Source organism: Tachypleus tridentatus, chromosome 6, assembly GCF_004210375.1.
Source record: "Tachypleus tridentatus isolate NWPU-2018 chromosome 6, ASM421037v1, whole genome shotgun sequence".
Lineage (NCBI taxonomy): Eukaryota > Metazoa > Arthropoda > Merostomata > Xiphosura > Limulidae > Tachypleus > Tachypleus tridentatus.
The window spans coordinates 48,251,206-48,323,294 of NC_134830.1; the positions used below are offsets into that span (position 1 = coordinate 48,251,206).

The 72,089-nt window shown below is 32.6% G+C and overlaps 1 protein-coding gene, 1 long non-coding RNA gene and 7 other non-coding genes across 19 annotated transcripts in view; 1 reads left to right on the top strand and 8 right to left on the bottom strand.

Annotated features, from left to right (window-relative positions):
- Positions 1 to 9,966: 9,966 nt before the first annotated feature.
- On the bottom strand, positions 9,967 to 10,039 carry TRNAA-AGC (transfer RNA alanine (anticodon AGC)). The gene has a single exon. It is a non-coding gene; the product is annotated as a tRNA-Ala (tRNA).
- Positions 10,040 to 12,748: 2,709 nt separating this feature from the next.
- TRNAA-AGC (transfer RNA alanine (anticodon AGC)) lies at positions 12,749 to 12,821 on the bottom strand. Its single transcript has one exon. It is a non-coding gene; the product is annotated as a tRNA-Ala (tRNA).
- A 2,713-nt stretch (positions 12,822 to 15,534) lies between these two features.
- Positions 15,535 to 15,607, bottom strand: TRNAA-AGC (transfer RNA alanine (anticodon AGC)). Its single transcript has one exon. It is a non-coding gene; the product is annotated as a tRNA-Ala (tRNA).
- Positions 15,608 to 18,321: 2,714 nt separating this feature from the next.
- On the bottom strand, positions 18,322 to 18,394 carry TRNAA-AGC (transfer RNA alanine (anticodon AGC)). The gene has a single exon. It is a non-coding gene; the product is annotated as a tRNA-Ala (tRNA).
- Positions 18,395 to 21,103: 2,709 nt separating this feature from the next.
- On the bottom strand, positions 21,104 to 21,176 carry TRNAA-AGC (transfer RNA alanine (anticodon AGC)). Its single transcript has one exon. It is a non-coding gene; the product is annotated as a tRNA-Ala (tRNA).
- A 2,712-nt stretch (positions 21,177 to 23,888) lies between these two features.
- On the bottom strand, positions 23,889 to 23,961 carry TRNAA-AGC (transfer RNA alanine (anticodon AGC)). The gene has a single exon. It is a non-coding gene; the product is annotated as a tRNA-Ala (tRNA).
- A 771-nt stretch (positions 23,962 to 24,732) lies between these two features.
- LOC143254543 (uncharacterized) lies at positions 24,733 to 42,731 on the top strand. Of its 2 annotated transcripts, XR_013030246.1 has the most exons (4): positions 24,733 to 24,924; positions 32,085 to 32,234; positions 38,997 to 39,209; positions 42,201 to 42,731. It is a non-coding gene; the product is annotated as an uncharacterized LOC143254543 (long non-coding RNA). The 2 variants fall into 2 exon arrangements; XR_013030245.1 differs by lacking the exon at positions 42,201 to 42,731 and having other exon boundaries at positions 38,997 to 40,172.
- TRNAA-UGC (transfer RNA alanine (anticodon UGC)) lies at positions 26,673 to 26,745 on the bottom strand. Its single transcript has one exon. It is a non-coding gene; the product is annotated as a tRNA-Ala (tRNA).
- A 1,495-nt stretch (positions 42,732 to 44,226) lies between the features above and the next one.
- Positions 44,227 to 72,089, bottom strand: part of LOC143252427 (uncharacterized) — an 80,603-nt gene continuing 52,740 nt past the window's right edge. For 6 of the 10 annotated variants that reach the window (XM_076504512.1, XM_076504511.1, XM_076504514.1 and 3 more), the window contains exons 2-10: positions 64,130 to 64,306; positions 60,384 to 60,606; positions 57,962 to 58,187; positions 57,408 to 57,520; positions 56,615 to 57,296; positions 54,248 to 54,415; positions 53,265 to 53,429; positions 48,632 to 50,895; positions 44,227 to 46,579 (exon numbers count right to left, since the gene is read on the bottom strand). In XM_076504512.1, the coding sequence (XP_076360627.1) occupies positions 46,508 to 46,579; positions 48,632 to 50,895; positions 53,265 to 53,429; positions 54,248 to 54,415; positions 56,615 to 57,296; positions 57,408 to 57,520; positions 57,962 to 58,187; positions 60,384 to 60,606; positions 64,130 to 64,306 (4,090 nt within the window). In that variant the 3' untranslated portion in view covers positions 44,227 to 46,507. Of the gene's footprint in view, positions 46,580 to 48,631; positions 50,896 to 53,264; positions 53,430 to 54,247; positions 54,416 to 56,614; positions 57,297 to 57,407; positions 57,521 to 57,961; positions 58,188 to 60,383; positions 60,607 to 63,071; positions 63,175 to 63,524; positions 63,625 to 64,129; positions 64,307 to 64,483; positions 64,615 to 72,089 lie in introns of those variants that run through there. The other 4 variants (XM_076504518.1, XM_076504513.1, XM_076504519.1 and 1 more) reach the window with 4 other exon arrangements.

Sequence of the window (72,089 nt, forward strand, 5' to 3'; positions counted from 1 at the left end):
GAAAAGAAAATGCGAATTGTAAAAATGTTATTTGATAAAGCAGTTGGTATTTGACAACAGTACACTGCTGGCCAAAATCTTAAGGCCAATGAACATAAAGAAAAAATTATGCATTTTGCGTTGTTAGACTCAACCACTTATTTGAGTAGAGCTTCGAAAGATGAAAATAAGAAAAGGGAAAATAAAACAAAAACAAAACGTTTTTAGCACTTAATAGGGAAAATGCGAACTCTATGAAAGTAGCCTGAATACTAACTGGTCAAAAGTTTAAGACTATACGAAAAAGAGGTCATAAAAAGTGTTGGAAATGCCCAACAAAAGGTCTCAGTAGGGAGTTTCACAGCCGTCATTGCGAATAACTGCAAACATTCGCTTTGGCATGGTCGATATAAGCGTTTGCAGAAGGCTGGCTGAAATGTTATTCCAAGTGGTAAAGATGGCTTCACGAAGATCATGCACTGTTTGGAATTGACGTCCATTTCTATAGACTTCCCTTGCCATCCACCCCCAAACATTTTCTATGGAGTTAAGTTCGGACGAACACGCTGGATAGTCCAAAACAGTCACGTTATTTGCCATGAAAAGTCCTTTGTCCTGAGAACATTATGGATTGCAGCATTGTCCTGCTGAAAGATCTAGTCATTTCCACACAAGCGGGAGCCTTCATTAAATAAGGATGCTCTCTCCAACATGCCAGTGTGGGCAGCTGCTGTTTGACGCCTCTGTATAACCTGAAGCTCCATTGTTCCATGGAAGGAGAAAGCACCCCAGATCGTGATGGAACCTCCTCCACTGTGTTGTGTAGAAAATGTCACCAGTGGGATATTCTTAACGTGCCAGTAACGTTGGAAGCCATCTGGACCATCGAAGTTAAATTTTTCTCATCAGAGAACAAAACCTTATTCCACTTTTGGATGTCTCTACCAGTCCTGATTCACTGAGATTCCTTTATATTCACGGATGAATACCACATAACTTATGTATACATATAGTAAAACCTGTCGTAGGCGGAATCGCATGAGACTACGTGAAATTTCCGGCTTAGACTTGGTGAACATGCATTTCCTTAATTATATATAATTTTGAGTAGAACGTTAGAATTGTTTGACTCAAGGGACGTCAGATGTTTGTGAATAAAGTTATTATACTGTTCATGCTATATTTATTAGAATAAGAACAGAAATAGACATTCAAAATATACACAAGTACACAAAATCTTAATCAAATTTCTTTGAAGAAAGTGTCCTATTTCAACTGTTTTGTTCTTTTAATGGGCTTTCTCGTGCGGTTAAAAGATAATACCAATTCTTCAGCCTTTTTATGAAGTTAATTTTCCCCCTTCATTTCTGAATACAATTTAATAGTGTTAACATAAATTAACACTTGTTATGAAATAGGAATTTCTATTTTTTCACTACCTTTTACATTTTTTTCATCTTCTGAATCGCTCACACTGTTACCATCTTGCGATTTTATTATAGATTTTAAATCAATATCATCAGTTTCTGTTAACATTCTTGTTAACATTTACAAAGCTTTCCACGTTCACAGAATCATCTGGATCAATCTTCTCAATCAGTTTGGATTTCACTAGAATCGTCATGACAAACAACTTCTCCACAATCTCCGTCATTATCAGGAATAAATCCAGAATTTCGAAAGCACTTTATTACGCATTCATCTTTTACGCATTTGATTGAATGACATAAAAAGGCAATTGCATCTAACACGTCAATTTTTGTGGTCACTTCAGATGCTCTTTTACAGTCGTCCATGTTTGCAATCATATTCTGAAGCATCAATTTTCTGTATTTGAATTTTATAAATTGTATATTACCATTATCTAGTGGCTGTAGAACTGATGTTGTACATGGAGGTAGAAAGACTAAATATACATTTTACAGTTCAACTTTTGTGTGACAAGTTGCATTATCTAGCAAAAGTAGAATATTCCTATTTTCTTGTTCCATTATTCTGTTTAATTTGTTCAAAAATTCCTTGAATATAGCACTTGTCATCCACGCTTTATTATTTGCATTCCATTTTTCCTTAAAATTTTGAAACAGCGTGAATGTTCACTTTTACCTATTACCCTTGGTTTCTCTAGTTTCCCATCAGCAAAAGTGACCAAAAGTACAGTCAATCGTTTTTTCAAATAGCGACCTGCAGAATAATGACAGGAGAAAAAAGAACAGAATATATTTAACCAATACTTATTGTAACAAAATGTTCAAGAATTTATTAATATTTAAACAAATTATTAATTCAAAAAGAATTTATTAATATTTAAACAAATTATTAATTCAAAAAGAATTTATTAATATTTAAAGAAATTATTAATAAAATAAGACATCAATATTTAATCAAAAACATTTTTCCGTCTTACTTGTTGATAGATGAGGTAGGTGTAAGATAGCTTTCCGTCCACGTTATGCAGGATGTGCCATTTAGAGTGCGTTTTATGAGAGAAATGTTAAGATAATGCTGCAAAATTTTGATATTTCTGACTTGTACAGGTTTCTGCCTCATGTACTTTCCGGCTTAGACAGGTTTTACTGCATATACGTAAAAATAATAGTACAGTCTATATAAAATGAACCACTAGCTCACTTTGATGCAAGAAATTATCATAGTTTACTTTCTGATTTCATACCTAAAAGTTTATAAATGTATGATCCATGCGAGGAAGCAAAGGAGTTCTGAGGAAAATAGATTGAAAAAGGAAATAATTTCATTTTCAGACTATTTATAAGTGTTGGCTTATAAGTCAGAGTTAAGTTAATTTTGTAAGGCTAACTAGCAGTTATTTACAAGTTATTTTTGTTTTTTCCATCACATAGGTGATTTTGGATAATGTGCTCAAATCTCCTCAGAACAAAAAAACTACTATTACTGGTTCGTACTCGTCATTGAATGGCTCCAGATTTAATAAAAGCGAAGAGAACGTACCGGAGGTTGACATCTGGTCCCTTGGTATTACAGCCATTGAAATGATTAATGGCAAACCTATTTGTCATCAGGAAAATTCTGACATGGTAAGTGTTGGTAGAAAGTACTTACAGCCAAGGAATAAGAGTAGATTGAATTTCAGTTTACTCCTTATATGGATATCTTCCACTTTTCTTTTTTATGAGTTGTTTAAGTTTTAAAAGTTACAAAATCATCAAATCAGGTTGAAAATTAAATACTCTGGTAGAACAATAATATAATTTTTAAACAAATCTCAGAGGAACTTCCAGTCAATGAACTATGTCTTTCACCAACAATTTCAAAATATTTTAATAACTTGGGTGCATTAATCGTTTGTTTTTAGTTATACACAAATGTTTCTCTAATAAAGTTAATCATAAACGTTATCATTGTTTCACAAAATCCAAATTTAAAAAAAATTTTGTATTTTAAAACACAATCGTCTGCTTTGTCCAAAACGTCTTTCACCAACTACAGGGAATAACTATAATAAAAACAAAACAAGACTGTTCACATAATTCAAACATGTAGATGTATTAAAGATGATGATGAACAGTGGAACAATGACAGCAACAATAAACACTTAACAAGCCTGTATACAGTAACAAATAGTTAATTATTGAATGTTGTGGAGTGTATTATATTATTATCTTTAAAATTCATAAACTATAGTGTTTACTGCCATGGTATCACTACCATCTTGTTAACCCCCTATAAATAAATAGTAACACCTAAGGTAATTCACCCATAGTGGCCAGCTACTGTGAAGTTATACCTTTGGACATACTTAGACATTACTAGCATGTACAAACCTTTGTATAATACTCATGTCATGGTTGTCAAGTGAGAGGGATTCGGTATAGTGCATGACGCAGATAGTATTTTTGTGTTTCGTAAGTAAGGTATATTGTATCTCTGTAATGCTAGTGTCACTATCATTATTGGTTATAATGTTTAATATACATAATTGTTTCCATTATATACATACATGTATAATTTTATTATCAGAATTATTTTGTGTTGTGAAGTTAGGTTATTAATTTAGCCATCAAGTAACACTCCTTTTTCAGGTACTTGATTAAATAATTAACAAATGGGAATCCAAACATTGAAAATAAAGATAACCTATCTCTAGTTTCTCAAGACTTCCTAGACAGGTGTCAAGAGGTGAACGTGGGTAAACGATACACTGCCTCTGAACTCTCAAAGGTATGGTATAAATTACTGTTATTTTACTAAGCTATATTGGTTTCCTTTGAATTTATTATCCTAATAACATACACCAAATCATTAAATGTAAGAATTCATTGTCATTCATGGCTGATCATGTTATGGTGTCAAAACTTCAACTTACTATGGCACCATCTCATAGTGTCATATTTATTTATTTCAAAATATTCATAATTCCATAAGATATCAACTTTCACTCTGTAAAAATGTTTAGTTACATTTAGATCCATCCATTTCCATTTACAGTACTCTAGAATCAGATTTGAGGCTGCTTTCAAAGAACAGTTAAAGGTAAATCACAGGTAAAACATCAATATTTTATTATTATTCACATTTAGGGCAACAGAAATTTAGTGAGAGTTCAGCAAACAATGAATATTTTCTATGTCCCCCTCTTTCCTTGAATACCCATGAAAAGTCTTTCAGGCATTTTTTAATCACAATGTCCTTTGAAATTTTACTTCAAATGTCTTTACTACACACCCATAACGTTACATTGGAAGTACTTTTTTGATTTGTCAAGTATTTGATCTATCACATCTCAGATCAGCTCATTTAGGTTGAGATAAGGGCTCTGTGAGAACCATTGTGTAATTTCAATAACTCCAGCAACTTATCTATCAGCGAAGTAATTTTTGCATAGTTTGGATAATTGTTTGGGTCGTTATCTTCTTTGTAGTAGAATTCATTTCCAATAACTTGCAAACCACTGGGTCTACCATGATGGATCAGTATTTGGTCGTACTTACATTAGTCCATTATTCCATCTTTTTTGCCAAATTCTCTTGTCATCTCAACAGAAAACACCCCCAAATCATGTATCTCCCATGCTTTATCAAAGGTGCTATGCACTGAAGTAAGTATTTTTCGCCTTTTCTTCTGCTGGACGTACACTTTGAACCAACGATTTTAAATTTTGACTCATCCATCCATGTCACTTCTTTACAATTATCAGCAGTACAGTTTCTTGTCAATATTTGGAGAACAAAGTAAAGGTTTTTTTTAACTGCTACATGATCAAATATTCCATTATCATCGAGTTTTTTCGATACTGTAGATCTGGACTGTTTTCTTTCATTTTTTACCTGGTTGTTTATCTCATGCTTGAGACCAGTGGCAGTCTTCCTTCTGTCCAGAAGGTTACACAAGCAAAGACACTTACCACAAATATCATTGAATTTAGGTATTCAATTTCTTCCTTTTTTATTTTCCAATTTATCTGTATTGTTCTCATGATCTAGAATGTACTTGACAGTGTTTAGGGAACATTTAAAGTCTGCAGCAATTAGATGAAGAGTCCAACTCGCATCACATAAAGCTTCAATACAAACTGTCTGCTCTACTGATAATTCTCTCCTCTTTTTGTGCTGTGGAATGACAAGATAATGTTATATATATATATATGTTATTACTGTTGTTATCAATATTTATTTGTTGATTGCTATTAAATTGATTCCTTCCAGCATATACAGCTACAATATACTAGCTTCTTTCTACGTAGTTACATCATTGCATGTAGTACCATGACAGTTATTTCAGGCCCTCAATTTGATCACTATATTAATTCATACAGAACCCTTATGATATGCCCACGGTAAGAAGTATAGGGAATTATAAAATATAAGTGTTCTCACCTCTGCTTATTTAATTGTTAAAGTGATCACTGAGTCATTACCATTGTGTTGAAATTTACAATCAGAAATGACATGGAAGAATTAACCCATAAAATGGAAAGAATGACAAATATTCATTTGTTCTAACACTTTTCCACAGTACTGTATACAGAGACTAATTTAACAAAACGTATGTGATGTTGAATAAGCACTTTTGTTAAACAAATGTTTTTCATTTTTCACACAGCATTCGTTCATGGAAGTAGCAGACCGATAAAAACACTACGACCCATTACAATGATAACCAAGTATACAGTCAAAATCATTAATAGCTCAAAAACCAAATATTCCAATATACATGTTGAAATGTGTTGAAAGATGCAAGTTATGAGGGCTGACATCATTCTAGAACAAAACAATTAACAAACTGTGTTTATTAGATTTCTCCAAGAACAGTAGTATATTGTGTGTCATGATTTCCCATAATTCGGCTTTATAGATTTTGAAAATAATACCCATTTTCTCTACGACATAAGAATGCTGTTATGAATTAGGAAGAAACAAACTCTCGCTTAGATCAGATTATTATTTTTACCACAATGAACATTTCTTTATCATTATGTTTGTTGACAAAAATAAAAATTGAATAAATGAGAAGAACATTGATGCCCACATCAATTAATGCATTCCAATTCATCCTGATATTTTTGTGAAATCTATGTCTTTTAGTCTCAAAACTATGTGTTGTGGTCTTACATATTGCATGTTCAACTCTGAATCTGAGAGATGTGGGTTTGAATCCTTGTTCAACCAAACATACTTGTTCTTTCAGCCAAGGAGGCATTATAATATTATAATCAACCCGACTATATTTTTATTAAAAGTAACAAAAAAATTGACAGTGGGTGGTGATGACTAGCTGCATTTTCTTTAGTCTTTCATTGCTAATTTTGGGATGGCTAACACAGATAGCTTTGAAGTGGCTTTATGAGACTTAGATATTGCATCTTGTTTCAATGACAAAACTTATTACCTTGTTTTCCTCTTTCAAGCTCTTATTACACCCCAACCTTTTGCATTTATCAAACATATTATTGACAGTATTATCCTAATTTGAGTCTTTTTTCTTAAAAATACGTTCTTTTTAAGTCAATTTTCTGAGCTGAAGCTAAACAAAAGCCCTTCAAGTGTTCTTTCTAAAAGTGCTGAGAATTACTTATATAGATACTTGAAACAGTCACCAATTTTGTCTAAGACTTTTACAAACTGACATATCAAGCCAAATTTTACATGAAGTGGAAGTTATAGGACATTCTTTGTGCCAACCAGACTTTCACGTTCAATGTTTTTAATCCTGATATCCGGCTGACTTTGCGTGACCATTAGTTCTTTATCCAGTGCTGGTTTCTTGTTCTGTTGTCCCATTTCACGCAAAAAAACATAAATTTTGAGTGGGTTTTTTGATACAACAGCATCAAAGGACTTTCAGGTTTCCACAAAATGGCCAACCATGTTCTTTGTATCTGCCCTTATTAATAAGAAGTTCAAGAGTTTTGTATGTTTCCTTCAATTGAACCGTTGAGTAATATGAACAGATTTGTATATGTTACTATTTTTAATTACAATGCATTTTAGACTTGTTTTGAAGGTATCAGTGAGTAATATCCACTCTCTTAGTTCACAGACTGCATCTCATACTATTGGTATTAATTCAGCAATATTGTTGCAATAAACCAGTGAACATTCTTATGAAAAGTATGGAATAAATTCTTTTCCTCAATTTCTGGAAGCTTCACTGGTTTATTACAAAAATATCACTGAATTAATACTGATGTTAGAAGATGTAGTTTGTGAACTAAGTAAATGACAATTGTTTATTGATTCCTCCAACAGAAGTCTCAAATGTATTTTACTTCCCAGTGGTAACATATATGTATGTATTTGTTACTATTACTCATTTGGTTCACTTGAAGGAAACATATGAAAATTTCAAACTTCTTGTTAATAAAGTCAAATACAAAAAATGTGTTCGGCTACTTTTGGAGACCTAAGAGTCCTTTGAATGTTGTTGGATCAACAACCCTGTTATACAAAGTCTCCATGTTTTTTGTGTAAAATGGGACAAATAAAGTACTAAATTAGCACCAGATAAAGAAGTGAAGACCCCTCAGAATTAGTGTAATAGTAGGATCCAAAACATTTGAATGTAAAAGTTTGGTTGACACGAAGAAAGTCCTGTTAGTCTTCAGATAAAAGTTGGTTTTATCATTCACTGTGTTTATAAAAAAAAATGTTAGGAATCTATATCTTGTGTAATAGTTTTATTAATACTTTAAAGTTGGCTACCGACTTTAAAAAAAAAACTCATTTAATGTTTAATGTTATTTATATGTTTTATGTTGTATCATGTTTCAAACTCTCATCTTCTAGCAAGATAAACTATTTTGGTAGTTAGGTTGGACCTTATTTAAATTGAGTATCATCTGAGCAGTGTATCTTGAATTTATCATCTCTTTTGGTCGATATGAGAATTATGTGAGTTCAACATGAAATATAATAACTGATTTGGAACAGGTTGCTTGAAATGTAAAATTAATTTTTGGAAAATCTTCTTTAGTAATTGTATTCTTTAAGACACTTTAATTTAACACACACACAAAATTATTTCTTTAAGTTTATAGATTAACTCTTATTTGTTGTTTTTGTGAAAAGTAGAAATAGTTACTCATAAATGTAGATAATATTTTCTTAGTCAAAAGGTAAGTAGTGAATTCATAGTGGAAATGTAATAAAATTCATGTTGCATTTTGTTAACATATAAATATCAACTATGCATGTGGTAACACTAAGCATTAACTGCAGATTTGTCAGCAATTAGTTCTCCATTTACAATCAAATGCTCGTATATCTCTTTAGAAGTATGAAACAATTCGAATTTAGAGGCAAATTAGAACAAATTGTAATATTTCAAACCGTACTTAATTAGAATAGGTATTTGCAAATTTCAAAGTCAAAGAGAAGAAGAATTGTCTGGTAAAGTTCTGAAACGTCCAGTGTTTTATTTAATTTTCTCTGAAACTGCTAATTTATTAAGCAGTAAAAGCAATAAATAACTTAGAAATTCTCAAATATCTTTTCATAATGACGTCTCGATCATAAAGTAAAGAATTTAAACTTCTTTTTTCGTAATTTTTTCACAGAACAAAGATCGTTTGTATCTAAAGTTCACTGTATATGATTTGCCTATGAAATGTGATTGTTGATATAAATTCAGTTATATAATTAGTACGTAGGTAAAACGCAAACTATGCTTTTAAGAAAACTTTATTAAAAGTATTGACAAGTCTAAACACAGTGAAACCGTTTATGATTGTATGAGAAACAAGTGTTTTACTTATATTTCGTGATTTTGGAAAGAAATTACCACGTTCCACAAACTCTACTTTTCTCATCTTCAAAGTTTACAACGATTGTGAGCCGTTTTGTTATCGAAGTTTCAACTATGATGTATTTGGAAAAAGATAAATATCTTTATTTCAAGAAGGGTGATTTATGAGTGAAGCATAAATATGATGTAAGAAGTATATAAATGTTGGATTCTCTATGTTTTCGGTGAGGATTTATTTCTCTATGCCTCTAGTACTCTCACTTGTTGTTTCACAGTTAGTACTAAATAACATTACACATCTTTTTCATAGAGATATATTATGTTATTGAAGTTTTTTCACCACTTACACTGTGCTGTGAACAGAGTATACCTGGCAGTTAGTACCACTGGAAACATAGTTTCAGGTGTAAAAGATAAATTGTTTAATGAGTGATGTGTTATTCGTATTGCCTTGTTAAATATTTTCGTTCATGTTTATAAAAATGGCGTACATATCGATGACATCATTGAAAGTGAATGAGCAGGAAAACGTCATTTCATTTTGAATCCCAAGAGATAACTTTCAAAGTATTCCTTCAACTCGGTGTATTCTCTATGAAGTATGATTTATTTTAACCTAAAGGAAAATCATTCTTATTTTGGAAAGTCATAATTTTGCCATCCCTTTGTCAGTCATGTTCTGTATTATTTAGATGGGAGGCATCATTGAAAATTTCTTCACCTTTCTTCATGCGTTTTTTGTTATATTAGTAGCAAAATCACGTCTGGAGGCGCTGGGTATCGATCCCAGTACCTCTCGCATGCTAAGCGAGCGCTCTACCACTTGAGCTACGCCCCCTTTGTTTTCATGCATTTTACACTTTCCGAGTTTATTCCGTAAATTCTTCAACACAAAATTTTGTATCCAGTTTCTAAGAAACGTCAGATTTTTTACATTGCACTCTCCGCATATTTCAATACAAGAGTAATTTACAGCATACACTTTTCTCCAGTAAAACGTAATTGGCGATGAGCACTGCAAGAGAGAAAACAAAATTGTGAAAGGTCTCCTCTGATACTTTACATTAAAAACGTTAATTACATACACGACATTGCAGGTAAAATCCTAACAAACATGCCATAATATTTTGACATTTGCAAGCAGCTCTCACAGGAAACCTAGTTATGAAACGTCATGAAACCTCATACATCCACGTGAAAAAGGAGTAATGATATATTCAAATGAAGAAGAGGATTTATTGACTTTTAATTTATAATTTTCGCTTACACGTTCATTTAATATTAGCGTATTTGTTTTAAAATAATGAGAAACTGTTACAGTGCATGCACGAGCTTTCAATCCATTATTTATCGCACGCTAGGAGAAAAGTGCTCATTATTCTTTCTTACACCCCTTACATAATTTTTGTAAGTTTCTTCAGCGCTACTCCATTGTTACATACGTTTCTCGTGGATTCTGTTATGACACAAAACGATTTGTTTTAACTCGGGTTCATCTACACAAGTAAAGTAAGAGAAAACCGGAAAGAATGAATATTTCTAGTCTCGAGCTACTTGAGAAATGCATATCATTGCAAACAGGCGGTCGGTCATACTTAGAAGATGCGTACTGACCATCAAGAAGAAACAGTGACAGCATATTAAACGTTCGAAAAGAAAAGAAAACTACATTAAAGACGAACAGGGTTACAGACACAATTGAAACATTGAAATATTACTTCTACTAATAGTTATTGTGTGTGCATATTAAGCATGAACAATTTCGTAATTACTGGTGGAAGCGATGGTTTACAAAGAAAAAGTATGTACCAATTCTAAGGAAATTTTGTGTAAAATAGAGTCTTATTATTGTAAAGTTTCACGTGTACCAGTACTATTTAAATTTAATTTCTTTTTGAGTGAGATGATTAAAATTATTTTCGTAGCTCTTACTCCTCAATATTGTAATTGTAACGTCAGCTTCAGGGAAACGAAGTGAGAATGGGTTTTATACGCTCATATTTCTGTATCGCAAGCAAAGCTAAAATCTTACTTGTACTTTGAAGGGTAGATCGAAACAGTTCTGTTTATTGAGATTTGTCTGTATGTATTCATTGGGCAATCCAAGATCACGAAGAATTTTATAAAACGCACTATTTTCATACATTAAAGACAGATGAATAATAGCTATCTGACATGGGATTTGTTTTTGGAACATTATCAGTTGCCTACGTAATAGTGAGAATTTCTACTAAACATCTGCGATGATCATTATGCCTCAAAGGTATGGGCGTTAGTTCTCCATTTACAATCAAATGCTCGTATATCTCTTTAGAAGTATGAAACAATTCGAATTTAGAGGCAAATTAGAACAAATTGTAATATTTCAAACCGTACTTAATTAGAATAGGTATTTGCAAATTTCAAAGTCAAAGAGAAGAATAATTGTTTGGTAAATTTCTGAAACGTCCCGTGTTTTATTTAATTTTCTCTGAAACTGCTAAGTTATAAAGCAGTAAAAGCAATAAATAACTTAGAAATTCTCAAATATTTTCTCATAATGACGTCTTGATCATAAAGTAAAGAATTTAACCTTCTTATTTCGTAATTATTTCAGAGAACAAAGATCGTTTGTATCTAAAGTTCACTGTAAATGATTTGCCTATGAAATGTGATTGTTGATATAAATGCAGTTATATAATTAGTACGTAGGTAAAACGCAAACTATGCTTTTAAGAAAACTTTATTAAAAGTATTGACAAGTCTAAACACAGTGAAACCGTTTATGATTGTATGAGAAACAAGCGTTTTACTTATATTTCGTGATTTTGGAAAGAAATTACCACGTTCCACAAACTCTACTTTTCTTATCTTCAAAGTTTACAACGATTGTGAGCCGTTTTGTTATCGAAGTTTCCACTATGATGTATTTGGAAAAAGATAAATATCTTCATTTCAAGAAGGGTGATTTATGAGTTAAGCATAAATATGATGTAAGAAGTATATAAATGTTGGATTCTCTGTGTTTTCGGTGAAGACTTATTTCTCTATGCCTCTAGTACTCGCACTTGTTGTTTCACAGTTACTACTAAATAACATTACACATCTTTTGATAGAGATATATTATGTTATTGAAGTTTTTCACCACTTACACTGTGCTGTGAACAGAGTATACCTGGCAGTTAGTACCACTGGAAACATAGTTTCAGGTGTAAAAGATAAATTGTTTAATGAGTGATGTGTTATTCGTATTGCCTTGTTAAATGTTTTCGTTCATGTTTATAAAATGGCGTACATATCGATGACATCATTGAAAGTGAATGAGCAGGAAAACGTCATTTCATTTTGAATCCCAAGAGATAACTTTCAAAGTATTTCTTCAACTCGGTGTATTCTCTATGAAGTATGATTTATTTTAACCTAAAGGAAAATCATTCTTATTTGGAAAGTCATAATTTTGCCATCCCTTTGTCAGTCATGTTCTGTATTATTTAGATGGGAGGCATCATTGAAAATTTCTTCACCTTTCTTCATGCGTTTTTTGTTATATTAGTAGCAAAATCACGTCTGGAGGCGCTGGGTATCGATCCCAGTACCTCTCGCATGCTAAGCGAGCGCTCTACCACTTGAGCTACGCCCCCTTTGTTTTCATGCATTTTACACTTTCCGAGTTTATTCCGTAAATTCTTCAACACAAAATTTTGTATCCAGTTTCTAAGAAACGTCAGATTTTTTACATTGCACTCTCCGCATATTTCAATACAAGAGTAATTTACAGCATACACTTCTCTCCAGTAAAACGTAATTGGCGATGAGCACTGCAAGAGAGAAATCAAAATTGTGAAAGGTCTCCTCTGAAACTTTACATTAAAAACGTTAATTACATACACGACATTGCAGGTAAAATCCTAACAAACATGCCATAATATTTTGACATTTGCAAGCAGCTCTCACAGGAAACCTAGTTATGAAACGTCATGAAACCTCATACATCCACGTGAAAAAGGAGTAATGATATATTCAAATGAAGAAGAGGATTTATTGACTTTTAATTTATAATTTTCGCTTACACGTGCATTTAATATTAGCGTATTTGTTTTAAAATAATGAGAAACTGTTACAGTGCATGCACGAGCTTTCAATCCATTATTTATCGCACGCTAGGAGAAAAGTGCTCATTATTCTTTCTTACACCCCTTACATAATTTTTGTAAGTTTCTTTAGCGCTACTCCATTGTTACATACGTTTCTCGTGGATTCTGTTATGACACAAAACGATTTGTTTTAACTCGGGTTCATCTACACAAGTAAAGTAAGAGAAAACCGGAAAGAATGAATATTTCTAGTCTCGAGCTACTTCAGAAATGCATATCATTGCAAACAGGCGGTCGGTCATACTTAGAAGATGCGTACTGACCATCAAGAAGAAACAGTGACAGCATATTAAACGTTCGAAAAGAAAAGAAAACTACATTAAAGACGAACAGGGTTACAGACACAATTGAAACATTGAAATATTACTTCTACTAATAGTTATTGTGTGTGCATATTAAGCATGAACAATTTCGTAATTACTGGTGGAAGCGATGGTTTACAAAGAAAAAGTATGTACCAATTCTAAGGAAATTTTGTGTAAAAATAGAGTCTTATTATTGTAAAGTTTCACGTGTACCAGTACTATTTAAATTTAATTTCTTTTGAGTGAGATGATTAAAATTATTTTCGTAGCTCTTACTCCTCAATATTGTAATTGTAACGTCAGCTTCAGGGAAACGAAGTGAGAATGGGTTTTATACGCTCATATTTCTGTATCGCAAGCAAAGCTAAAATCTTACTTGTACTTTGAAGGGTAGATCGAAACAGTTCTGTTTATTGAGATTTGTCTGTATGTATTCATTGGGCAATCCAAGATCACGAAGAATTTTATAAAACGCACTATTTTCATACATTAAAGACAGATGAATAATAGCTATCTGACATGGGATTTGTTTTTGGAACATTATCAGTTGCCTACGTAATAGTGAGAATTTCTACTAAACATCTGCGATGATCATTATGCCTCAAAGGTATGGGCGTTAGTTCTCCATTTACAATCAAATGCTCGTATATCTCTTTAGAAGTATGAAACAATTCGAATTTAGAGGCAAATTAGAACAAATTGTAATATTTCAAACCGTACTTAATTAGAATAGGTATTTGCAAATTTCAAAGTCAAAGAGAAGAATAATTGTTTGGTAAATTTCTGAAACGTCCCGTGTTTTATTTAATTTTCTCTGAAACTGCTAAGTTATAAAGCAGTAAAAGCAATAAATAACTTAGAAATTCTCAAATATTTTCTCATAATGACGTCTTGATCATAAAGTAAAGAATTTAACCTTCTTATTTCGTAATTATTTCAGAGAACAAAGATCGTTTGTATCTAAAGTTCACTGTAAATGATTTGCCTATGAAATGTGATTGTTGATATAAATGCAGTTATATAATTAGTACGTAGGTAAAACGCTAACTATGCTTTTAAGAAAACTTTATTAAAAGTATTGACAAGTCTAAACACAGTGAAACCGTTTATGATTGTATGAGAAACAAGCGTTTTACTTATATTTCGTGATTTTGGAAAGAAATTACCACGTTCCACAAACTCTACTTTTCTTATCTTCAAAGTTTACAACGATTGTGAGCCGTTTTGTTATCGAAGTTTCCACTATGATGTATTTGGAAAAGATAAATATCTTCATTTCAAGAAGGGTGATTTATGAGTTAAGCATAAATATGATGTAAGAAGTATATAAATGTTGGATTCTCTGTGTTTTCGGTGAAGACTTATTTCTCTATGCCTCTAGTACTCTCACTTGTTGTTTCACAGTTACTACTAAATAACATTACACATCTTTTGCATAGAGATATATTATGTTATTGAAGTTTTTTCACCACTTACACTGTGCTGTGAACAGAGTATACCTGGCAGTTAGTACCACTGGAAACATAGTTTCAGGTGTAAAAGATAAATTGTTTAATGAGTGATGTGTTATTCGTATTGCCTTGTTAAATGTTTTCGTTCATGTTTATAAAAATGGCGTACATATCGATGACATCATTGAAAGTGAATGAGCAGGAAAACGTCATTTCATTTTGAATCCCAAGAGATAACTTTCAAAGTATTTCTTCAACTCGGTGTATTCTCTATGAAGTATGATTTATTTTAACCTAAAGGAAAATCATTCTTATTTTGGAAAGTCATAATTTTGCCATCCCTTTGTCAGTCATGTTCTGTATTATTTAGATGGGAGGCATCATTGAAAATTTCTTCACCTTTCTTCATGCGTTTTTTTGTTATATTAGTAGCAAAATCACGTCTGGAGGCGCTGGGTATCGATCCCAGTACCTCTCGCATGCTAAGCGAGCGCTCTACCACTTGAGCTACGCCCCCTTTGTTTTCATGCATTTTACACTTTCCGAGTTTATTCCGTAAATTCTTCAACACAAAATTTTGTATCCAGTTTCTAAGAAACGTCAGATTTTTTACATTGCACTCTCCGCATATTTCAATACAAGAATAATTTACAGCATACACTTCTCTCCAGTAAAACGTAATTGGCGATGAGCACTGCAAGAGAGAAAACAAAATTGTGAAAGGTCTCCTCTTATACTTTACATTAAAAACGTTAATTACATACACGACATTGCAGGTAAAATCCTAACAAACATGCCATAATATTTTGACATTTGCAAGCAGCTCTCACAGGAAACCTAGTTATGAAACGTCATGAAACCTCATACATCCACGTGAAAAAAGGAGTAATGATATATTCAAATGAAGAAGAGGATTTATTGACTTTTAATTTATAATTTTCGCTTACACGTGCATTTAATATTAGCGTATTTGTTTTAAAATAATGAGAAACTGTTACAGTGCATGCACGAGCTTTCAATCCATTATTTATCGCACGCTAGGAGAAAAGTGCTCATTATTCTTTCTTACACCCCTTACATAATTTTTGTAAGTTTCTTTAGCGCTACTCCATTGTTACATACGTTTCTCGTGGATTCTGTTATGACACAAAACGATTTGTTTTAACTCGGGTTCATCTACACAAGTAAAGTAAGAGAAAACCGGAAAGAATGAATATTTCTAGTCTCGAGCTACTTCAGAAATGCATATCATTGCAAACAGGCGGTCGGTCATACTTAGAAGATGCGTACTGACCATCAAGAAGAAACAGTGACAGCATATTAAACGTTCGAAAAGAAAAGAAAACTACATTAAAGACGAACAGGGTTACAGACACAATTGAAACATTGAAATATTACTTCTACTAATAGTTATTGTGTGTGCATATTAAGCATGAACAATTTCGTAATTACTGGTGGAAGCGATGGTTTACAAAGAAAAGAATGTACCAATTCTAAGGAAATTTTGTGTAAAAATAGAGTCTTATTATTGTAAAGTTTCACGTGTACCAGTACTATTTAAATTTAATTTCTTTTTTGAGTGAGATGATTAAAATTATTTTCGTAGCTCTTACTCCTCAATATTGTAATTGTAACGTCAGCTTCAGGGAAACGAAGTGAGAATGGGTTTTATACGCTCATATTTCTGTATCGCAAGCAAAGCTAAAATCTTACTTGTACTTTGAAGGGTAGATCGAAACAGTTCTGTTTATTGAGATTTGTCTGTATGTATTCATTGGGCAATCCAAGATCACGAAGAATTTTATAAAACGCACTATTTTCATACATTAAAGACAGATGAATAATAGCTATCTGACATGGGATTTGTTTTTTGGAACATTATCAGTTGCCTACGTAATAGTGAGAATTTCTACTAAACATCTGCGATGATCATTATGCCTCAAAGGTATGGGCGTTAGTTCTCCATTTACAATCAAATGCTCGTATATCTCTTTAGAAGTATGAAACAATTCGAATTTAGAGGCAAATTAGAACAAATTGTAATATTTCAAACCGTACTTAATTAGAATAGGTATTTGCAAATTTCAAAGTCAAAGAGAAGAATAATTGTTTGGTAAATTTCTGAAACGTCCCGTGTTTTATTTAATTTTCTCTGAAACTGCTAAGTTATAAAGCAGTAAAAGCAATAAATAACATAGAAATTCTGAAATATTTTCTCATAATGACGTCTTGATCATAAAGTAAAGAATTTAACCTTCTTATTTCGTAATTATTTCAGAGAACAAAGATCGTTTGTAGCTACAGTTCACTGTAAATGATTTTCCTATGAAATGTGATTGTTGATATAAATGCAGTTATATAATTAGTACGTAGGTAAAACGCTAACTATGCTTTTAAGAAAACTTTATTAAAAGTATTGACAAGTCTAAACACAGTGAAACCGTTTATGATTGTATGAGAAACAAGCGTTTTACTTATATTTCGTGATTTTGGAAAGAAATTACCACGTTCCACAAACTCTACTTTTCTTATCCTCAAAGTTTACAACGATTGTGAGCCGTCTTGTTATCGAAGTTTCCACTATGATGTATTTGGAAAAGATAAATATCTTCATTTCAAGAAGGGTGATTTATGAGTTAAGCATAAATATGATGTAAGAAGTATATAAATGTTTGATTCTCTATGTTTTCGGAGAGGACTTATTTCTCTATGCCTCTAGTACTCGCACTTGTTGTTTCACAGTTACTACTAAATAACATTACACATCTTTTGATAGAGATATATTATGTTATTGAAGTTTTTTCACCACTTACACTGTGCTGTGAACAGAGTATACCTGGCAGTTAGTACCACTGGAAACATAGTTTCAGGTGTAAAAGATAAATTGTTTAATGAGTGATGTGTTATTCGTATTGCCTTGTTAAATGTTTTCGTTCATGTTTATAAAAATGGCGTACATATCGATGACATCATTGAAAGTGAATGAGCAGGAAAACGTCATTTCATTTTGAATCCCAAGAGATAACTTTCAAAGTATTTCTTCAACTCGGTGTATTCTCTATGAAGTATGATTTATTTTAACCTAAAGGAAAATCATTCTTATTTTGGAAAGTCATAATTTTGCCATCCCTTTGTCAGTCATGTTCTGTATTATTTAGATGGGAGGCATCATTGAAAATTTCTTCACCTTTCTTCATGCGTTTTTTGTTATATTAGTAGCAAAATCACGTCTGGAGGCGCTGGGTATCGATCCCAGTACCTCTCGCATGCTAAGCGAGCGCTCTACCACTTGAGCTACGCCCCCTTTGTTTTCATGCATTTTACACTTTCCGAGTTTATTCCGTAAATTCTTCAACACAAAATTTTGTATCCAGTTTCTAGAAACGTCAGATTTTTACATTGCACTCTCCGCATATTTCAATACAAGAATAATTTACAGCATACACTTCTCTCCAGTAAAACGTAATTGGCGATGAGCACTGCAAGAGAGAAATTAAAATTGTGAAAGGTCTCCTCTGAAACTTTACATTAAAAACGTTAATTACATACACGACATTGCAGGTAAAATCCTAACAAACATGCCATAATATTTTGACATTTGCAAGCAGCTCTCACAGGAAACCTAGTTATGAAACGTCATGAAACCTCATACATCCACGTGAAAAAGGAGTAATGATATATTCAAATGAAGAAGAGGATTTATTGACTTTTAATTTATAATTTTCGCTTACACGTGCATTTAATATTAGCGTATTTGTTTTAAAATAATGAGAAACTGTTACAGTGCATGCACGAGCTTTCAATCCATTATTTATCGCACGCTAGGAGAAAAGTGCTCATTATTCTTTCTTACACCCCTTACATAATTTTTGTAAGTTTCTTTAGCGCTACTCCATTGTTACATACGTTTCTCGTGGATTCTGTTATGACACAAAACGATTTGTTTTAACTCGGGTTCATCTACACAAGTAAAGTAAGAGAAAACCGGAAAGAATGAATATTTCTAGTCTCGAGCTACTTCAGAAATGCATATCATTGCAAACAGGCGGTCGGTCATACTTAGAAGATGCGTACTGACCATCAAGAAGAAACAGTGACAGCATATTAAACGTTCGAAAAGAAAAGAAAACTACATTAAAGACGAACAGGGTTACAGACACAATTGAAACATTGAAATATTACTTCTACTAATAGTTATTGTGTGTGCATATTAAGCATGAACAATTTCGTAATTACTGGTGGAAGCGATGGTTTACAAAGAAAAGATGGTACCAATTCTAAGGAAATTTTGTGTAAAAATAGAGTCTTATTATTGTAAAGTTTCACGTGTACCAGTACTATTTAAATTTAATTTCTTTTGAGTGAGATGATTAAAATTATTTTCGTAGCTCTTACTCCTCAATATTGTAATTGTAACGTCAGCTTCAGGGAAACGAAGTGAGAATGGGTTTTATACGCTCATATTTCTGTATCGCAAGCAAAGCTAAAATCTTACTTGTACTTTGAAGGGTAGATCGAAACAGTTCTGTTTATTGAGATTTGTCTGTATGTATTCATTGGGCAATCCAAGATCACGAAGAATTTTATAAAACGCACTATTTACCTACATTAAAGACAGATGAATAATAGCTATCTGACATGGGATTTGTTTTTGGAACATTATCAGTTGCCTACGTAATAGTGAGAATTTCTACTAAACATCTGCGATGATCATTATGCCTCAAAGGTATGGGCGTTAGTTCTCCATTTACAATCAAATGCTCGTATATCTCTTTAGAAGTATGAAACAATTCGAATTTAGAGGCAAATTAGAACAAATTGTAATATTTCAAACCGTACTTAATTAGAATAGGTATTTGCAAATTTCAAAGTCAAAGAGAAGGATAATTGTTTGGTAAATTTCTGAAACGTCCCGTGTTTTATTTAATTTTCTCTGAAACTGCTAAGTTATAAAGCAGTAAAAGCAATAAATAACATAGAAATTCTCAAATATTTTCTCATAATGACGTCTTGATCATAAAGTAAAGAATTTAACCTTCTTATTTCGTAATTATTTCAGAGAACAAAGATCATTTGCATCTAAAGTTCACTGTAAATGATTTGCCTATGAAATGTGATTGTTGATATAAATGCAGTTATATAATTAGTACGTAGGTAAAACGCAAACTATGCTTTTAAGAAAACTTTATTAAAAGTATTGACAAGTCTAAACACAGTGAAACCGTTTATGATTGTATGAGAAACAAGCGTTTTACTTATATTTCGTGATTTTGGAAAGAAATTACCACGTTCCACAAACTCTACTTTTCTTATCCTCAAAGTTTACAACGATTGTGAGCCGTCTTGTTATCGAAGTTTCCACTGTGATGTATTTAAAAAAAGATAAATATCTTCATTTCAAGAAGGGTGATTTATGAGTTAAGCATAAATATGATGTAAGAAGTATATAAATGTTTGATTCTCTATGTTTTCGGAGAGGACTTATTTCTCTATGCCTCTAGTACTCGCACTTGTTGTTTCACAGTTACTACTAAATAACATTACACATCTTTTTGATAGAGATATATTATGTTATTGAAGTTTTTCACCACTTACACTGTGCTGTGAACAGAGTATACCTGGCAGTTAGTACCACTGGAAACATAGTTTCAGGTGTAAAAGATAAATTGTTTAATGAGTGATGTGTTATTCGTATTGCCTTGTTAAATGTTTTCGTTCATGTTTATAAAATGGCGTACATATCGATGACATCATTGAAAGTGAATGAGCAGGAAAACGTCATTTCATTTTGAATCCCAAGAGATAACTTTCAAAGTATTTCTTCAACTCGGTGTATTCTCTATGAAGTATGATTTATTTTAACCTAAAGGAAAATCATTCTTATTTTGGAAAGTCATAATTTTGCCATCCATTTGTCAGTCATGTTCTGTATTATTTAGATGGGAGGCATCATTGAAAATTTCTTCACCTTTCTTCATGCGTTTTTTTTTTATATTAGTAGCAAAATCACGTTTGGAGGCGCTGGGTATCGATCCCAGTACCTCTCGCATGCTAAGCGAGCGCTCTACCACTTGAGCTACGCCCCCTTTGTTTACATGAATTTTACACTTTCCGAGTTTATTCCGTAAATTCTTCAACACAAAATTTTGTATCCAGTTTCTAAGAAACGTCAGATTTTTTACATTGCACTCTCCGCATATTTCAATACAAGAATAATTTACAGCATACACTTCTCTCCAGTAAAACGTAATTGGCGATGAGCACTGCAAGAGAGAAAACAAAATTGTGAAAGGTCTCCTCTGAAACTTTACATTAAAAACGTTAATTACATACACGACATTGCAGGTAAAATCCTAACAAACATGCCATAATATTTTGACATTTGCAAGCAGCTCTCACAGGAAACCTAGTTATGAAACGTCATGAAACCTCATACATCCACGTGAAAAAGGAGTAATGATATATTCAAATGAAGAAGAGGATTTATTGACTTTAATTTATAATTTTCGCTTACACGTGCATTTAATATTAGCGTATTTGTTTTAAAATAATGAGAAACTGTTACAGTGCATGCACGAGCTTTCAATCCATTATTTATCGCACGCTAGGAGAAAAGTGCTCATTATTCTTTCTTACACCCCTTACATAATTTTTGTAAGTTTCTTTAGCGCTACTCCATTGTTACATACGTTTCTCGTGGATTCTGTTATGACACAAAACGATTTGTTTTAACTCGGGTTCATCTACACAAGTAAAGTAAGAGGAAACCGGAAAGAATGAATATTTCTAGTCTCGAGCTACTTCAGAAATAAATATCATTACAAACAGGCGGTCGGTCATACTTAGAAGATGCGTACTGGCCATCAAGAAGAAACAGTGACTGCGTATTAAACGTTCGAAAAGAAGAGAAAACTACATTAAAGACGAACAGGGTTACAGACACAATTGAAACATTGAAATATTACTTCTACTAATAGTTATTGTGTGTGCATATTAAGCATGAACAATTTCGTAATTACTGGTGGAAGCGATGGTTTACAAAGAAAAAGTATGTACCAATTCTAAGGAAATTTTGTGTAAAAATAGAGTCTTATTATTGTAAAGTTTCACGTGTACCAGTACTATTTAAATTTAATTTCTTTTTGAGTGAGATGATTAAAATTATTTTCGTAGCTCTTACTCCTCAATATTGTAATTGTAACGTCAGCTTCAGGGAAACGAAGTGAGAATGGGTTTTATACGCTCATATTTCTGTATCGCAAGCAAAGCTAAAATCTTACTTGTACTTTGAAGGGTATATCGAAACAGTTCTGTTTATTGAGATTTGTCTGTATGTATTCATTGGGCAATCCAAGATCACGAAGAATTTTATAAAACGCACTATTTTCATACATTAAAGACAGATGAATAATAGCTATCTGACATGGGATTTGTTTTTGGAACATTATCAGTTGCCTACGTAATAGTGAGAATTTCTACTAAACATCTGCGATGATCATTATGCCTCAAAGGTATGGGCGTTAGTTCTCCATTTACAATCAAATGCTCGTATATCTCTTTAGAAGTATGAAACAATTCGAATTTAGAGGCAAATTAGAACAAATTGTAATATTTCAAACCGTACTTAATTAGAATAGGTATTTGCAAATTTCAAACTCAAAGAGAAGAATAATTGTTTGGTAAATTTCTGAAACGTCCCGTGTTTTATTTAATTTTCTCTGAAACTGCTAAGTTATAAAGCAGTAAAAGCAATAAATAACATAGAAATTCTGAAATATTTTCTCATAATGACGTCTTGATCATAAAGTAAAGAATTTAACCTTCTTATTTCGTAATTATTTCAGAGAACAAAGATCGTTTGTATCTAAAGTTCACTGTAAATGATTTGCCTATGAAATGTGATTGTTGATATAAATGCAGTTATATAATTAGTACGTAGGTAAAACGCTAACTATGCTTTTAAGAAAACTTTATTAAAAGTATTGACAAGTCTAAACACAGTGAAACCGTTTATGATTGTATGAGAAACAAGCGTTTTACTTATATTTCGTGATTTTGGAAAGAAATTACCACGTTCCACAAACTCTACTTTTCTTATCTTCAAAGTTTACAACGATTGTGAGCCGTTTTGTTATCGAAGTTTCCACTATGATGTATTTGGAAAAAGATAAATATCTTCATTTCAAGAAGGGTGATTTATGAGTTAAGCATAAATATGATGTAAGAAGTATATAAATGTTGGATTCTCTATGTTTTCGGTGAAGACTTATTTCTCTATGCCTCTAGTACTCGCACTTGTTGTTTCACAGTTACTACTAAATAACATTACACATCTTTTGATAGAGATATATTATGTTATTGAAGTTTTTTCACCACTTACACTGTGCTGTGAACAGAGTATACCTGGCAGTTAGTACCACTGGAAACATAGTTTCAGGTGTAAAAGATAAATTGTTTAATGAGTGATGTGTTATTCGTATTGCCTTGTTAAATGTTTTCGTTCATGTTTATAAAAATGGCGTACATATCGATGACATCATTGAAAGTGAATGAGCAGGAAAACGTCATTTCATTTTGAATCCCAAGAGATAACTTTCAAAGTATTTCTTCAACTCGGTGTATTCTCTATGAAGTATGATTTATTTTAACCTAAAGGAAAATCATTCTTATTTTGGAAAGTCATAATTTTGCCATCCCTTTGTCAGTCATGTTCTGTATTATTTAGATGGGAGGCATCATTGAAAATTTCTTCACCTTTCTTCATGCGTTTTTTGTTATATTAGTAGCAAAATCACGTTTGGAGGCGCTGGGTATCGATCCCAGTACCTCTCGCATGCTAAGCGAGCGCTCTACCACTTGAGCTACGCCCCCTTTGTTTTCATGCATTTTACACTTTCCGAGTTTATTCCGTAAATTCTTCAACACAAAATTTTGTATCCAGTTTCTAAGAAACGTCAGATTTTTTACATTGCACTCTCCGCATATTTCAATACAAGAATAATTTACAGCATACACTTCTCTCCAGTAAAACGTAATTGGCGATGAGCACTGCAAGAGAGAAATCAAAATTGTGAAAGGTCTCCTCTGAAACTTTACATTAAAAACGTTAATTACATACACGACATTGCAGGTAAAATCCTAACAAACATGCCATAATATTTTGACATTTGCAAGCAGCTCTCACAGGAAACCTAGTTATGAAACGTCATGAAACCTCATACATCCACGTGAAAAAGGAGTAATGATATATTCAAATGAAGAAGAGGATTTATTGACTTTTAATTTATAATTTTCGCTTACACGTGCATTTAATATTAGCGTATTTGTTTTAAAATAATGAGAAACTGTTACAGTGCATGCACGAGCTTTCAATCCATTATTTATCGCACGCTAGGAGAAAAGTGCTCATTATTCTTTCTTACACCCCTTACATAATTTTTGTAAGTTTCTTTAGCGCTACTCCATTGTTACATACGTTTCTCGTGGATTCTGTTATGACACAAAACGATTTGTTTTAACTCGGGTTCATCTACACAAGTAAAGTAAGAGGAAACCGGAAAGAATGAATATTTCTAGTCTCGAGCTACTTCAGAAATGCATATCATTGCAAAGAGGCGGTCGGTCATACTTAGAAGATGCGTACTGACCATCAAGAAGAAACAGTGACAGCATATTAAACGTTCGAAAAGAAAAGAAAACTACATTAAACACGAACAGGGTTACAGACACAATTGAAACATTGAAATATTACTTCTACTAATAGTTATTTTGTGTGCATATTAAGCATGAACAATTTCGTCATTACTGGTGGAAGCGATGGTTTACAAAGAAAAGGTATGTACCAATTCCAAGGAAATTTTGTGTAAAAATAGAGTCTTGTTATTGTAAAGTTTCACGTGTACCAGTACTATTTAAATTTAATTTCTTTTTGAGTGAGATGATTAAAATTATTTTCGTAGCTCTTACTCCTTAATATTGTAATAGCAACGTCAGCTTCAGGGAAACGAAGTGAGAATGGGTTTTATACGCTCATATTTCTGTATCGCAAGCAAAGCTAAGATCTTACTAGTACTTTGAAGGGTCGATCGAAACAGTTCTGTTTATTGAGACTTGTCTGTAGGTATTCATTGGACAATCCAAGATCACGAAGAATTTTATAAAACGCTCTTTTTACGTACATTAAAGACAGATGAACGATAGCTATCTGAAATGGGATTTTTTTGGAACATTATCAGTTGCCTACGTAATAGTGAGAATTTCTAGTAAACATCTGCGATGATCATTATGCCTCCAAGTTATGGGCTTCAGTTCTCCATTTACAATCAAATGCTCGTATATCTCTTTAGAAGAATGTAAAAATTCGAATTTAGGGGCAAATTAGAACAAATTTTAATATTTCAAACCGTACTTAATTAGAATAGGTATTTGCAAATTTCAAAGTCAAAGAGAATAAGAATTTTTTTGGTAAATTTGTGAAACGTCCCGTAATATATTTAATTTTCTCTGAAACTGCTAAGTTATAAAGCTGTAAAAGTAATAAATAACTTAGAAATTCTCAAATATCTTTTCATAATGACGTCTCGATCATAAAGTAAAGAATTTAACCTTCTTCTTTCGTAATTATTTCAGAGAACAAAGACCGTTTGTATCTAAAGTTCCCCGTAAATGATTTGCCCATGAAATGTGATTGTTGACATAAATGCAGTTATATAATTAGTACGTAGGTAAAACGCAAACTATGCTTTTAAGAAAACTTTATTAAAAGTATTGACAAGTCTAAACACAGTGAAACCGTTTATGATTGTATGAGAAACAAGCATTTTATTTATAATTCGTGATGTTGGGAAGAAATTTCCACGTTCCACAAACTCTACTTTTCTCATCTTCAAAGTTTACAACGATTGTGAGCCGTTTTGTTATCGAAGTTTCCACTGTGATGTATATGGAAAAAGATAAATATCTTCATTTCAAGAAGGGTGATTTATGAGTTAAGCATAAATATCATGTAAGAAGTATATAAATGTTGGATTCTCTATGTTTTCGGTGAGGACTTATTTCTCTATGACTCTAGTACTCACACTTGTTCTTTCACAGTTACTACAAAATAACATTACACATCTTTCTCATAGAGATATATTATGTTATTGAAGCTTTTTCACCACTTACACTGTGTTATCAACAGAGTATACCTGGCAGTTAGTACCACTGGAAACATAGTTTCAGGTGTAAAAGATAAATTGTTTAATGAGTGATGTGTTATTCGTATTGCCTTGTTAAATGTTTTCGTTCATGTTTATAAAAATGTCATACATTTCGATGACATCATTGAAAGGGAAAGAGCAGAAAAACGGCCTTTCATTTTGAATCCCAAGAGATAACTTTCAAAGTATTTCTTCAACTCGGTGTATTCTCTCTGAAGTATTATTTATTTTAACCTAAAGTAAAATCATTCTTATTTTGTAAAGTCATAATTTTGCCATCCTTTTGTCAGTCATGTTCTGTATTATTTAGATGGGAGGCATCATTGAAAATTTCTTCACCTTTCTTCATGCGTTTTTTTATATTAGTAGCAAAATCACGTTTGGAGGCGCTGGGTATCGATCCCAGTACCTCTCGCATGCAAAGCGAGCACTCTACCACTTGAGCTACGCCCCTTTCGTTTTTATGTATTTTACACTTTCCGAGTTTATTCCGTAAATGTTTCAACACAAAATTTTGTATCCAGTTTCTAAGAAACGTCAGATTTTTACATTGCACTCTCCGCATATTTCAAAACAAGAATAATTTACAGCATACACTTCTCTGCAGTAAAACGTAATTGGCGATGAGCACTGGAAGAGAGAAATCAAAATTGTAAAAGGTCTCCTCTAAAACTTTACATTAAAAACTAAAAGTAAAGTTAATTAATAATACAACATAGAAGAGACTATGTATTATCAATTGCAGCATTATATAATGTTGAAGATATATATTTTTGGTAAATCCAATATCAAGAATTAATTACACCTTATTTTATAATCTTACTTCTACATAAAGGACACGGCGAAATAATATATACACGCGTCACTATCTATTAAATAGCACCAAAAACAAAAGTCTATAAAATATTCCCACTTTGGTATTCTAAATTCAGACAATTATAAAAATAACTACGATTCGAACAATAAGCCTTTGTTTATCATAGAACACAATATTAAGTATCTTCGTATCACAAGAGCACGACTTTCACCAGGAGTAAACATGATTTGATTATATCTTAACTGATGTAATTTATAAACATACTTTTAATAAATGGAATAAAAAAAAAAACTTTTTTCAATAAACGATAACACATTTAATAGATAAAATATTACTCTTTGTATCGACACAATTCGAACACTTTTCCTCTGCAGTACTTACCGTAAAAGAATATTTTTTCCAAGAAAATGTTCTCTTTTTCTAAATTTTTCAGTACGACGTTATCTAAAACAGCTCAGTGTTTGCAAACACGAATTGTTAAGCCTCTCACAGGTTTTAGAGTAACGTGAATTTTACTTACTAATTGTCTAACTTTTTTTCTCTTTTCAAGAATTTAATTCAGATTTATAGAATGTCCGTATGTGAATATACAATTAAAATATTTATACAAAACTTTATACCTACAAGTTGTACAGGCCGAAGTATCCACGGAATGGGAAACTTTCTTCAATAAAATTTTGTTTTTTCTTCGCACAGTTCGGTTTTAATTGTAATATCTCGATCCCTTAGTTACGATAAGCAAATATTCAATATTATTGTGGTTCCATTTTATTGTTGTCTTTCACAGTTTTAATTGGTTGTATGTGTAACAATACTAGTGGTTCAATTTAGTAAAGAAATGACGTAAGCAAAATAGAAGGAAAATGACAGAAATATAAATCTGGTAAGCGAGAGGTAACAGTGAGAATAGTCGGAAGATGTTAAACTTTGTAAAAAGAAAATTTCTCCTTTAAACCTAGTTAAGACATTATACATATGGTGTAAATATAGGTTCGGCTATCACGACTACGTGTATAACGATTTGTTGGTGTAGGTCTCACAATGACAAGTTGGAGATGTGACAAGGAGATACAGACAGTCTCACCGGACAATGTCTCACCCATATTATCTTTATACAGTCAGTATTTTTCAAGATGAGAAATTACACATCGCTGCAAAAAAAATTCGACACTTTGTTGCATGCGTCTCATTAGAAAGAAATGGTTCTAGTTTAAAAAAAAAATTGCCAAACATTTTTCAGTCGAACACAAGAAATTAAAAATTTTGAGAAATTGAAATTATGAAAAAACATTTTTTTATTTTTGAAATGTAGGCAAATAATGATACATAAATACAACATAAATAACCAAAAAAGTTATCTCAATCATTCAAATGTTAAAACAAACTACATGATGATTTGCCACAACCAGAAACCATACATAAAATAGAATTTAACAACTGTTCCTATTTCTATGTAGGTTAAAGTGGATGTGAAACACACGAATAAGAAAAAACCACCCCGACATGTAAATTACCAAATACAATACAATCACCACATGAACACATTGTATCAATATCAAACATGAACTTAATATAAATAAAAGAAAAATAACAGCAACCTTACTAATTAAAACACATGACCACTAAAATTAAAAAAAAATAAACATCCAGGAACATTTCTTTACATTATTTTTTACTTTTACACACTATCTGTCACTCACATCTTTTACATAAATAATAAGCATGAATTGTTTAAGTTATCACCTTCAATTTTACCCATGCTCACAGATGCATCATTTCTCATACTAGTAGTTTTAAAACTAATATTCAAGTTTAATTGTTCTGTGTAGTACTTGAAAATGATCGCTCTAGTGGTCGAAACGTTGTACATATTCTAACAAATGAAAACTTCCAATTATCCTCCACTGTTCGTCTCATTAGTGATGCAATTCTATGTTTCACCATCAACTATTTCTAGTTTATTCATATAACATTTAATTATTTTTATGCAAATCTGAGTGTTTTTAGATTTAACTTTTAGCATATTATTTCGTATGATTTGTGAAATACATTTATAATTTATTATGCTAAATTTGGACATTCATTTGATATAATAACGGATTTTAATTTAAACGTATCAAACCTCCTCTGAATCAGTATTAAGTTTAACAAGCAAAAACATTCAAATAAAATTAATACTTTGAAATACAGATATTGTTTGGGGTAAAAGAGGTGTCTGTATGATGCCTAGGGAAAGCTAGCAGCAGCGCGTGTGGAACTTCTACACGTTTGGAGAGTGGTTCAATTGGATTTTTTACAAGTTAAGTTTGATATAAGGCAAGTTATGTTGCCAAAGTTGAGCTAGAATAAATTTGCGTCAAAGAGTAATAATCTCAGATTTAAAGAATAATGGAAAACATCCAAAAATCGTTCTACTTTTGTACTGGCACATCTAACTTAGGTAATGTAGTATAAGTACTAATGACAACCACGTATATACGTTTTTTATAACTTCTTGTCATGGCTACGTAACTACTGCAGACAGTATTTTGCATGTGATTACCTAGTTCAAACTATATAACTTTAAACATAAAGTTCCATGACAGACATGTATGTAGTCACAGTTTTAAATCAACTATATTATGGTTATCTATTCATTGTCATTTAACTCTGTACAAAATAATTGTGTATATAACCTCAGCAGATATTTACAACTATGTTATAATAATAACTACACATATGAGACAGTTAAATGTATAGTTATAGTAATATTGTCTTACATGACATATTTTAAACTTGAAGTGACCTTAACAAATCACCTTATTTAAGGCATAATGAACATTATCATTTTAGCACATACGTAATCTATTAACATTAGGTCTAAGTTAGTTTTACTTCTGTTTAATAATGTTTTCACCACAATTCTATATTTCTACTTAACGGGTTTGCCATATATTCTTATATAGATTGAGTAGGCTTGATCAATGGTGAATGAACTTCAAGTGGTTTGTTGAAAATGGAACGGGGTATTACCCATATTAAAGTTTAGAACTCTGTTGTTTCATGTGAGTATTTTAACTCTTGGTTATTGTGGAGGAGTAAGTTTGAACTCGAGTACCAAAAACAAAACAGATTATTGCAACACTACAGATGTAAGGAAGAGAGTGTTGTAAGGAACGTTATTAAATCGTACTGTTTACTAAGATTGTGGGACTTTGATATTTTCTCACAAAACTGTAAGAATGTTACTGTCTTTTTATTTGAAATGTTTCCTGAGTCTTTTACTTAAAACACTGCACTAGTATCTCTCCTTTTTAATCTTTTCTTTAAATGTTAGCTTTGACTAAGTTTTAGTTTCCCATTCTTTGTGTGTACTTTTATATTGTTTTAATAATTTCATATTACACGTTTTGCTTTTTTTTACCTTATTTTTTGTTCTGTCTCTCTGTATGGTAGTTTGTATGCTTGCTGCAGGTGAAGAAATGCCTATTTCAGATTTTTCTATTTAAAGGTGAATTTTCAACAAATTTAATAATTGACTTAGAAACTGTGCTTTGGTTAGGATAATTCCTGTGTGTTTGCCATATTTTTAAACACTTTAGTTTTTGAGTAAAAAATGAAACAAAATATGCGGGTCCTCGAACTCAAGTTCCTCTCGGTCGTTCGGCTGTTTCCGTGACGTCTTACAACTATGACGTAATAGTTGCCAAACACGCTTCGTTGCGCGCCGACCATTTTGTACCTTTCAGTGCTGGTGTTTTATGTAAATCTATCGGTGCTTTTTTCGGATTACATACTTTGTGAGACTATTTTTTGTCTTTATATTGCTACTTTATGTTTGTTTTATGATAACATGGTTTACTGCGTTGCTTATATTTGTAAAAACGGTTCATCATTGGGCAAAAGCTTCTTTTCGTTTCTGTAGATGTTTTTGTATCATTTTAACATGTGAAAAAGTTTGAAGAATACCATTTTTCAAATTTAGCTTTTCAAGATAAATTGAAATAAGACTATGTTTTCAACATGTTGAAGTAATCAAGTGTATGTTTTGTATTTAAAAAACATTGTAGACTTGTAAACAATCAAATATAAACTCCATAACATATTTCCATAACTCATCATAATAAAATTAATCTTAACACAGTACTTTGACATTGTCATATTAAATGTAAACCTCATAAAGCATGTTGTTTTAATATATAATCTTATTTCTTCAGTATCACTCACAGTTCCGCTGCTCTCGCTCGTGGAACTGTCTTCATCACTAGAACTTATCAGATCTGTGTCAAAAGGAACTGTTCTAGGTTCGTTCAGAGTAGGCTCGAATTGATATGGCGGTACTCGACACTGTTCAGAACATAAAGTCAAAAAAGACTCCGCCTCTGTTTTTCCATATGCACTGGCCATGTTTATTTACATTCAACACGCTGGCGTTGGCAGTTTGTTTGGCAACTATTACGTCACAGTTCTTTTCCTAGCGGCAAACGTAAAAACTAAAACGTTCGAATTGCCGCTCTGAAAGGATTCTTTCTGCACCAAGTTCTATGTTTCATTTATTAGCACATATGTTTTATAAAAAATGTGAACCTGCAAAATTAATCAGTATGAGTAGTTCTTTTGACTGCAAAGTTTTACTTTTTATGTAAAATTCACCTTTAAGAACTTTGTAAAGATTTACACTGAATACTGTTCTGTTTTTTTTTTCCAAAAGTATTTTTTTTACAGGAACATTAAATGAATAGCAGTAAAACTTGTTAAACATTTAACTTTCTTATAATTGTGTATTTAATTAGAAAAGAAAATTTATGCAAATTTTAGGTGGCTTGAATCTTGATTGTCCAGGAATAAGTAAAATGTTAGAAATAAATTGGGACTAAATTGAGATTTTGTGTTCAGAAGAAGTTTAGTGTGAACAAAACTGTATTTTTCTTCTTTACAACACTACAAGATTTTTAGTTTTTTTACTGTGTGAATGACCCTCAAGTTCAACTTTCCAGCTCCTGGTGGTCACATCAGTGATCCTGAACAAGATGAGTCTGAAGAAACCTCTGAAGTAAAAATCTGTCCGTCAGAAGGAAAGTGTACCAATAAATAGTAGAAGTGAAACTATGGGAGTAGAGGTGACAGTCACTCTACAACACGTACAGGTTTGTCCATTTCCCCCCTTTTTTTTTTTTTTTGTCTAGGTATGCTGCTATATTAATTTTAGTTTTAAACAAAAATGCCATCAAATATTAAATTTCTCGAAGTGAGTTGAACATATGTAGTGTAGCTCTTACAGTAACATCCAGAGAACATTATAAAGGCAGGGGATCATCAACAAAAAGGGGGTCACTTTTTAAGCAATCTGATGCAAAACCTTTTATGTGAGAGTAGTTATAGAAGGCTGTGGGTTTCCTCTACTACATATGGGTTGAATCCATGTTAATCTGTTTTATTCTTTTCAGTCAGTCTTACAAACCATTTTAAAATGTAAAACTAAACAGTGATTTCTTGTATATCAACATTCAATGTGTACATATAAATATATCAATTATTTTTAAAGCTGACAATTGTATTTCCTATCTTGCAGTAGGCAAGATGTGTAATTATGGACAAAGTTTTATCACCAAGAAGAGCACTTTTGGAGCATAAGAAGAAAAGGCAGGGACTTTAGTCCATCCATCCACCCCCACTGTTTGTGTTACTGAGCTCCTATTAGAATCAAACTATCATATCTCTTGTGATGACTGAAATTTCACTCTAGAAGGCTTCGTGCCTTATTATAAGATAAGAACTAGAATATATTTAGTAATGGTTTTAATTTTAAAATGAAATATTACATTTATTTAAAACTTTTGTCACATTGTGATAATTACATACAGTTCAAAATGTTTTAGATGATTGGGTGGAAATCACTTAGATTTTACATGTAGAGAGAAATTGGAGTTACCAGTTGTTATGTTGCTAGGACCCAGGTGGGATGTTTGTTGGCATTATAAGCATAACACCAAAGCTTGAAGTGGTATGTGATGTTATCTTGTTTTCTTTAGGAGGTATAAAACCTCTCCACTGTTCCACTGTCATTAAACTGTCTTGGGTCTACACCATATATCTTACTCTCTTACTTTTCCCTTTCATTCAAGTAGGAGTGGTAAGATACAACACAAAGTAACAATGAACAGATGCATACAGGTTTTCATTAAGGAGTCTAGTATATCCACTGCTGTGAATAATAGTTCACAACTGTAGGTTTCTCGGAAGGGTAAGGTTCAACAAACACTACAGTAAATGCTTACTGGATAGAGGAACTACATTTCTCTTTTCAAAATGTCATGTAAGATGGGGAAGGAATGAAACAAAGTAGTACATGGAAAAAACAAATGAACCCTGTCATTACAGACTCAATCTGTGTGACTGTGTTCATAACCATCACTTTCCATACTATAACTTTTAAAATGATATGTGTATCTTTGCAAAATCTGACTAGCTTTCTGTAAACATTACAAGTCTTTTGTACACAAAAAATTCAAAGCTTTTGATTAAGTATTTTCACTAAAATTAGGTTTTCTTCAAATTCAAGAATTTTACAAACCAGTCCTCTTTCTCTTTTCCTCCTTTTCATAAACTGCATTACACCAATCTTTATTTAAGTGTTTTAGTCAATGATAAATAATGTAGTAACTAAAAAATATAAGTTCAGGGCTATAAGATATTATACACTGTGGATAGTGTTAATTAATTTATTTTGTCAGTTGATATTTCATGATTGTTGTTTTGTTTTTTACCATAAGAGAGTTAAAAGCAGGTTGTTATTGGAAGTTGTGTGATAGATGTCAAGGCTACAGAGATTTCAAGAATGCCTCAATACAAGATATAAAAGGTGGCAACAACCATATAAGAGGTCACAGAGTAGGAAGTGAGCCAAAAGTAAAGCTAAGGGAAAGAGAGTTTCAGTCAGAGAAAAGTTAGAAAATGTGAAATTAACCATTTCAAATAATTTAGCTTGTCAACTGCATTTTAAACCAATTGAATTTGGCCTAAGTGGATTTTTGTCAAGAAGAAAACCATTTAGTATTTAGATACAGTTGTGATACATGTAGTGTGAAGTTTTATCCTGTGTAACTTGTTTTAAACATATTTTAAAATAAGTGGTGTTCATTTATTGTTGAATTTATCTTCAATAAATTGCAAACACTCACTGTAAAAATTAAATTATTATATGCACTATTTAAAAGTAAGTTTTTCACTAGGATGAAATCAGAACATTGGAATAATTGTGGTTCTTTAACAAAGTGTTGGGAGTGGGTGTGCTTTAAGGTCCAATGCACCAGTGTCCAATATTTTTTTTCATAGTTATCAAAAATGTATTAAAATTTTCACCACATGGCAAAAAAATTAACTGTGTTTTTATAGATGGGTTAAAACTACATAGTAATGTTTTTAATTATTTATTGATAGAATTAATTACACTTAAAAAATAGGTGATAGAAGTAAAGCACCAGTTCACCACAGGTCAATAGCTGTTTTGCCATGTGGCAAGTGGTGACCATGTTGGACACCATGGATCTAAGGGATCCAGAGTAAGTGGGAAACAATACTCTTTTCTCTCTTCACATGTCTGCTAGTGATGAACATGTTTGACTGTCAAACAAAATGAATCTAATAATTACATGTTCGTATTCTGTTTGAGAAGGAGAAAGTGGTGTTTATGTTTAGAATTTTCAAATAAAAACTAATTGATAAAATGTTTTAAAATGCATTTATTGTAAATAGAAACATTTAACTGCTTCATAAGCTTTAATACTTTTAAAGGCAAACATATTTGGCAATGCATTTGATGCACGTATTGAACTGGAAACACTGGTTTTGATAAGTGGATATTTCTAAGCATCTGTTTAAAATCTCACAAGAATTTTTTAAAATTACTTTCCTGATTCAGTAAAGTGAAACTTCACTTACTCAGGACCTCGTGTAAGGAAAGTTTTACTTTCATAGCTTAGCACACATGCTTTTCTGGCCATCTTCATGAAAGGTAATTAAAGATTGTCAAATCAAATTATAGATGATAACAACCAGAGTAACCAAACAATAATAAAGCTGTATTATATTTAATTTTACTTTTTTTTCATAAATCAACAAACATGGTAGTGGACATGAAGTACTATTGACACCCAACTTGAAAATAGAATAACAACTGTTCTCAGTGTTCTGGAAATGAAACTTGTATTTATATCTGAGAAAAGAAGGAATATAGCTTTCTAAATCCTGGCTTGATTTGTTGAAAGTAGAATAAGTTGGTAATAATATGCTATGCAGATACTATATACCTCACTGCTATATAGTATATAAGACACAAAAATCTCTTTGTCTCTTTGTTCATTATCTAACTAATCCAGGTCCACTGGACAAATCTTAACCAAACTGTGTGAAATGTTTTCACACAAGGTCTAAAACAGAAGTGCTTTCAATATATGACTGTCCTTCTTCATGAGAGTAAAGGTGAAGATAATTTGGAAAAGGGGGCATATTAATAGGGGGTTCACAACTACTCCACCCCCATTATTGCTGGTATTTAACACTGATGTAAGTTAACATTAAATACATTTATAGATGGTCTCTTGTTCTTAAACCAAAGAGTAAAATATGTTTATAAAATTTTCCCTGCTACGCATACACACAATGTGGAGGAGAGCACACGAACATTTAATATATATATCTCAGAGACTGTAATAGATTCTCTATGGAGGAATAAAATGAACAAGAAATGACTGCCTTTGTTGCAGTAATATATAAACTGAGATAAAGTTTCTATTCCAACAGCTGCAATAAGGCTGATATGAAGAGCTGTTGTTTGAGTTATACCAATTTCCTACTTCGACCTGTCTGTAAGACACTTCTGTGGCCATTGATTGTCTGTTAATTAATCTTTTAAAACGCTGTAGAAAGACATTAACAGCTGGGTGTTGGTAGCAGGTAACAGAATGCACCCCTACTGACACTACATTAGACACTACTTCTTTCTACAGAGTCATCCTGATCATTACACAGTGTAATAAATGAATGTTTTAAATGAATTGTGTGAAAATCAGAAATTTTGTCATTTACTATATCTCTACCCCAGATTTTTTTTTAAGTTCATGACCCAAATAAAGTAGGGATACCTCAGCTTGATAAATACAAAACGTAAAATTCTGAGTTATTTTTATGGTTCTAGTTTAGAATTTATTAGGTCATGTGCTAGTTTATGCCTAGGTGTCACAGTACATAGCATGAATCATCACTGATGGTACCTACTGCTTGGTGGGATAGTTCACCAGATACCAACTTGAGTGTGATGTTGTTTTATGACTGACACAAATATAATATGTTCTTCTGGATTATTGCAATCTAAGTTGTGATTGGCCAGCTACAGGGTGAACATAAATCATGTGATTAGTTTCTGTTTTGAAAGGATTGTAACTTGTTGTAAAGTGCAGCATTTTTATCTAGGTGTGTTCCGAGTTTGTAGTGCATATTTTAATTATACATTTTCCTTTTGAGTCTGTTTTAATTTTCATTCCACTTTTCAAACTTATTTTGCAAAATGGTAAACATGTGAAATAATTATAGATTATCAAGAAGTTAGAACTTGTGTTTGGTAAACTCCATCTTCTTTATAATATCATATTTTCTCACACTAATCTTCCATCTAAATAAATCAATGAGTCTGTCAGTATGCAGGGTGTGGTGTACACAAATGCCTCTATTTTTGTAAACTACAATAATTCATCATATCAGTACTTCCAAAGTTCATTTTTCATACTGTGGATCTCTGATAAATCTAATGTTTAAGTTTATTTTATATAGCCTCGACAAAACTAATGGGGAGATCTAGTCAACAGAAAAAGTATTTTAAAAAGAAGCCATTATCCTCAATCAAAACATAAATTTTAACATCTTAAGATAATATTTTTTAGCATTTGAAATCCACTATGTTCAGCCGTATTGACTTGCTTATAATGTTCCTTGGCTATATTGTGCATACTGTTTGAAAGATACTTGAAGGTTTTCCTCACAGGGTTAAGGAATAATTGGATAGCTGTTCATCCCTATTGTGCCTTCTATTAAGTAAATCATTATGATCTGTTTTTAAAAATAGTTTTTTGTGGTCATCAATTGCACTGTTTCAGGTGTTGTTGTTCCTTCAGACTCTCCACTGTGTTTCACATCCTCACTTTTCTTCTAGTGAAGATTGATAGCCCTTATTATATTCTACTTTTCCTGTATGTACCACATCTTTCTTGTACAGGTGAAGAGTATACCTGGTTCAGAGGTGGTATGGTCTCACACATCAGTTCTTTGAATTTGACTCTGTTGTCTTTGGGTGTGTCCTTTGGATTATTTTGAAGGATGCTTCCTTTCTCCTCTCACACTGGTTCTTCCACCTGTTCAATGTGAGATTCTAGTTATTTATGTAATAGGATGTAATGTACTGTATTGGAAGTTGTAACTTTCCTAAACTGTAAATATATTTCTGGAAGGTTCTTACCTCATTTCACACTTCCCACCTTTTCTCTTCATTAAAACCTAATGATTCCAAATTCTAACAGAATTCAAAGTGACATCTGATAGAATTGAACAGAGGAAGTCATAAGCATAATGAGAATACCTAGCACTCTCACTGGTGGAGGGTTATCACATGATAATTTTAATGAATAATTTGCAATCAAGAGGAGGCACAAAGCTTGTGACATGCTTGAAAACAAGTTTTTAATATAGATGGCAGCACTGAATGATAATATCTATTGATGTAAAAGGATTCTTTGTTTGTTTTTGAATTTCGTGCAAAACTACACCAGAGCTATCTCTAGTAGCTGTCCATACTTAGCAATGTAAGACGAGAAGGAAGGCAGCTAGTCATCACCACCCACCACCAACTCTTGGGCTACTCCTTTATCAACAAATATTGGGATTGACTGTCAAATTATTATGCCCCATGTCTGAAACAGCAAACATGTTTGGTGTGAAGAGGATTGGAACCCACAACCTTCAGATTATAAGTCGAGTGCCTTAACCATCTAACCATGACGTGCCTATGTAAACTGAGATAAGTACTTATCAGAAATACATCAGAACAGAAAATTATATATATCATAACAATATTATAGAATACGATATGCAGATACAAAATAAATATGCAGGTTAACCAGTCTGTAAAATGGTATTCCTGACATATAGAAAATACAATTCAAATCATAAAATTTAGAAATGCTAAATATTGAAAACATCTAGACCTCTTCTAGCCTACCAAGGAAAGAAAAAAATGTACTGTTACAAGTTAGCTGATTCAACAGCTTACATCAACAAAAGTTTATATTCAAGAATAATTATTTCAGTCCCAGCAAATACAGTTGCATAGCTCAGAAAATTTCAAGGAACTTTTAATGTGTGATCACACTAACTGTTACAAGGTTTATAGATCAAAATAATCCATAGTGTTATTAATATTGTAAGGCTTAAAAGCATAGATTTACTAAAATGGATTAATTTCTGCATACAGTTTTAGTGGAGCTGTTGTATTAAAGATTCAAAACTAACATCATATTGTGAGGACATCTTGAATGTAACAGCTAAACACACTTACAAAACGTTATGAGTGTAACCTGAATGAATGGTGCTTACTTGTGATAATGTACCATTTACTTTTTATCAGTATTTTAGAGTGGAATTTGTATAATTAAATAATTAATTGTGCACAATTTTCTAACTGCTGTATAATAAATTTAATGGAAAGCATACAGTTTTATCACCTTACAAAAATATAGGACTAGAAATATGTTAATCCATTACTTTTTGAAAGGCACAATAATTTTATCAGTAGCATGTGATAATATGTTCAAGTTCCAGCACATAACAGATTCTAATGGTATTCTCTTTTAATGTTTTAGGGGTTCACGAACTGTGTATACAGCCATAGCAACTGCTACTGTGTCGGAAGTTACAATTAAAGAGATTAATATAACCCAGCAACCCAGAAAAGAGCTTATCATCATCCAACATTTAGTACTGACAGAAAACAAACATCCAAACATAGTAAACTATTTGGATAGCCATCTTGTTGGTGATGAACTCTGAGTAACTGTTGTTATTCTTACGTATAAGTTAGTTCTCTTTTATTTTTAATCTTACCTGTTATAGAGTGTTGGTTAATGTATTCTCTTTATTTAAATTATAGTTATAAATAATACATGATAGTTTTAGTGTTGTAGGTTGCAGCCACATTTGCTTCTGATACAATGACTTTTAATTTATTCCATATATAAATAACTTTGAAAGTACATTATATTTTCCTTCTTAACTTCTTCCAGTATGTTATCTCTTACCAGCACTGTTTAGTTTTTACCATACTTTATTCATCTTCCTTGTATGTTCCACACACAGTGTTATATAAGTGGTTGTTGAAATTATTTTATTCAGGAAAGGTTGAGTTTGTTAAGTTATTAACAGTTTATACAATACTCTCAAATGTAGCATTATTTACAAAACTGTAAACATTGTTTAGTGTGTAATACAATACTTAAAAAAAAAATTCAGACAGAAAAATGAAAGTTAGAGAATGAAGAAATAACAAAAATGTAGAAAAGTGGTCTGTGACAGTTCAGTTTTCCATAACACTTTTGAAATTGCTCCTGTAATTTTTTCTATGAATCACATATTTTTTCTAGAAAATATAAATCTCACACTTAAAGAATGTTAAACAACTGATGTCACTTTACTTCCTACTTCATGTACAATTGTTTGAAGAACTTTTCTGTTTTGATAAGACATATGATTACTGACAGAATATTAAGAGAGGAAAAATAAATTATTTTGTCTCATTATTATGTATAATAAAACATAAGTGAAATGTTAAGCTTTGTTTCTTTAGATAGTAATGGAATGTTTATCAGTTGGCTGTATGACTGATGTTTGAGCCCAAACCTGTCTTTCCAAAAATGAAATAGCAGCAGTTTGTGAAGAAGAATGTTATATTGATTGTTATAAGTAACTAACAAGAGGTTTTTTTACAGAAGATATCTGATGATTGTAATTTATTTAAAAGTTTGTCCAATAATTATTATAGATTCTTGTCAAAACTATGGATACTTTCTTCCATAAACTTTCATTTCTCTAGTGATGACAAACATTTTAAATAACATTTCAGAAAGAAATAATGAATTTACATCCAAAATTGGTGAAGTTATCATATTGTAAACTCTGTAGTTCTTTCTATAATTACAGAAAGTTTCACCTCAATGCATTTCATGGAGGAACATCTTAAACAAGTGTACAAAATTCTTATTAATTTACCTTTGGCAAGTTTTAACTGCACTAAATATCAGATAAAACTTATACCATTTTAATGTTAAATGCATAGCACATTTTTAATCTTCTATCATACAAGTTATTAATTTGAAAAAGAGTAACATTAAGAAAGAACTGATAGTTCAAATACATACCATATAAACTTACAGAGTGATTTGTCATGAAAATGGGTTAAAAATTTACAATTATAAAATTGGTTTTATCCAAAATTACAAAACTAATTAAAGTTATGAAGAACACATATTTAAAAACTACTGCAGGCAACAGCCTAGTCTTTCAAGATTACCTGGTAACTTCAAAAATCTACTGTGTGTGTTTTGCAAGCAGTATTATGCTAAGCGTTGTTTATCTATAATCATAAAATGGTGTGTGTGTATGTGTGACCACCAGAGCTCCAAAAGGAAAGAACCAAGAAAAGTGAAGTTTTTAACCCATACAAAGTGGACCCTATGAGTAGTGTACCTGGGTATTAGTACTGATTCATGTGTGCACTTATCCTCTCAATGAGGCAAGGTAGAAAAAAACATGTAGTAAAGAAGTGATTTGTTACATAACAACATCTAATACATAGAAAAGTCAAAAGATTTTGGTAAAGATGTCATCTAACAATGGCTTCTGTGTCATGCTACTCAGCAAGAAAAATAATAGGCTATACTTTTATACTAAAATAGGTTCAAAATATCCACAATCAAATAGAAGTGGACTGGACCCCTTTTGAGGGGCCATGCCATTTTATTATGAGTTGGAACCCATACCATCCCACCAGTACTGAAAGTCATATATAACCTATACACTTCATACAAGGGGGCCCATGCACCTAGAGACAATGGCTAGTCTACCTCTGTCACATAGAGTATAAAAACCTAATAACTTGGGCTAGCTGGGAACTGTCATTTATATAACAACATTTAATACATAGAAAATACAATGTGTTAACATAATGGTGCTTTCCTGCAGTGGCTTTTGTCATGTTGCTTAGTAACAAAAGTATAGCCTAATATAGTACTATAAATATAAATGAAATATGTAAATTAGAAAATTGGAAAATGTGTGTTGATTTCTTAACTTAGAGCCTGCACTGATTAAAGAACTTTGTTTTTTATTAAAATAACTGGTAACATAACAGCAAATACCTTAATTCAGAAATGACTTAAGTTTAAAATTACTCAGGGGTAGTCATTCAAGGTTGTTGGTGTCAACCTACAAAGCCCACACTTTACTCATTGCCAACTTTATGCTGGGTGTTGGTGTTAGTGAAAATCTCTATCTCTTGGCAGCAGATGGTAAAACAACTAATATATCAACCTAATAACCCAATCAGTAACATGTTAAGATATTTGTCTTTGAAATAAATTCATATTTCATATAGGTTCTCCAGGCAATAGAGTTTCTACACCATAACATAATTCATAGAGATATTAAAAGTGATAATATTTTACTTGGAAAAGAATGAACCATGAAACTAGGTAAGTTTTTAGACATACAATATCTTTGTGAAATCGAGCATTTCTAAGTATTTTAGGTTGTTTGTAACAGTTTTCTCATTTGGTAGATTACTTGACAGTATATACATGTTATGAAAATGTTGAAACATCACATATCAGTGGTTTACTTGATTATTTTTATAAAAGCATAAAATATGTACATGTAAGTACAAATGTTTCCAGTTCTCATGTTTAATACATCCTTAATGATTTGTAAGAAAATATATTCATGTTTTTCTTTTATTTATCTTAACTAATTGGTGTTATCATCACTGGTTGGCACTCGTCCTTGGATGGCTCCAGAATTAATAAAACGGAAAAAGTACAGACCGAAGGTTGACATCTGGTCCCTTGGTAGTACAGCCATTGAAATGATTAATGGCAAACCTCCTTATCATCAGGAAAATTCTGACGTGGTAAGTGTTGGTAACCGGTACTTACAGCCAAGGAATAAGAGTAGATTGAATTTCAATTTTCTCCTTGTTTGGATATCTTTCATTTTTCTTCTTTGTAAATAGTTTTAAGTTTTAAAAGTTACAAAATCATCAAATTAGATAGAAAATTAAATACTTTGGTATAACAACAACAACAAAATATTTGATTTAATAAATCTCGGAGGAACTTCCAGTGAATAAAGTTAATCTTTCACTAACAATTTCAAGATCTTTTAATAACTTGGGTGCATTAATGCTTTGCTTTAATTAAACTCAAATGTTTCTCCAATAAAGTTAATCATAAATATTGTCATTGTTTCACAAAACACAAATTCTTAAAAGCTACATTTTAGTATTTTAAAACACAATCGTCTGCTTTGTCCAGAACGTCTTTCACCAACTACAGGGAATAACTATAATAAAGACAAAAACAAGACTGTTCACATTATTCAAACATGTAGATGTATTAAAGATGATGATGAACAGTGGAACAATGAAAACAACAATGAACATTTGACAAGACTGTATACAGTAACAAACAGATAATTATTAAATGTTGTGGAGTGTATTATATTATTATCTTTAAAATTTATAAACTACAGTGCTTTTTGCCATAGTATTTCTGTCGAAACTTTTAGAATGTTCACCATCAATGAGTTTTCCTTATGCTTATAAATCAGTTTGCCTATCTGTTATTTCATTAAGAAATATAAAAAAAATTCTTATTTTTGTTAATGTAGAATATTGCTTGATACATAAATATTCAAACTGCAGATATTTTTAACTGAATCATATAAATTAAAAGTGGTGCCATATGTTCAAATGAGAAAACAAGCAACTACATTAAGGCCTTGAATAGCTCTGCTTTCATTGTGAATATGCCCCCTGCCTGGTAGCTCAGCAATAGATTTGGGGTTTCATTATATTATGCTACCAATATTAAGTACCAAAAAGGATAATTTGTTTGTGTTAACATGAAGCTTTTAACATACATATTTTTATGTTCAAACGAAAAATGAAAAGTAAGATGGTAATCAATTAATCATAAGCTAAAATTTGATTCACACATCTCGTTTTACCCTCTTGCTATAGGAAACTGTGTTGCCCCAACTAAATACATTAATACTAATATAATGGTTTGCTTGAAAACTATATGAGTTCCCTTAACTGAAAGCCACTCATGTGTATACTTTTGAGATTTATACTGTAGAAACTATATAAAATGAAAAGTTAATCTTATAACTTTGTGACATCATAGGACATTTTAACATCTATGAATTTCTATGGAACATTGACTTTGAACTGTTAAACACTAGAACGTTAATATATGTGCAAATTGTTTTTAAATAAGATTACTATGTTATATATCTGGAATACAACTAGATGTATGTTTCAGTACTGGACTAAATGGATGTATGTTTCAATACTGGACTAACCAGTTGTAACTTTTAATACTGGACTAAATGGATGCAACTTAATATTGGACTAACTAGATGTAACTCATAATATTAAACTATATGGTTGTAACTTTTAACACTGGACTAACTACATGTAAGTGTTAATACTAGATTAACTAAATGTAATGTTAATACTAGACAAACTATGTTAATACTAGACTAACTATGGGTAACTTTTATTACTAGAATAACTAGATGCGAGTGTTAATACTAAACTAACTATGGGTAACTTTTATTACTAGACTAATAATTTCAGTCGCATTTAGTCTAAACAATGTTTAATAGCTTCTCAGAAGCCCTTCCATGTGTCTTCAACACTTTAATGTGAATTTATTATTGCTGGTTGTGTTAAAGCAGAACCACGTTAGACTATCTTTTATGTCTACTGAATGGACAGCATTTTAAAAGAAGCAAGAGAATAATAACATTTACCAGAAATGGTAATATAATGTATTTATTACTGTTTTAAAATAGTGCTTACACATATCATTAAAACATATACAGTAATTGAGAAATATTCCTGTGGTTTACAGTACATGAACATATATGTAGTGGGCACTCACCACAAACCACCTTCAAAAATGACACACGTAAAGTTTGAACTGAATTTGTTAAAAGTTGCTTGAAATCGTATTATACCAAGTGACATAATTAAATAACTCTTTCAATCGTCTCTCTCTAGAAAAGAAGTGCATCAACTGAAGTACAAGCCCTGTTAAATATACAACAAAATATATATGTATGTCTACACTTTCATTAGCTGTAAAACCAACTTGAATCTCTCTCGGCAGTTAAAAGAATTTATATGAGTACTTCCAATGTAAAATAACAACTGTTTAAAGATATTTATCGAACCATCCACATGTTCACAATACTCTGACCCCCTTCCCATTCACTTCTCAGTGACATGGGACTAACCAACCACAACCAACAGGTTTAGCTACATACATAGTTCTAGTTTATGTATTTAAATATCTTGTTTACAGGTAATTAGGATACTATATTATTTTCAACACAAATGTTATTAAAGTTATGTTTAGTCTTGTTATTTTTAAATATTAATATTGTGTTAAATGGAATACAATTTCCATTTTCTGCAATCTAATTCACATATTCGTTTTTAATGAACATACAATAACAAAATAGAATTAAACGTACATATAATACCACTATTATTTGTTTCAAAGGGTTAGAAAATAAAATGTTACATATTTCACTACATATTAAAAGGTTTCTTTCAAGAAGAACTCTGTGAAATGATATTTATTCTGAGAAGTGAATTTAAATGTTAAATCTCAGCATAATTAAAAGATAAGACTATCAAAAATGTTTTAAATTTCTATAACATTATTGTACAACTGCTGGTGTCAGGTCACGAGACAAAGTTAACGTTCTCTTTATTCAAGATGATTATTACAAATACTCCATTACAATGATAATACCACTATGTTCATGAAGCAGTTTCATATTTACAGTTTTGGGTTACAACAGTCAGTCACGATACTTCCATGTGTTCTGAGTTATAACAGCCAGTCAAGTTAATCCAATGTGTTCTGAGTAACAACAGCTAGTTAAGTTACTCCTGTGTGTTCTGGTTTACAACAGTGATCAAACAACCAGTCAAGATACTCCTATGTGTTCTGAGTTACAAATGTAATCCAACAGCCAGTCAAGTTACCCCCATATGTTCCAGGTTAAAACAGTGATCCAACAACCAGTCAAGGTACTTCCTTGTGTTGTGGGTTACAACAGTAATTCAACAAGTCAAGATACTCCTGTGTGTCCTGGATTAAAACAATAATCCAACAACTAGTCAAAATACCTTCTTGTTTTCTGAGTTACAAATGTAATCCAACAACCAGTCAAAATACTTGCATGTATTCTGGATTACAACTATAATCCAACAGCAAGTGAAAATACTCCCACGTGTTCTGGGTTAAAACAATAATCCAACAGCCAGTCAAGACACTTCCTTGTGTTCTGTGTTACAAGTGTAATCCATAAACCAGTCTAAAATACTCCTATGTTCTGGGTTGCAAATGTAATCCAACAGCCAGTCAAGGTACTTGCATGTGTTCTGGGTTACTAATGTAATCCAACAACCAGTCAAGCAACTACTAAGTACCTGGATATACAAAAATAATCCAACAACCAGCTACAACACTACTGTAATATTTTTATGTTATTAGATTAATCACATAACAGATTATAGTACTGGATTATGAGGGTTAATGCACAACTGAATATGAAACAGCTAGGTTTTTATTTACTTACTGGGTCACATGTAACAACATAAGTTGCAGTGGGTACCTACATATTTATTGGTTAATGTATTATCTTGCATAACATATCACTAGTGCTTACATTCTTAACCACACAAACAGGAAATTACATAAGATGCCATGAACACATTTTGTCATTATGTTACCACATTTCATAAGACTGATGAACTTCACTAATATTGCAATACCGATGTGTTGTTGATTACTACACTTGATAGCATTGAGTTAAGACCCTGTAGTAGACATCAATAAAATGGTTGTTGTCACTGTACAAATGTCACCATGTTAGGCAGCGTAGTTCACAGTGGTGTTATATCTCATGCCCAAAGTCCTATAGGGTTCACGTTAAGGTATCTGTGTCCCTTGCTATCTTTTATGTACACTAAAAGCATCAGTTAAGAATGTTTTCACAGTAACATATGGAACAGATGAAGTTTCTAATGGCTAAATGAGCTTGAAGAAGTTGATCCAAAAACTCTCAGCTGCCAGTTGATGTTGGTCACAGGGACCTGAAAAACAAGATGGTAATTTTGTTAATGTTGCCATCAATTTAAAAGTAAAGAACTACAAATGTTTATTTAAATAAACCACCTACTCATAAAGTTTATAAGTAGAATTAAATTTGGGAATTATTAGAGACGAGTAACTTCTTATACTTGGAACTACTCTTCCCTATTTTACATGTATATATTTCTTTCGGTCCTTTTCAGTATATTTCAAATTTAACTGGTTTTGTAAATTTTTGTGTGTGTTTGTTTTAGCTTTGCTTCAGACAGTAATGCTTACATCAATTTCCCACATTTGGTTCAGATGATTATGGCCATGAACATTTCATATGTCTAGTTCTTGTAATTACAGCTACTTCTCCATTCAAGATATAATGGTCCTTTTCTCAAGCCTGTTTCCAATGATTATATGTATTCTAGTCATGTCTGATTCTACTGGTTATGACTGGTCTACTATCCAATTCTATTTCTACTGATATGTATGTAGTTTTGCATACCTACCTTTTAAACTCAGATGTTATCAAATGTTGTTTTACATATCTATCTTTAAACTCAGATGTTATCGAACGTTGTTTTACATACCTATCTTTAAACTTAGATTATATCATATTTATGTGTATACTAAAAATTTCAGTTTGGTTGAAAAAATTTTATGCTGACCTTCAATGTGTTTTAGTTAGTGTACCCATTTCCAAACTTGTATTCTTTAATACAAGACTCAGTTGTGATTATAAAAAACTTATATATTGGTGTACATGCTTCCCAACTTGGTTTTATGTCAGTATGACATTACAAACATTTCCCAAATTTGATTCAAATAAGTAGGATTAAGTGAAATTATCCCCACTATGACACTGATAAATATACTTGTATGTCCACCTCCCAACAGTTTATTAAGATATTGTACAAGTGCTAATTTCCAAAATCCATTTCCGTTTGGTAAATCCATGTCTCCATTTGCAAATCTTAACCCTAGTTAACAGTGCTTGAACATTTCTAAACTTATCAACTTTAGTTCTAATAGATTTTTTTTCATTTCTAAGTCCAATGAATAAGCTTGAAAGAGTGTTTCTAAATTTTAGAATTAGTGAATATGTTTAGAAATTAATTTCTTAAAATTCAGTACTCTAGTGTAATGTTGGTACTTTTTCAGTTCTGATTCTTTCTAACATAGCTGTGTTCACTTGTTAACTAAGGTTGTTATAAGCATACTTCTTCATGCACTCATCAACTCCAGTGTTAATTACTAAATTTCAGTGTTAACCTCTCTATGTGGGCTGTAATAGGTATATTTGTCAACCTCCAAGCTTTAGCAGTAGTGTGTATGTTTGTGTGCCACCTCCATAACTCTGGCAGTGGTGTATATTCATTTGTTACTTTCCTAATTAGCAGTTGTGTGTATGTTTGTGTGTCACCTTCATAACTCTGGCAGTGGTAAGTAGGTTTGTTTGTTACCTTCCTAATTAGCAGTAATGGGTAAGTATGTGTTCCATTTTCATAACTCTGAAGTGGTTGGTAGAGTTGTTTGTCAGGTTTCATGACAATACTTACTTAGAACAAACTTTACATGTGTCAGGTTTCATGACAATACTTACTTAGAACAAACTCTCTATGTATAATACTTTTATGATTCAATGCCATTTTCCTATTGGATATGGTCAATAAATGTGGTGGTTTTATGCATTACTGAGTTCAGTGTAGCCCATTTTTTCAACAGTTACATTTGTATCATACTCAGAAAGCCTATTTAAAGAGTACTGTTTTATTTTATATTTTTCCAAACTTTGTTTTAAAAATTGTTCTATGGTAATCTTCAACAGTGAAGTCATGGTGATGAATATTTATATCTTAACTATAGAATCAAAAGTCTTCCAACAGTAGACTTTCAAACAACATCTGTACTAGTGTTTCTACAACAGGCATTCACCACCTATTCAATCAATTTCATCATAAATACCCTGCCTAAACAATCGATTAAAAAATATCCATTAATTATATCAAATAATGTATATTATGTTCAAATAAAAACAAAAATGTTTAATAATACAAACTAACCGTTCGAAGGCCTCCTCTTCCTCCAAAATTCCTGATATCAATTAATAGCTTATCTCTTGGGTCAATATCTGAAATATATGTAGCTTTCTCTTTACATTTGTTCTTGGAATCAAGGTGTTTCTCAGGCAATGTAAAAGTGGAGAGTGACTTGTTGGATGAAGCTAAAGATAATGGTGGTGGTGGTGGGATATTCTGGTGGCCATTTATTAGATCATTAGATTCCTTTAAAGACCTTGCAGTACAATCAATTTTAAGCACATTTGAGTTTACTCTGTTAATTTTTGTTTTATCTTTGTGGTTTGTTATTAGACATTTAGTGTGTTTAGTCTCAACACTAGAGCTTTGGCACTCTTTTTTCTCAATGATATGTTCTTCTGCAGAGCCTCCATTCAACAGGTTTTGTACTGTATCTTCTGAGAAACCTCTGACAACAGGAGCACCAAAGTAAGTATATGTTACACCTGGCTTACTAGTATTAATGTTCACTTTTGTGATTCTTGGTTCCCGATGAGATGTCTGATAATCCAACATGCTAGTCTGGCTTCCTGAAGTGTTCTTCTCATACTTTCCTGTTTGATATACACTTGCAGACTTTGAGCTTAGTTGTGAATTTCTTCCCTCAGTAGAGATTTTAATACCTGACTTTGTCGTTTTCTCAGATTGTCTAGTGGAACACTTTGGCACATTAGTTGTGACAGTAGAACTTGAGACAGTGACTTCTGCCTGTGTAGTAAATGGTTCTAACTTAGACTGTGAGTGGACCACATTTTCTGTGGTATGAAAGTTGGATTTTTTTGAACCCTCCTTGTGGTTTCTTTGTTGCCAAGAGCCAATAGTAACATTTGTTAGTATCTGAGTTTTTGGTCTTTGTTGTCTTTCTGGAAGAGAACTTTGTCTTGTTTTAATCATGCTGACATAATTCTCTGATGGTTTGTCTTTACAATGTTTTTGAGGTTCTACAAATAATGTTGCATTCCCCTGGTTTCTTGTGTTTTTATTATTGAGTGAGGTTTGATATAAAGGTGAAATACAAACTTTTGTGCCAGTTTCTCCACTTTGCAGAACAGTTTGGTTTCGTGCAAGCTGTTCTCTCCATAATACAAATTGTTCCTTTAGTAGTTTGTATTTGGCTTGGAGGTCTTGATTTTCACTTGTAGAGTTTAGATCAGAAACTGCATTACATATGTCTCGATCAGACTGGACCCTTCTCAAGTTGGCTGAACTACCAGGATGTATGTTCTGATGAGTATGTTGATGTCCAAGCTTTGAGGTTGGGTATAATACAAGGTTCAACATGGATGTTGACCTCCCAGTCAATGGTGATGATTCAATATCAGAAAGCTGTGAACAATTGAGCCTAACCTGACCTTTGAGTCCTTGAACAGATCCTTCCTCATCACATAAAATTGGCTGAAGGTGAGACTTTGAAGTCTTTTTGATATGTGTACTCAAGTCATTATTTATTTGTTTATCATTTGGTGTTTCTGACATTTTGGAGGTAAAAGTTTCCACTTGTCTTTTTAACATTCTGTTTCTAGTTTCTTTCTGTATCTCTTGATCGATGTCCACTTCTGCCTGAATGAGCTGAGGGCCACCTTGAAACTCTGGTAAATTTCCTGATTTCTCTGCTGTAATGTGTGTATATATATCTTCCTCCTGTTTTTTGTAAGCACCAATTGAAAAGTTGATAAGAGCTGGCTTTTGGTTGTCTTGAGGTATTCTTTTAATGGAAGCTGTTTTCTCAGCATAGCAACCATCATCAACAGCTGCTGATTCATGGGAAACCAAGCAAGTAAAATCTGCAAAATAACCATTAACATCTGCTAGTGATTCCTGAGAAGACAGGTAAACAGGTTCAGCAAAGTAACCATCAACATCTGCTACTGATTCCTGAGAGGAGAGGCAAACAGATTCAGCACAATAACCATCAACATGTTTTACTGATTCATGAGATAAAAGACAAGTAGATTCAGTACCAATCTTGTCTGTAGTATCTTCATCAAGTTGAGAATTACTTTCAATACCATGCTCCTCTTGAAATGGAGAAGGTGGTCCAAGGAATGAATCACTTGCATGCAGTTCATTTGAAATTGGAATTATATCTTGTGCTTCTTTTTCAACAGCAGAAAATTTTGCTTCAATAGGGGAAGGAATGAGTTGGTTGGTAACATTTTGATTAAGTTGGCCAATACATGTCATCATCTCTGAGTTGATAGTTTCTTCTTTTGAGGTAATACTTTCCATTTGGTCAAGGAATTCTGTAACTGGAAAAGAACAATTACTGAATGCTGTAAGTTCCATTTAAATTCTGTACAACATAATTTAAACAGCATGTATTTAAGCTCTTAAATAAATTTCATAAATTTATATTTAAAACAAGGCTGAACACGACCCAGTGGTTGGCATGCCAGGCTGCAGAGCCAAGGCTCTGTGGTTTGTATCTCATTATCACAAAAAGTAAAAAAAAAAAAAATTCTTGCTAAAACTTTTGATCCATGAATGCATTGTATGAATTTCAGCACATCCCAAAATTTAGTCTAAAGGTTAGTCCAAAAACTTCCAATGATTATGTTGACTAGCTACCTTCCCTCTAGTTTATCACTTCAAAATTAGGAATGGCTAATGTAGATAACCCTAGTGTAATTTTATGTAAAATCTAACACAACAAATTATTTAAAGATAAACATAAAACTGTGTCTCCATTTCACTACTGCTCCAAGCTCTTCTCCACCAAATGTCTTCCTACTTTTACTTCTTTTCCAGTTAACTGTTCTTCAAATCAGACATAAGATCAGGCACATCTTGTCACATGGATCCCACATATTAAAGTTCTAATTCTTGCTCTTTCCTACATTTTACAAGAGCTATTATTTTAATCCAATCCTAGCTCTGTCTCATGGTTTCCATAAGCCATCATTCTAAATCACATATTTATAATTTTTTTATGACATTTCAAGAGGTTTGTTTCTCCAGCTCTTAGTGAGAGTCTGTTAAACCAATAAGCTTACAGCGACATCAGCTATCTGGTATGAGAAATCCAGAAAAATTTGAAAGGTGTAAAATTGTAGAGTATAAGCATTTAATGTTACATTAGCTTATCAGAAACATACACTTTAAGGACAACAAGGGACCTGTTGATTCATCTAGTCAGTCCCATCCACTAAACTCTGAAATCAAACACTCATTGTCAGATCTTATCACTGAAATATTTACCAAGCCTACCCTTAAACTAACTTCATCTACTATATCTCAAAGTAACCCCTCTGTTAGAGAAATAAAACCATCCAAGTTGAAGATGACTTCTGCTCTGACAAAATATATTTGTGTCCCCTTGTTGTGTTATTCTATTATTACAAAAAATAATGATGCATCAACACTGTCAATTCCTTTAACAATCTTAAACACCTCAGTCAGTTTCCCTCTGACACTTTGTTTTTCTTTCCTAGGAAAACAATTTAAGAAGTCTTAAGCTGTCCTTTTATGACAATCATTCCATTCCAAGTATCATCCTACTAGCCCTTCTTTAAATAATTTCCAACTATTCAATGTCCCTTCTAAGGTAAGAAGTCCAAGCCTGAATACAGTCCTCAAAATTTGACTTAACCAATGACCTATACGAGGACATTATAACCTCTTTGAACTTGTATTCGATGTATCTGTAGATAAGACCTGAAACTCTATTTTCCCTACCATTAGCAATAGCATACTGACTGGATGACTTACAAAACTGATCAACCACTACACCAAGATCCCCTTCTTTTGTAATACTGCTAAGGTTATTCCCACCATAATCATAATTATAATTCAAATTATGATATCTCACATCCATTTTCTTGCATTTATTATAATTAAAAGCCAGTTTATTTGCCCAATTCCCTAAATAATCCAAATCCATTTGTAAAGCAGTATCATCCACCTTACAAACAACATCACCCAAAATCTTAACATCATCAGCATATTTAACCATTCATTCAACTATGTAGTTGATGTAAATAAAAAAGAACAAAGGTCCTACCACATAAACCACTTATGACATTAATCCAGTTTAGTTGAACACCATTTATAAATGTCTGCCCTTTTCCATCTAGCCAATTTCTATTCAGTGAGCCAATTGACAGAAATAGCTTTTTAAAGAAGTCTTTCTTATGTGACACTTAGTCAATGTTTTCTGAAAATCCAGATATATGAAATTCACACCCATATCCTCATCTACATAAGTAGTAACTTCTTCAAAGTAGGTCAAACGATTATTAAGACAAGGACTTTCCTACTGAAACTATGTTGACTATCCAACGAAATTTAAACTTTGTTAGATGACTTTAGAAAACTTCTTTTATCCAATTTTCAAAAACTTTTCCCACTACTGATGTAAGCTCAATAAATCTATAATTACTGAGACAATTTTTACCAATTCCCACGAAAAGAAGAGTAACATTACCCAACTTTCAATTATCTGACACCTGCCCAATATTTAAGGGCTTACAGAAAACTGTAGCACAGAGTTTACATATCCAATCTTTAGCCTCCTTCAAAACTTTGATGAATTAGAGTAAAACAGGTTTTCAGGCCAAGATATCAATTTGTGACAAGTAATCTCTACGTAAATAATATTTGTATAGCATTTGAAAATTACCTTTCTCCTTTTCAAGAGCATTTTCACCTTCTTTAATGGTTTCTTTGAAGCTGTTTTCGATATCTCTAATAGTACTAACAGATGACACACTACTATGTCGGTGGTGGTGTGAATCTTCAAATATGTCTTCTTCTAAAGATAATGAGCTGACTGTCACTCTGGCAGCTGTACGAGGTTGCAAAGAAAAATGTTTTGTTACAACTATAAACCTGTCTTAACTAAAGGTATAATCTTATGTATGTTTACAGCTTTACCACTGTACGATATCTTAAGTGAGGGTATTACTTAGATCAATTATGTTGCTTAATAACAACTATTTATTCTACACTAAAATAAAAAAATACTGTTTCTAAGACAATTTTTTTTAATATATATCCACACAACTTTTCAAAGCTACAGTTGTTTTGTGTAGTTTTAGAAAAGTGTTTGTGACTCATCGTTCTTCAACTACAAAGGAAAAAAAGTGGTAAGGTAAAAATGATTTTGTGCTTTAATACCGAGAAACACTAACTTATGAAACCTATACACCACAGAATTTAGAAAACAGCTACAAGGCACCTTTAAGAAAGCAACAATTAAACAGTTTTGTAATACAAAACAAAATCTAGCCACCTAATTTTCACTTGACCTTGTACCTTAACATGAGTTCACAAGTTGAGTAGCAATAACCATAACTAATTCAATTATAATTATAAATGCATACCATCAAGTCATATTTAAGTTATATTTGCCCCAGAAGTCTTCTTAATTTTTAGCTTAACTATAAGAGGAATAGGATATTTTTCTATGAATTAATATAACTTGACATTAGATATCTGGCAATATTTCACACTAATATACCTCTCATTTCACTAAAATATTTCTAAAAATATTTTAACCTTCAGAGTTCAGAAAGAATAAAACCTAACTGTAAAGTACAACTGAAAACTATTTTATGTAGAAATGATCAGAAACTAGCATCTTACAACATAAAATCATCTCACCATATTGGTACGTATTTTGGGATTCCTCAATGGTACATTCATCGATGACATCAGCAAATTCTGGTGGAGGAGTGGGAGGGTGCAGGGGCAAGTCACTAGTGTCGAAGGGGAGGGCTAGCACAGTAGCAGGATCAAATGGTTGAACTTGTGGAGGCTCTGGTATAGGCACTAAATGAGCATAATAAAAAAAATTAGAAATCATATCCCAATTTTATACAATCATAACATGGAAAGCTTATGGTAAAACTAGAAAAAGTGATTAGAAATTTACTTTGTATAAGTTACAAAAACCTAATCTAATTTTCTTATAAACTGGTATTAATTTACACACACTAAAATGTATATTTAATGTAGTTTTCTAGTTGACAAGTATGAATATTTACATACTAACTTCTTAGCTTGTAGACTTTTACACAGCTCAAGCCTAGACTTTACCAATAAGATTATTTTTCAATCTTTTTATCTGGTTTATTTGTAATAATTGATCATTTACAATCAGTAGATATAATAATGAAAACTTCCACTTAGCAATATAAAGTTTTACAAACTAGCATCATTTCACAAATTATTAAAACAAGGGTACACCTGAAAGTCTGACAACAACTTCAGAATATATTATTACAATAAAAAGTAAATACCAACTCTAATAAGGATGTCTAACCACTTAATAAATATATAATTTTCACCAAACTTTTCAAAATAAAATTTATTGTTAAAGTTAGAAACTTAGGAGATATCCTCTTAATGTTGAAATCTCATAAGATAACACAGGGCAAACATCCCTGTTAATACTGGCACCTTAGTAGATAACACAGAGCCAATTTTCCTGTTAATATTGGCACCTTAGAAGATAACACAAGGCCAACTTCCCTGTCATATTGCACCTTAGTAGATAACACAGGGACAACTTTCCTAACCTGTTATGGCAGAAGATTTCCCAAAGTTGATAGTGACTGATTTTTTGAATGATCTTAGACCTTGTTCATGTACAAACCACTTCCTAATACTCCAAAAGATTATCTTTGTGAGGAACTGAAGCCTGACTTCCAAGGCTGAATTCAATTGGTCTACCTAGTGTGTTAAGATCTACTAAACTAATGTTGTCCAATCCACTTTTAAAACTAATTACAGGGGAGTTTTTCATAATTTAAATGCAATGTAATGAAATAACTATATGATTTACATGAATTATTAGCAGTCCTGCTTCTTACTTTCATAATTGTTGCTGGCTTTGAAAACACTTGTTCTTTACTGTATGTGACACCTCTGCTATCCTTTATACAGTTGTAAAGAAATGCTGATTAACTCGTTAAAATAAACTGTTTATGACTTAAGAACTGTAAGAACGTTTATTTTGCATTCAAATACTCCACGTTAGGAAGCCACCTTCATTTCAGATGCAGGATGACTACAAAACTACAAATCATTTTTCAACCTGTGTTTCAAAACTCATCAGTAGAGATCATATCAATTGTCTATATTCTAAACTACCAATAGCTTTCTATGCCTGTGAATTTCAGATTAAAGAAAACTGAAATACTGTTTGTGAAAATATTATACGTGATGTAAATTATTGGAAAATAGGGCTTCAGCAGGCAACTCTGGCATTGCACGCATTGTTCAAGCATGTGAACGACTATTCTCACTCCACACAAACTTGTAACCATTAACATCAATAACGATGTTCATGACAGTGTTATAAAACTGGGCATATAGCATAGTTAGCCCCTAAATCCAATGTAGTATATACATCTAACCTTATTATTCTTCCAAACAGATTAATTCAGACCTGTATCTTATATTTTGGTTAAAAGCAATTCTACTAACAAATACTTTAGAAAGACTTAACCTTCAGGTAAGTTTTTGTTCGTTTCAGTGTAGACTTTCTGGGCCACAAATTCAGAAAATTATAGGTACTGAAGACAGAAAAAAGGAAAGAAAGATAATCTGGCATGAATTTATACATCACAACATCAGATATGAATATGAAATATCTGTAAACTTCACAGGCTGACCACAGTTAATAAAACACTAGAAGCTGAACATCCATACTAAACAGAACATACGTCAGGTAGTATGGAATATGATAGAGAAACTGATAATATTAAACCACAATGTTAACAATGGTAAACACAAACAAATAATTACTAATGGTAAGTCAAAACAGATAATTACTAATGGTAAACTCAAACAGAACATTTATAATATTATGTTACAACATAAGGCTGATAATGTTAAGTCAAAGTGTAGTGCAAAGTTACATTGTAATATTGGGTAATAGATTCTGAATGGAAGGTTGGATGGCTTTTTCATTAAGAATAATTAAACCGTTTAGAATACATAACATATAAAACTGTTGTTACATACCTTCCTGACGTGTGGCGATAAATGCTGGTTCATTGGCAATATCAACATATTGTGGAAAAGTGTTGGAGTCTTTATTCACTTCCAATTGTAGATCAATATGAAAATCACTAATCTTATTTTTGTCGATGGTCTCATTTACTGGCTCTAACTGTAACTTACCAACATCTTTTTTATATCCTGGTGGTAATGGAGCTTTTCGTTTCTTTCCAGCTGTGGTCAAAGAATTATTGGATGTTGAAGCCATGTATGTTGTGCTCAAATTAGTCCACTTTTGAGAATTCAAGTTTTTAAGCTCAAAGTTTTTTTTGCATTGTGGATCTACAATATGAACAGGGCTGTCCAGACTACCGAGGCCACTGCTACTACAACAGGTTTCTGGTGATGCATTCTCTGGAAGATCACTAAAAACAGAAGCCTCATGATAACCACTAGAATCAGAACTGTGTCGGGAATGAGAAACAGGAAGACAACCATCAACATTTTTCACTTCTTTGTCCAACTCTGGCTTGTCACACTTCCCAGTTCTACCATTTAATCTTTGCAAAGGTGGTCGTGGAGCCGGACGTTTCTTAATGCTAGGCTTCATTGTCACAGCATTCCTCATCAGCTGGTTTTCATAATTACCATGTCTTGGTGAATCTCCTTGACTGCTAGCATCCTCACTACTGGAACTTGCCAAGCTCTAAAAAATCAAAACAGGTAAAAAACAAAGTAAAAAAGTAATATTGTACCAATTCTAGAAACCCTTGAACAGATAACACAGAATCTATCCAAGATGGTTTTATTGACTTACCCCTTTACTTGTTTCTCTAGTTAAAAGTCCCACAATTCCTTGCTTTGTGTCATCTTCTCCAGTGGAATAAGAAATCAGGTCAGTGGTTGATGATTGAATGTTTCTTTTGATACCTGTAAATTTTAAACCACAAGCTGAGACATTGTAAAAGTATACTTTGTAATGAACTAATATTCTATTTCCTGAGGAGAGACATGACATCCTCAAAATGATGAAGCAAGGTACAAGATATTTAGTACAAATTCCTATGCCACAACTATAGTTATTTATAAAAGATTTGATGCAAGCTAGACTATATGTTACAATATTCTAGTACAAAAACACCCATAAATCAATCCTTAAACTAAAAAACAGAAAACAAATCCTACTTGAGAAAAATATGTTAATTGTTCCTGGCAAAGTTCTTACACGTATTTAGAAGTTATAAGTAAAGAAAAATATACATTTCAAATTTCATTCTTCAAAAACATAAGCTCACACAATTGAAGCACTTAATGAATAATAGTATTGTTTCCTCTGCTAACAGAGTGATTCAGATAGTTAAAAGAACTTACTCCCGTTTGATAACAGGGCGATCTCTGTACTTCCATAAACAGCCAAAGTGATGTCCATGTCCAGAACTATGTTTGGTTGGCTTGGTCGAACCAGCTGATAATTACTGCTATCCAGACTTTTATCTTCACATATAATTTTTTTAACTTCAGCTAATGTCATCTTGGGACTGACCCTCAAGACTGTTAGCTGGTTCTTTGGAAGTTTTACTTGAAGTCGAAAGGTTTGCTGGAGAAAATAAAAAGGAAAATATGAGTTAAGAAGTAGGGTTATTTCATCTTGAAACTGTTACACTTTACACCTGTGCAATCACTAAATTTTTTAAACGTGAGAAACATCACTCATAATGATTTAACCATCAATAACTACTGGAACCTACAGGGGTGTCTTGTTTCAAATTTTAGTACATGTGCGGGGGGGTTAAGCATCGTTAGAATTTTGAAGATAAAAAATAACATCAATACACTTGATTAATTGCCCCCTGTCTCTGGTAGTATATCAGCTTTTTAAATACCACTTTATTAAACTGTTTATGCACAAATTGCTTGTGTATTTATCACGAACCACAACAGTGGCCTCAACAGAGATCACAAAGAACTTCACAATACTTTTTTGGAATGTTCGGACAAAAATCACCTTAAATAGTAAAAACTCAGTTTAAACAAAACTTTTACTATTGACTGCAAAGGTTGACTCATAAGGAAAGCACGCATTTTAGACTTACAAGAAAAAGAAAATCCGCTCAAAATGGCCTGTTTGTAATTATTATTATACTTTTTTCCGCCTACAAGAAAAAAAGCTTGGTACATTGGACACAAACCTTTTGTTGAATACTAAATAAGTGACTGTGAAAGCTGTGGGGCTATGAAAAGTTGATTTATTTCTTAATACATCTTACCTGAGTTACAAAATATCATAATTCCAGTATATGTGACATTATCATTATCCCTTAAGCCTCCCAATGGCACAGCAGCACATCTGCTAGAAACATAATTTCGATACCCGTGGTGGGCAGAACACAGATAGCCCGTTGTGTAGCTTTGCACTTAATTACAAACAAACAAAAATTTCCCCTTGAAGTTAGTTTTCTTTCAAATATGTAGTGTTCCTTAAAATAGTTTAGGTACAGAGTGAAACGGGAATTAAGAACCAATAACAGATGAACATTAGATGACTGTTAAGTGTAGATACTCGGTGCTTTGTATAGTATATAAATGTGTCTTTAAGGAGCCAATCTCTATACTTAGATAGTTTAAAATCTCTATACTATAGGTAATAATTACATGAAGGTTTATTGAAACCAGTGTTTTATTTTAGAAGGCTGGTTTTCTATTCGTAAAATTTTATCCAAGCTTAGTGAAGGTTGGGTATATATGTACCCATTGCTGTACATTATATATAGATAATTCAGTTACACGGAAACTATAAACAATCACTATAGTCTCAAACTCTGATACTTTCCAGCTGCCGCTGAACATTTTACATCTCGAAATAATGTGATCAAATAGTCAATAGCTACAGTAAATCATCATGAACCATAACAACTAGCTACTAGTGATGATCATTATTATTAAAATGTATAAAATTAGATACCATATTCAAGCAATCCAATAGGTATGTATGGCAAGGGTACTAAAATTATCGCAGTCCCTAATGTACAACCACCGCTTACTTTCATTCTTATAATGCGCTCAAAACCTAAAGTGAAGGGCATATCTTGTAGTCCCAAGGATTAAAAATCCAGAGTTCCACCAGAGGATCAATCCAAGCCCCTAAGTGTAATCTAAATGTACCTTTCAGAAAAATATTACTTACGTGTTATGTGCTTTTAAATTAAAGGCTGTCAGATGTCTTTTAGTTTCAAAAATCAAATTACACATATTTATAAAAAACCGAGTTAAAATATGATAAAAAATATCTAACAAAATAAAAAAATGATAAATAGTGAGCAATATGAGATGATTTTATGAAACGTTTTCAAGAGAAAATAATTTACGTAACATAATTTTATTTTATACAGCAGATATATGCGATTACTAAAGTATAGTCCCTTTCTTTCAGAACAAAGCCACATTAAGATATCGGATGTGTCCACCACAGAGAATCGAACCCCGAATTTTAGTTTTGTAAGTCCGTAAATGGGGACAAAATACAGCTTGTACAATAACATGTTCCATGCTTAAAATAATTCATTTTCTTTATTTGAATTTCTGTTAAACTTAAAAGGTTGTTGTTTGTTAATATGCTCGTTTGATAATACAGAAATAAGGTAAGTTTTCGGTAGGTAAACACTAACTTAAGCTTTATTCTTTTTAACACAGAAAGGAAATAATGAAATACAATAATAAAAAACAGTGAGGGGGGATACAAAACCCCTCATAACGATAAAACCAGAATAATCTAGGACATTTGGCCTGAAGATACCTCAAACGGCTGAGTTCGTTTTATTGGTATTTTCGTAACTGCTGGTTCCAGAACAGAACTTTTGGGCACAATATAGATGACGGTGGAGTCCAGCGATCCAATAGGAGTGTTGGGTTTGTACTGAATTATCTTTCCTCTGTCCGTGAGAATTTGGATCACATGACCTGTTGGACTGATTTTATTGGTCGTTGTCACTTGCACTAGAAGATCCATCATTGGGGTCCTTTACAATCGGTGAACAGAAAAGATATTAGTGCAAAATTATTACAGTAAAAGAAACAAACAAAATGTTAAATACTTTAAACATGCATGGTGTCACCAACTAAAGTTTAAACACTTTGCCAGCTAGCTAACCTTATACATCACGTGTAATATATGGATAAATGTACAGTGCAAATAACAAAGGTTTGGTTTATTTTGAATTTCGCTCAAAGCTACAAGAGGGCTATCTGCGCTAGCTGTCCCTCATTTAGCAGTGTAAGACTAGAGGGAAGGCAGCTAGTCATTACCATCCACGATAGTCCTGTATTATGTTTTCCACACACACATTCTAAATTGTTATGGTTCCCATTATTCATTTTTTTTATTTCCAAAGCTATTTCAGTGTACGAATACTATGTTTTCCTATATACACTCAAAGCATCCATTAATTCTTGGGATGCTCTTTTGCCAATGGATAGTGGGATATACAGTACATAATAATATCCTACGCCTGAAAGGGCGGGCATGTTTTGAACATTACATTTCCTGCTTTAATTTAATGCGAATATTGATAATGTTATTAGAGGAGTCGATAGTGATGTAGATTTGTACGATCCAATTTTAAACAACTGAAATAAAATAAAAACAATATTTTGAAAGAAATAAGGATGATGTACAAATGTTTGTTTGTTTTTAAATTTCACGCAAAGCTACTCGAGGGATATCTGCGCTAGCCGTCCGTAATTTAGCAGTGTAAGACTAGAGAGAAGGCAGCTAGTCATCACCATCCACTGCCAGTTCTTGGGCTACTCTTTTACCAGCGATTGACCGTCACATTATAACGCCCGGCGGCTGAAAGTGCGAGCATGTTTGGTGCGACGGGGATTCGGATTACGAGTTGAGCTCCTAAACCACCTGGCCATGCCGAGCCTGTAAATTACAAAGGAAATGACCATAACAAGTGTAAGGTCACACCAAAAGCAGTCCTCCAATTATAATAACATTAGGTAAGTTTAAAAAACTGGTCTTGGCCTCATGATTTAATTGCTAATTTTAGGTCGCTGATACAAATAGTTTACTTTCAGTCATCACTCAGATGTTATTCCCGCAGAAACGTCCGCGATCTTTCACCTTTTGTTTTCAGATCCCAGAATTGTTAAAAAATGCATCGATGAAAAACTGTGTAATGTCAACACATTTCGGCAAGATGGAGTTTCACCTTTTAACGTATAAAACATCTCTAGGACCTATTCAACAAAGATCTATTTCTTAAGGTTACAAAGAAGTGTGATCCTAGTAAGAGACACAACGATATTTTTTGTGTAGGAGGGCTGTTGTAAATTCTAAAGGATGAGGTTGCCGTTACAACAAATATATCCTTTGTTAGGATATAAAACTTTCAACAACGTATATAGTGTTTGGTTTTTTGGTTCATTTATACAGTACACAAATAAATAAGAGCACAAATAAGGCTTACTCTTTTCGGTTTTACCCGCCAAACAACGATAATACCCTGGAAAATGTTACCTGTTATGACATTAAATTGACCCCTCTCTCAGTCTAGATAATTAAACAAGTCATGACTTGTCTCCAGCTATGATTTCTTCTGAGTACTTTAAAAACCGACAGAGTAACTAAGGCAAAACTAATTCGAAAATAATTATTATACACATAACAAGTCACGAAATACAAAATAAAGAAACAGAGAACAACTTTAAGTAAAATAATCTCTTACCAAATATTAAAAACGAAAGCCCCGAGAAGAATATCGATTTTTAAACATAACGTTTGAAAATAGCTAAAAAATTAAAATAAAAATCTAAAAAACAGGCCGTAGGCATGATATACCCATAAACTCAAACATGAACCCTTGGATACATTTCACAGTTCTGTCAGTCGGTAAACTTAAAAGTAATATAAAACGAAGAATGTTAGCACTGAATGGTCAGGTGGTTAGGGTGCTTAATTCTGAAGCGAAGGGTTCGGATCCCACATCCCACCAAACATGACCGCCCTTTCAATCGTGGGGGGGTGGGTTATAACGTTATGGACAGTCTCACTATTCATTGGTTAAAAAATACCCTAGCTACCTTCCCTACAGTCTTTCATTGCTAAATTAAGGACAGCTAACGAAGACAGTCCTCATGTAGCTTTGCGTAAAATTCAAACAAAACAAAATTAGGAATACGAAATTTAAAAAAATGGACGAAGCCCTCTTTTATTTTCTCCAGCCGTCAATTGTGAATCAGAAGTACTGGAGTGATTATTCCCAAACATAATCTTGCGTCAACACGAAAAGCTTCGTTTTAAAACGAAATATTGCATTCGTGAGACAGTCACAACTCTCACGTGTCTATCTATAAACATAGATCAAAAGTACCAACGACGACAAACTAGATCATAATCATTACAGCTTCCACAATGATCCCCAACAGAAAAAATGCAAAACTAATAACAACACAGTCATTGTCGCAACCAAAAACGTACTATTTCATCGTTTTCTAACATAGAGAGAATCAAGGTTAACTACGGTGAAGCATCTACGAAATATGCTACATTCATATAAACACTAACAAACATCTTAACACGTAATGCACGACAGACGTGACTTCCTCCTTTTGTGAGGAACTGAATAAACCAGTTTCGATAGCTTTGGTAGAACCAAACACGGAAGGTCGAGTTTACAGCCCCTTAATTAAAATAGCGAATAATAGTTGCTGAGAGAAATAATAGGTAGCAAAATAAGTGAAACCCATGCTAGACGAAAGTACTACACCATATAGCAGGAGGAGGGTTTGGGTGACCTGCTAAACATAATAGGAAAGCTGGCCCACCCTCCTATTTATAACATTTTGCCGTTACTAGCAATATGTTAAAACGAAAATCACCAAAGCAACTTTCATTCTATATAATCTATCAACATATATCGACAGAATTTACTTTAATAATTCACTTGATTATGTTGTGTTGCTGCTAATATTTTTGTTAAACCTGAGGAAGAAAATCAAGACTAAAGTTTTAATACAGTGAAAACAGAGAAAGTAAAGGGAAACAGAGTACAGGTTATTTATAGTAAGTGATATACACATACGTTTTACCAGTCGACAAACCAGGGTTTTGTTACGTAAGTAATATGCATATAAGTTATACCACAAGTTTGTTATCACTAAAACCATGAAAAGTTAAACTTGACATCTAGATTCCCTCACACACATCACCATAAATGTACGCTTGGTGTACCACAACTTTATATTAAACATACTAAATAAGAGGTGATACAGGATATGGCTTATAATAATATTATATTTGTTTGTTCTTCAAGTGTTTTAGCAGTCTAAATCTGCCTTTCGCTTTGTAACTTTGTTTCAAAACTTAAGATAACCGACCCTAAACTCGAAATGAATGAATCTGAATGTGTCCACAACACTCACCGCCAACTCATGGACTCATTATTCTCCTACCAAATGGCGGGAAATGACCATCACCTATGTAGATATTATTTAGTCTACCCACTCCATCTTATAAATCTAATCTATATTTTTCACCTTCTTTCTACTGTTGTTCGAATTTTTCTACCATCCGGAAGAAAGACGTCAATTTCCATCCACCCCTCGAGCAGTTCGTTAATAGCGCAGTCGTCGCCAGCAGTAAATACCGAAGCACTGTCATGGGATAAAGAATTCCTACTGGGAGACACCGATGCCGATTTCCTCATTCTGGCACTGTAAGAAAACAAGATATATATATATATATAACCATGAAACATTGGTTAGACATTTTGTTTTAAATCACACATGAAAGCATTGCTATTTGAGGTTCGATTCTAGCTTAGGTAAAGTATTTAATATAAAAACGATTACAGAAAGGTTGAAATAAATTTGCAACAATACCGTTTTTACCTCCGTTTCTAATATTTTTAACACTTCTGGTTATATCCAGTTTCGTATAGTAACAAATAAAAGTGCGTCTTTTAACAGTTTATCAGAAAGGTGCAGTACATCAGTCACATGACGTTTTAACACGTTATTAACAACAGACACCTATAGTTTTAAAGATACACTGAAAGTGACCAAAGGAGAGGAGCTAGCACGGGCCCCCAGGACACACATCCTCGCCAGGCCCCCTTTCTCTTTTAACATTTTTAAGAACTTATTAAAATATCTTAAATTAGAACATAACGAGTTCATAAACAAGGTAATATCATAGCAGCAGCCATTTTTAGCCCATGGTATTAGTTCGTAAAGTAACAACTAATATCTATTAAATCTGTAAGATAACAGTTATATATTAATACCCAGACTATTACGCCAATCATTCATAATGTATAAAGAGTCTATAGGGAACGAAAAAAAAAAACTATATTATTTTATGATTAAATGAAGATATCACCTAAATTCGTTTTACACCATACCCAGGTTTCATTCGCCCGAATCCCTGGGCGGTTTTTCCACCCCACTCCTATTGGTGCGCCTGCCAATGGTTTCTTAGAGAACTAGATATTGATAAATCAAAGGTCGGTGAACACCATACCAACGTACCCTGAAATTAGCCTTAAGGCGACGGAAGGTACGTATCTGAAGATAACCCATTAGTTTCGATTTAATAAACCCAGTTTTTGATCAATCTAATTATAATTACGTAACTGTAACCATGACAGCGATATATACCTGATCGACATACCTTTTGTAAATACGTGATAAAAAACAAAGACAACCAAACCACTGTCTAATACGTCATATATAGTTTGACTGTTAGTTATTGTATATAATAAATAACACGATCGATTAGCCATGGAATTTTGTAAATTTACCTTTATGATGATCGTAGTACCATTAGCAAGGTACTTCCATTTAAATATCTTATGTAAATTTAGGCCTACAACTTAGTACAAGTTACAACAATATACAAGCTTATAAAAATTTTAAGGAAGAAAGAAAGAAAAATATGTTATCATTGCGTGGACTGGACTTTATTTTCATTAATTTCTTTTAAAATAACCCACTAACTATCACAGATATGGAATGAACAACATTATAATAATACATGTATTTGCAAGAGTCCCCAGAAGTATTCCATTACAAAAGTAAATAAAACCAAAATTAGGAGTAACAAATATTTTTATTTCTTGCTTCTGAAGTTCATATGTTATACTGGTGATTCATAGCATTTGGGCCCGGCATGGCAAGATGGTTAGGGCGCTCGACTCGTAACTTGGGGGTCGCGGGTTCTAACCCCCGTCGCACCAAACATGCTCGCCCTTTCAGCCGTGGGAGAGCTATTATGTTACGGTCAATCTCACTATTCGTTGGTAAAAGAGTAGCCCCAGAGTTGGCGGGTGGGTGGTGATGACTAGCTGCCTTCCCTCTAGACTAAATTAATGCTAAATTAGGGACGGCAAGCGCAGAGAGCCATCCTGTAGTTTTGCGCAAAATTCAAAACAGATCAAACAAACAAAGCATGTGTACGTTTTACCGACGTTATTAAAATACACATTACAATGGCCAGCGTTCCTTATGTTATGTTACTTTAGTGTCTACTGACTGACTGATAGAAAACACATTAATGTAAAGTAGTGCGAGTGGTTAAAACACGTGACTCTTCCAGGCGACCTTTGGTCTCTTTCGATTAATTTTCTTAAGAATTAAATTGTTCATAAAGACCACAGCCTAAAAGGCATACGGTTCTGTGTTTTTGTTGTTGTTTGAGCAGAGGGGCCTTATGGATCAAACCGGCTCTGCTTTTAATAGTAAATGTTTAATCACTAATTAAAAACTATCGATGATGACTGAAAAGAACAGTTCTGTTGGGGACAAGTAGGTATCTTGGGGCCCCTAGATATGATCATATTTTAAACAATTATAAATTAGTAATATAACCCAGCAAGTATAAGAAGAAATATATAGCAGCATTTTCCACTGTTTAACAATCGATTATTTTGCAGATTTATTTTATTGATTTTTACCACAATTTGGGCCTTTGATCACCGCTTAAAGGGGGGGCAAATGCTCCTGTCGTTCCTATTGCCCAAACAGATTAATTAGATCAAGTAGTTATTTGAAAAAATAATAATTTTATTCCCCCTTTGACATTCCTCTCACTGGCTGTTCTATTATAGTCTTGGTCTTTTAAAAACAACCTTACATTTGTACTTCTTCAATGAGTGAACTGTATGTTGTATACAAGTTTCTCCTCACAAGAACTGCCTGGCTCTTCGCTCTTCTCCAGATTCTAGATTGTATTCACTGCTATACGTTAAAAAAAAGCTCCATGTTCGATAACATCTGTGTCCACCTGTCTCTTTGACTGAAAACTAATCCAAACTATGTTATTATCCACCTATCTCTTTGGCTGAAAACTAATCCAAACTATGTTATTATCCACCTGTCTCTTTGGCTGAAAACTAATCCAAACTATGTTATTATTCACCTATCTCTCTGGCTGAATACTAATTCAAACTATGTTATTATCTACCTGCCTCTTTGGCTGAAAACTAACCCAAACTATGTTATTATCCACCTTTTATGAATGGATCGGAAGTTCGGTGAAGTTCTACTGTTTTTGTGAAATAAACTTCAGATTAACAAGCTGTGTTTGAGACCAAGTTTTTTCAATGTTTTCTTGCGAAGTCTAACACTTTGTTTACATCAACTGTAAAACAAAGATAATTAGTGGAAAGAGGTGACCGAAACATTTTACTCTTGAGTAAACAACTAGTCTGTTCAATTAACCAGATGAACAGTGGTGGCTATAGTGATTTTGATCCTGAATTTGACTTTGGAAGAGATTCTCGTGGTGAGAGCGACTCGGAACAGTCATCGAAACCTAATTCCAGTGCTTCTCAATCAACTGATTATAGGGACACGTTACCCCCTTCAGAAGATAGTGGGACAAAGAGGCCAAGAAATTGAAGCCTAGCTAGATCGAGCTCCTAGATCTAAGCTTATTACCAGAGTCAGAAATAATGATTGGGCTGAGGTACATCTGCTCAGAGATTGTAGAGGTATTTCAACTCCCTCTATCGCCTAGGAGCTGTTGAAGTTTCTTACGATGGCAAGATCAATGTGCGTGGAAAAATGACCCAGTATTTGAGACTACTTCGCCACCCATCTGTCTCTCTACACACCCTTCTGTCATTAAATGTTCCACAAGGCTATTTACTCAACAATGCTTCACATGGTACCCCTGATGCTAGATAGAAAAAAAAAAAAAATATTAGGAAAACTGAAATATTGTAAGGTATGGTGATAATTATTATGACATCATGAAAGTAATTCCGGTAGAACTCGCAAAAAAATAGGGTTTTAAAGAATTACTCTATGTCAGAAATTAACAAATTATAAATACTTTTTATTCAAAGGGTTTATTTATTTGTTTTTGAAATTCGTGCTAAGCTACACGAGGACTATCTGTGCTAGCTGCCCCTAATTTAGCAGTGTAAGACATTTAGCAGTGGCAGTAGTCACCGCTAACTTTTGGGCTACTCTTTCACCAGCAAATAGTGAGATTGACCGTCACATAATAACGCTCCTACGGCTGAAAGGGCGACATGTTTGGTGCGACGGATATTCAAACCCATGACCCTCGGAATACGAGTCGAGTGCCTTAACCACCGGGCCATGCTGGGCCCTATTCAAAGGGAACACCATACTCTGACGAACATTTGGATGTTGTACATTTCTTTGGAATGGTTCTGCCTTAGAGATGGCTGCTAGCTGAATTATTTATGTGGGTCCTCGTGAAGACTGCCAGTAGAATATCCAGAAGTTTCCAGTCGTGGGACATGTTATATAAAGAACGTACATTTAAATCAACATTGTTTCACAGTTTATTTCGTAACTTCGTTAAAGAGAATACTTTAACAACGAGACTGAACAATGAATGTAATTAAATAGTGAATAACAAAATTTGTTGAGGGTTGTTCCTTTTTATCAACATTTCTTTGTTAAGCATGTAGTCATAAAGGGCTATCTGTACTGTGACCACCGCCGACTTGCCTCCGAGTCATCACTGGGACTTTCATTAGTATCAACAAGATAATTTTCGTTGTTTCTGAAAGTCTATGAACATAAAAAATTATGTTTTGGTACTGTCTGTTGTATGTCCATGTAGTTATTTTTCAATATAAATATAATAGTACTGTCTTTTGTATGCCCATATAATTACATGTCTTTATAAATATAATAGTACTGTCTGTTTATATTTTAAAAAGGTTTAATATGTTAACTGTGGTTACGGGTAACAATTTTAGTCTAAGTTATTACAAAGTTGTTTTACTTGATTTAACAAAATGCTGCGTTAGTAGCGACTAATTCAGTCTAATGATTAAACTTCTTACTAACTGGAATTACTTATTGTAAGGTAAAAGACTGTGACAGTCAGTACTTGATTGTTTAAGTTGCGTATTATAGACAAGTATCTAACTGCAACATTCACTAGGAAACATATTGTGAACGTCTTATTTCTAATATTGTTTTCACTTGAACCGTAAGATGACCAATGACTTTTAACTTTCAAGTCGCATCATTCGTGAATTATGATTGGCAAGTGTTTTACGGAGCAATTTGATGGTATCCAATCTGCACAGTTTTATGTTTGTTATTTACAAATGGATGGATTACTAAACCTACCACAGCGAAGCAACTGGTAGTACGTCATCAACGTGTTGGTGACGAGATTATACTTTCAGTGATATCGTTATTTTATGAATTAAACACAGTATGTGTGAATGCAGAAAAGGCCCAGAAAATAGTTGACTTTGTTCACATTGTAAATGAGTTATGGTCTTTACTTTTCTACCTTAAAAAAACAAAACAAACACAAGTCCATAATTGAGGTTTATATTTTCATTGATTTTGTCAAAAACCAATTCGCAAACATTTTGAAAATTATATTTTTTAATAGTTTTACACTTTTACATTGTAACCACGTTTAGTTGTTTACACTAAATTCGTATGGTTTCATTTTTTATGCAAAAGTAAAAACCTTTTGAATTTGTGAAAAGTGTTTGTGAATCTCTTGTTCCAGAACAGGTGAGCAACGAACGATGCAAAATATGCAGTTTTTAACCCGTTTCATCATATTGATTTTTACATAAGTATCGTTGCTAAAGGTTATGGTATTTAGGTGCGCATACTTTGCCAGCTCACCACTAGATGCTAATATATACAAGTTCATATCTAAGTTAGAATTACTAGTTAATAAAGAATTGACACGAAGGTCATATGTGATTATAATATCGTATATTGGGAACCGTGGTGTCTGTCCGTACGTTTCATCTGTCTCACGTTTGAAAAGTTGCTCACTCGGGCAAAGTTCAACATTCATTTCGGTTACATGGAAGTACAACAGACAGTACTATTACATTTATATAGATAAGCAATTACATGGTCATATAAGAGACAGTACTATTATATTTATATAGATAAATAGTTACACGGACATACAACTGTTTCATTTTTTTTCTCTCCAACAAGTCGGAAAATAAGGGAGAACTATCACTAAGATGACAAACCAGAAAATGACCAACCTTTGAAATTTTCGTCTTTCTTGTCGTTTCATTTGATGTAACTCCACAATTACTTTATCACAAACGTCACTTTAAACCTAAATCAACTCTATATGTTTCTGGACAGTCTAATTTCATCGCTTACTCGTAATAACTAGTTGTATTTTTTTAAATCATAATTCTAATGTAAATGATGTTATCGTTACCCCTTGAAGTTCGCTTTATTTACAAAAATCTGGCGTTCCTTTAAAAAACTTAAGTACAGGGTGAAACAGGAAATACCAGCCAATAACAGGTTAAAGTTACAGGACTGTAACATGTAGAATACTTAATGCTTTGTACACTATACAGTCAGTGTCGTTAAGGGATCAAGCTCTGTATTATGAATGGAGTACGAGAGCAAAAAAAATCAGTATACACAATATAAAATGTATTACACACATTCATAGAACACACTAGCTTTAGGTTAAGGAGAAGACGTCACAAAACAAGTTTTGTTTGTTTGTTTTGAATTTCGCGCAAAGCCACTCGAGGGCTATCTGCGCTAGCCGTCCCTAATTTAGCGGTGTAAGACTAGAGGGAAGCAGCTAGTCATCACCATTCACCGCTAATTCTTGGGCTACTCTTCTACCAACGAAGAGTGGGATTGACCGTCACATTATAACGCCCCCATGGCTGAAAGGGCGAGCATGTTTGGCGCGATCGAGATTCGAACCCGCGACCCTCGGATTACGAGTTAAACGCCTTAACACACTTGGCCATGCCGGGCCACACAAAATATGTAATGAAAATATTTTGTAAGCGTAAAGCAATGTTGTGATGGTAGTGACAAAAATAATAGAAACCATAATACAGTGTAACATTACATTTTAATATTGAAAGTCACCTAGGGATGTTTTATATATAATTGTATCATCCTTGTATTATTGTTTGCACTCTCTGTGGTACTGTCATCATTTACATTTACAATTAGTTTTATTCCTTGTATATTTTACTACAGACAGGGAAATAATCGTTATGAACTTAAGAGATAGCTAAATCACACCGAAGAAAACATAATTTAAAAAAAAAAAAGACATTTTATATCTTATTGAGTTACCGTCAATGTTTCGGTATCAACACTGTCTTCAATGTCTATATTGTTATATTGTTTGTTTCAGTATCAACACTGTCTTCAATATCTATTTTGTTATATTGTTTGTTTCGCTCTTCAATATCTATTTTGTTATATTGTTTGTTTCGGTATCAACATTGTCTTTAATATCTATATTGTTTGTTTCGGTATCAACATTGTCTTTAATATCTATATTGTTTGTTTCGGTATCAACATTGTCTTCAATATCTATATTGTTATATTGTATGTTTCAGTATCATCATTGTCTCCAATGTCCATATTGAGTTTCGGTATGAACACTGTCTTCAATATCTATATTGCTATATTGTCTGTTTCGGTATGAACACTGTCTTCAATATCTATATTGTTATATTGTTTGTTTCAGTATCAACATTGTCTCCAATGTCTACATTGTTATATTGTTTGTTTCGGTATCAACATTGTCTTCAATGTCTATATTGTTATATTGTTTGTTTCAGTATCAACATTGTCTCCAATGTCTACATTGTTATATTGTTTGTTTCGGTATCAACATTGTCTTCAATGTCTATATTGTTATATTGTTTGTTTCAGTATCAGCATTGTCTTCAATATCTATATTGGTATATTGTTTGTTTCGGTATGAACACTGTCTTCAATATCTATATTGTTTGTTTCGGTATCAACATTATCTTCAATATCTATTTTGTTATATTGTTTGTTTCGGTATGAACATCATTCTCCAATACTTATATTGTTATATTGCACTATGTAACAAAATTTTTACTTTTTCTTGTTCCTGGGCAGAAAGTGTTATTTCCCAATTACTTATGCCTAAAGTAAATGGAAAAGACTTATTTTTCTCTTCAAACTTTGCTTTTGTATCCTGGGAAATGAAATTTTCAAA